Genomic DNA, 52,500 nt, shown 5'->3' on the forward strand with positions numbered 1-52,500 from the left:
TAACTGTGTAAATGCACAGGTACAGTCGTGTTACTAAGAATTGAATTTTATATGTATTTTTCTCTTCATGTGTACCAGGTTTCAACTGAAGCACAACCTGAAGACATAGCTGAAGACGTAGCTGTCACAGACCAAGTTGACCAGGTGACGAGATTTCTTTTTGAATATTGATGTTGAAATCAGTTTTCAGAAGCAAGACGTTAGGAGTGAAGAGTGTAGAGTAGATGCTAGGGCTGAACTATATAACTAACAAATATAATCACAACAATTTTTTATGCAATGTGTATTGCCAAGACGTTCAAAATATTGTATCCAACAATAAGCTTGTATGGGACTAAAATTCCTACAAGTCAACATTAAAAATATCTCAAATTGAAGATTTGTTGGCAGTTTGGTGATTTGGATTATGCACTGTAGTGATCTTTTGTTCCCATTAATTTATTTATGGTGGATTTTAGAGATGAACTCGCTATCAATTTTATTTTATTTTTTTAAACAGAAGTGTAAACATCAGGTAGTTAATTTACTTGTATCAAGCTTGGATAAATGTGCTTTATGTTTTGGACCTTTCGCTGCACTAGAATGCACTGGCATGATGGGTATTTTATCTTCTGTGTTATTTGTATCTGCAATGGATCTTTGTTTCACGCAACCAGAATTAATAGTGCAGGCATTTTCATTGAATGAATATAATTTAGTCAAGAGGATAAATTATGACCCATGTTTATACCTTTATCTTTAGTTGCAAGCAGCTAAATGTTGAGCAATTGTCTCAATCTTAACGACTGTCTGACTCGGTAAAATAGAAAAGTCTACTGTAACTGAAGGACTGTATCACACAATATCTGTTTTAGGGGCAATGCCATAGATTAAGCATATTAACTATCCCTCTTGTTAAATGCTTCATCTCATCTTTCGAATAAATGTGACTAGATTTATAATAATCTTTAGTATGTGCACAAACTTTAGGTTCTAAATGCTTTTCTAGTTTGCTCCAGCATCTGGCACATATCCCGTTTAAAAAAAATGCAAAACTGCTTGATGATGAAGACCTTTGGTAAATTAACTTTAGCACATTAGCCCATCAATGGCGGGAGCTACTTCTGCCGCGAGCGCTCGACACTTTTCTCCAGCTTCTACTTCGAGTGTAACATCACTAAGTAACAGCGAAGTAAAGCTAGTAAATATTTATGACCACCCGCCAAAATGAATTTTAACCCGCATCTGGCAGGTTAATTTTAGAGCCACTGTATATATGCATAAGTATGTGTGCATCTACTGTATATATGGATATCATTGCTGTCCTGTGAAAAACACGTTTCCATTTTTAGGTCGCGGGCTGCTCTCCGGTAGCTCCTATGGTGGAAGTGTTTTTCACAGAACAGCGACAATATGTGTATGTATGTATGTATGTAATAATTGTTTTCGTTTAAAAAATTAGGTTGCTGATGTATCCAGTTCAAGTGAGGATTCGTTAGCAGAGGAATATGTTCCAGATTCTCACAGTACTTCGGACACTTCCTACATTGAACCTGTTTCAGAAATTCAGAAATCCGAAGGTATTTCAGGAATGAGCTATGAGAAAACTGCTCATCCTTTAAGATGAGAGGTAGTCATGTTTTAAAGAATAAAATGTTCAATGTTCACTGACTCTTTTGCATCTGGTTTCATGTCGAGCTTATCCATTACACAGCTGTGTTTGACCTAGATAACCTGTTCACATATGAAGCAGTTTTATTAACATACCAGTTTCAGTCTGTCCTAAAATTGTAAGTTGTAACATGAGCACCATGTTAAAACTTACAATTTTAGGACAGATCAGGTATGACTTTGCATTTCACAGTATTGTTATGTACAACAATGTGTCCTTATATCAGGTAAGTCATTACACATCAATGCCATTTTAGTTTGTGTAAAGTCAGAATGCCAGAACTTTCAAATCACTTCAGTGACATGGTTGCTGTGTGTTGTGTAAACTTTGTCCTTGTAATGTGAGTTGGTCCTCATAATTACCATTTTTGCAATGGGCGTGGCTTATTTAGGTCATTATCTATGTCCTCACAATTACGGATTTTTTCAGGTTTTTCTTTTTTTCGTGTGTTGAGTTTTTTCAAGTTTTGAAGTGAAATTTTCCTGGACAACCCCAAAAAAAATTTTTGGGTGCAAGTCCCATCTCTCTGGCATTAGCAGAAAGGGGTGTCCCTGTAATACACAATTAAACCGGTTTGGAAAAAATGTCCTCATAATACACAGAGGCAAGTATGTGTGTGTGTGTGTGTGTGTGTGTGTGTGTGTGTGTGTATATATTTATGTTTAGAGGGCGGGGCCAATATTCGGAGAAAAAAAAAACTCACAAATTTGGCACTTTATAAAGTCACAAATTCACGAGTTTTTTTCTCGCAAAGCTGCGAGTTTATAAAGTGGCAAACTTGCAAGAAAAAAACTCAGAAACTTATGAGAAATACACGTAGCGTAGCTATAGCCTAACCATGTGAGGATTCGTTGGTGATTAATGGGACACTGTTTATAAAATGAAAAGGCAGGAAGGAGACAGTTTCATTCTTAAATTTAAACTACTCGTCATACACCGCAGCTAGAGTGACAGCACTTCCTGATCGCCTATCAGCTGACTAACACTAACCAATCAGATGCTAGCATACTTTAGGTAAATGCAAGTGAATGATGGAGAGCACCAGATTTGAGACATCAATTTAGATACTTGTACAAAAAAATAAATTAAAACATTTATGAATGTGTAAATGATAATTCTGGACACATAAATGTACAAGTTAATATTTATTTTAACAAATTAACTTAAATGCTTGATCCTCAGGTTGTGGACCTTTGCAAAGCGAGACGTCTTTGTTGCTGGCCGTAACCAACGCTGCAAAATGTGAATGCTTAACATCATATGGTCCTTATTTGAAAACCCGAACAAAAAGTATTGGCACAAACATCCGACTAGTACGCTATGTGTATTTCTCGTAAGTTTCTGAGTTTTTCCCGCGCAAATCTGCCACTTTATAAAGTCACAAATTTGCACGTTTTTTTCTCTGAATATTGCCCCTGCCCTCTAAAAAATATATATTTATACGTGGTCACTAAACTAACTTAAAACTGACAAAATTATTCGTAAAAAGTGCTAAAATTTACCAGTGAAAACCATTTATTATTTTTATGATTCAATAAACTGAACAAACATAATGGTATTAACTTATTTTGTTGTACAAACTTTTAAGGCAATTAAATGATTTCAGTAATTGGCATTGGGACTTGTTCACAGTTATTTTGTGCTGTGTGCACAAAGAACATGTTTAACATGTATAAAATGTTCACCTACACATGTCAAAGACTGCTGCAATATGTATTGACCCACCATTTGCAAGCTAACCATTTAAGCTTGCAAAATCAGGCACAGCTGATGCAGGCAGTAAATTTGTACCTGTTTCCTCATTCTCTTTATCCAAAAATGCTGTCCTGGTCTAGGAAAATATTAGAGCATACTTGCACAAATAAATATTCCAGCAATCGAGAGGATGGATACACTGTAAAAAACAAAACAAAAAACAACAAAAATTAAAAAACTTTTTTACATGGTCTTCCTGGATTTTAAAAATATCATTTAATTTACAAAAATAAACTCTGATTTTACATGTCAAATGTAAAATAACATGAAATCACAGTAACTGTAAAAACAGGAAAAAAAAATCTGTTCTCTTACAAAAAAAAACTCCATTAGGAATACATATATTGATTGTTCAAATACGTTCACAAATGTATCGTAATTTCACAAATATTTGTCTGTTATTTAATGGAATCAAATGTCAAATTTAACTTTAAAACCCTAAAAAAAAATGGGGAAAAAACATTTATATTTACTGAGAAATTAACAGTAAAAAATTATAATTTTACCATACTTTTTTTGTGAATTGACAATTATTTTGGTAAGTGAAAATAACTGCAAGGTCCTAGATGGTAGCATTCATTGTATTAACATTTATTTTGAAAGGACATCTGAGATCTAGGTAAAGGGGAATGCTTGAGAGAGTGAAATCTAAAATTATCAACAACAGTGGCAGCGTGGATAGAGTGGTCGTTTGGTATCCCTGATGTTGTAGGTTTGATCCCCTTGGTGAACATGTTGAAGTATCCTTAAGTAAAATAATGAACTCCTAATGCTGTGTCATCAGAAGGTGAATGACTAATCAGAATGTAAAGCGGTTTGAGAGCCTCGTAAGGTGGAAAAATGCTATATAAATGAGTTACCCTAATAGTAAACTGTTGCAACTTTAAACACAATATCTAGTTTTTCAACAGTTATTGACCATGTTTTGAAAGATTAATCACATCCTTTTTTTTTTCATATACGGTTATATTACATACAATCTTGTTAAAAAAACAGTAAAAAAATACTTTAATTATGGGAAAAAAAACTGTTTTTACGAGAAAGTAATTTTCAGTAATTTCACAGTATTTTTCTAGCGCCAAAGCTGCCGAAAAAATTACCGTTTAGTTTTTTTATGAGAAAATAATTTTCTGTTACTTCACAGTATTTTTCTGGCGCCCCAGCTTCCCGAAAATTACCGTTTTTTACGAGAAAATCATTTTCTGTTTTTTCACAGTATTTTTCTGGTGCCCTAGCTGCCGAAAAATTAGTTTTTTTTATGAGAAAATATTTTTTTGTTATTTCACAGTTTTTTTTCTGACGTCCCAACAGCCAGAAAATTGCCGTTTTTTTGTTTTGTTTTTTACTAGAAAATCATTTTCTGTTATTTCACAGTATTTTTCTGGCGCCCCAGCTGCCGGGAAATTACCGTTTTTTTTAAACGTTTTTTTTACAGTGCTAGCCATAGCATTTTTTAATTGTGAGCACCAGGAATGTTTGGAAATCTAGATGACAAATGTGCGGTTGTTGTGTAGTAATGCACCCCGAGCAGTGAGCGAAATAGTGTACAAAACTGGTGGCACTGACACTAATATGGTACTTGATCTCAGCAACCTGCAGCATCTTACAACAGGTGTCATCAGAAAGGCACTTATTCTGGCAAACGGATCTTTGACATTTTCTAGAACGTTTGAAATTGTGACAGACAAAACATTGCTAATTTAGATTAACCAAGATTAATTTATTATTTATTGCTTTAAATGTGTTTTCAGCTCCTGATTGTATATTTGAGATTAATCTGTCAAAATCTTCAAAATAAACATGTGCACAATGAAATGCATGCTAGAATCATATTCAGGATGCTAAAAAAACACACTAAATAGAGCAAGAATTTGCGGTCCACAACGTTTGGTTTAGGTGTGAGGGCCAAGATTAACTTTTTATTGCTTTAAATGTGTTTTCAGCTCCTGATTGTATATTTGAGGTGAATCAGTCAAAATCTTCAAAATGAACATGTGCACAATGAAATGCATGCTATAATCATATTCAGGATGCTAAAAAACACACACTAAATAGAGCAAGAATTTGGAGTCCACAATGTTTGGTTTAGGTGTGAGAGGCAAGATTAACTTTTTCTTGCTTTAAATGTGTTTTCAGCTCCTGATTTTATATTTGAGGTGAATCTGTCAAAATGTGCACAATGAAATGCATGCTAGAATCACATTCTTGATGCTAAAATACACTAAATAGTGGTTGTGTCCCATCCGTGAGGTTGTGGGTTTGGTCTTCACCCTTGGTCAAATAACAGAAAATGACTTTCTCATATAAAACAAAAAACGGTAATTTTCCGGCAGCTGGGGCACCAGAAAAGTATTGTGAAATAACAGAAAATTACTTTCTCATAAGCATTCCGCTTTCAACATTCCCACGCAGTTTCTGCAGAAATTGCAGTCAGTCAGTTTATATAGCATTTATCACCCTTATGAGGCTCTCAAACCGCATTCACCTTCTGATGACGCAACATTAGGAGTTCAGTATTTTGCTCAATACTTCAACATGTTCACCAAGGGAATTGAAACCACAACCTCGGGGATACCATACGACCACTCTACCACTGATCCATGCTGCCACTGTTGTTTCTAATTTTAGATCTGATGAAATGTATACTCATATTTGACATGTAAAATCAGAGTTTATTTTTATAAATTAAATGATATTTTTAAAATACAGAAAAAGCGGTAAAATGAAAAGTAAAATTCTGTTATATTACAGTTTTTTTTTTATAGTGTATATCAATAAAATGCTGGGGATTGTCCATGAGATTTATTGCATATGTCATGTTTAGGTTCTGTTTTTCCTTGTGTGTCTCCCTTGGTCTTGTTAAGTGTAATCCTGCCCTTCCTCGTGTCAACCAATCAGTGCCCTCAGCCACTTGTGTCTTGCCCCAGGTGTGTCTTGTTGTGTCATTAGCGTGTGTGTATTTAGTCTCCTGTCTCCCCTCTTTCTGTGTCGGTTCATTGTCATTTTCCTCCCGTCAAGCTACCAGATTTTGCCTTGTTGTCCTCCCCACGTTTTTTCACTTGCCATTTGGAGTTCGCTTTTGTTTTGTAGTGATTAAAGTCCTTTTTTGTACATCACCTTTGCCTCCTTGCCCTGCTTCCCTGCGACTGGGTCCTCCACCAAACTTTGCCTTCTTGACAGCATATTTTAATTTGATTTATGTATATCCTGTGTCCAACAATAACAACAACAAAAACGCATTCTGTAATAATTCTAAATTGTAATTTAACTATGTCCTTGTAAAACAGCAGTACCAGTTAAAATGCAATGCAGAAGTTAAAATCCTTTAAATTACCTTGTGGTCATATTAACTGTCACTTGCCACTGAAACAACCTCATACATTATGTCAGTATGCACCCAGAGTCGTGTTCCTATTCCCACTGTTCAGGAAGAGAAACGCATTTCTTCAACACCTCATTTGAGCGCAATAAGCAGGAAGGTCACTTCAAAGCTGAGACCAAGTTGTTAGGACAATCGCTGAGTGGGACTAACAAATGCACCAGTTGTAAAATTTAAGGTGTGAATGCCTGCCCTCTGTGTGCCCTGCTGGGTCTTTCAGTATGCAGTCATCGGAAGATAGTTTTACATTGCATTTTTAGGATTGGTCTGACAGGATGCATTAACATGACTTAAAACTAAAGTTAATTGAAATATTTTTTAAGAGTAAGTGATAAGACTAAATGAGAGATAGCTATTGTTTTAAATCAGCTCATTTGCTCACTTAGTAAAATAATAAACAAATTACTACTTGTAACTCAGTAAGATAGGGGAAGTGAAACTTTCACTCATCAAGAAAGGAGGGAAAAGGCATGTAATGTTTTATGAAATATTCATCTTTTTGTATCGTTTAAGTCAGTTCTCAAATGGAGGGTACGTGAGGGTTTAAAATATATTTAAAAAGTACAGTCTATGTAAACATTTCAGAAGATTAAAAGTTCATAAAATGAATTTTAAAGTCAGTTGGCTATTCTATTTCAGTGTCCTAAAAACCAGCATCTCTCCCATCCCAACTTGTCATATCATCACCCTCTTAAAATAATTGCCTAAGCCATTTTTTGGCACAGAATATTTTTTTGCCTAAATCATTTCCTCATTATGCAAATGGTTAATTTTTTTTGTTTCCTGAAAAATCTGGAGAGAGAAAAATGACTTAGGCAATTATTTAAAGAAGGGGTCCATATGCCACCTGTCAATTATTTGAAAACGTTTTTAAAATTCTGTTGATTATTTATTTTTGAGAACAGAGCTTTACTATGATCCCAAAAGAAAACACTTTATGTTGATTTGTGTGCACAAATCTTTATTTATAATGAAATTTATTTATTTTCTTAGTTCAAGAGGAACCACGTAAATACAAACACAGTTCCAAAGTTTAATAAATCAGAAAATGACGGCACAGCATTCGTTTTTTTCTTTTTCTTTCTCCAACCAGAAATGCTTTGGTGGTACTTGGCTGAAAAAATATTTCATAAGGAGTACGTCACTGAAGAAAAGTTAAGAACCACTTGTTTACGATGCACATCATTGTCACTATAATCATAAAGTAGACTCGGTATAAGTAAAAGTAGAAGAATACTCTCTAATAGCTGCATGACACATTTTGAGCTTTACTTTTTACAGTATCATTAGGCTCACTGGAGGAGCGGCAAATGTTGTTTGGGGAAGAAACATGTGGTGGCTGGTTGGACTTCTGGGTAGAAACACTTCGGATTTATCTGTGCATTTCAGAAATATGCTGACCTCTTCACCTCTGCCATTTGTGTCTCCCTACTACCCACCACCACCCCCAACTCACCACACCAGTCACCCCCAAGCACGCGCGCACGCGCGCACGCGCGCACGCGCGCACGCACACACGCACACACACACGCACACACACACAGGAATGATCGCTCCAACCTCGGCTTCGGAATATATTGATCCTTTTTATGGCAGCAGTTTCTACATTACCTTCGTCTTCCTCGTCCATTGTTGCCCCATCAAAAGAGGCTCCAACCCAGAACTGCTTCAGAACTGTGATGAACATGCAGATTCTTGTTCATTAAACTTGTTATGAATAATGTTGTTTTAATTGATTCAATACATTAGCATCACAGTTTGTTATCTTTTTGATAACGATAAAATATCAAACTGCGAATTTTTGAAATGCTAAATTTTCTTGTATTTTTTCCTTTTTTTAAAAACTTAGATACTTCCATGTCCTCCGGGACAAAAGAGGACGTTCACAAATGCAAATATTTTTTTTTAAGTGAAAAATATTTGTAAAAATATAGCGTTGCAGCCAATTTATAGAAATCCATTTCCACAACAAATTGTCTGAATTTCCACATTTTTAACATTCTCGAACATTACAGAATTACTGCCATTTTATGGCTCAGACCAGTTCATTGTATAATTCACCAAGTGTTCATGAAGTTGTATCACTTTATCCCTTATACAGGCCTACTGTAGATTACCATTCATCCAACATAAATTTTATATTGTATTCATATTGCATTTGTTCCAAAAATCGATATTACAACTGAATGTACTCACAGGATCACAATCAGTGTTTATTTGAAGAAGTATGAGGTCCTGGCCGTTGGACCGGCTGTTTGGGAAACTGCTGAATTTACTGATGAGGTGTGGGCATGCTTATATCACACCCCTGCTTGGTGCCTGTACATTGGGGTTCACACCAGTGGAAAAGAGGGTAGCCTCCCTCCTCTTAAGTGTTGTGTGTGCCCACTGATCTGAATATATGACTGGATAGCCGATAGACCATACACACCCTTGCAAGCCGTTGAAGTGACAGGGCGGCCATCTTGCTCCTTCAATCTCACAAGCAGACTACTATTAGCGTATTTCCACTGGAGCCCAGCACCGCACGAAGCCAGCACGGTGTTGGCGAGCGTTTCCATTACAGCTGACAGTGTCGGAAGTGGACCGTGCGGAGCTGCTCGCGGCCCTACGCCTACGTTGGGTCAGAGCGAGCTCAGAGCGGGCCCAGGACATGACGTAAAACACCACGGCAGTTGATTGGGTGGTCGGTCCTGTGATGCCATCAGGAATGGACATCGGTGAGGGGAAAAACAAAACAACTTACCAGCCGTGTCCTTTTCGACAAGTGTTCGTCTTCTTTTTTGCTCCCACTGCTATCAGCCTGTATAGCCTCGAGGGCTTTCCGACGATAAAACATCGTCCTTTTCTTCGCAGTGGCGATCCTTTTTGCATTGTGAGCTCTGCAGAAGCGCCACATCTGAAGCACCACAAAAAACAGAACGAGTAACCGATACCGGGCAGCGTCGTCCTCCATGGCTTCCGTGTTTTGGTTATGTGTTGTTTCCCGCGCTCTACTATTGGATCGCAGGCGGTTATGCGCTACTTTCGCCCAGCGTCTCAGATGCACATTGGAGGTGGAAACACAGTGCGAGCGTGGGTTGGGCTGAGCTGACCCGCCAGCGAGCCGAGCATTGCGGTGCTGGGCTCCAGTGGAAATACGCTATGTATAAGCTATACGGTGTACGTACAGATTAGACATATACAGCTCGTAGGCAGTTAGTATTGACCATTTGCACCGACGTTACGTGATCTGCCCTATGACGGACGGCGGAAGGAAATGATTGTTGAATGGAAGTGGACGTGACCCGGAGAGACTTAGTGACTTAGCGACTGTTATTTTATAAATTAAAAGTTATTATTGCCCATAGAGCCATGGAATCTATTACTTCAACCGAAGGTCGCCTGTCAGTCGAAGTTGCACATTTAGTCGGGACTGATAGAGTGCAAAATTTACTTTAGTTGGAGATCGCTAATTTGAAAACAGCCCTTACCTTCTGTTGTTGCATGCTGTTTTTACCAAGTTAATCAAATCGTCGACTTTTCCGGAATCCACAGCGCACGACCTGTATCATTATGTAGTCAATGCCGTCTCTCCTCCTTACAACGGGGCTGATTTAAAAGCTTGTCGGCGGACAATATACCTCGTAATGCAAAGGCAAAACTTGTTTATCATTCTAACTAACTTATTTTTACATAGTCTGTTCTATATTTAAACGCTGTGATGATGTTATGTTACTATGTTTACTAGCATGGAACAAATGACTATAGTAGTGGCAATCTATGCAGTAATTTCATGAATATGACTCCATATGGCTCCAGAGTGAAAAACTCCAAGCACAAAGACGAAATCCCCCATTAATAAACAGTCAAATGCACTTACTAGTTTTGAAGAAGGTGCATTTTAAAACTAAGCTGTGTGTTCGTACAGTTGAAGTGGACGCTAACTATCTGGCTCGTTAATGTGATTTGAAACACGCAATTCGACACTTCTGTTACAATCTTTGTTAGAGTGTATGTTTACTAGCAAAATGTATGAACATTTATCTACTAATTACAACATTTATCTACTACTAACCTTGCAAAAAAATTACCACAATAAAATCTGTGAATACTTTGTGGGCTGCCAGTCCTTTCTGTTGATTGCTGCTATCAATTGACGTATTTTGTCTTTATTAGTAGGTATGCGATAAAAAGCAACATTTGGTTTACTCCTTTGTCTGTTTGTACAACCGACCGCAAAAAAAGATATGACCATTTTATAAGATAATAGATTAGATAAAGGACTTTACGCTGTACAAGATTCAACGGTTACAATAAGTCACGGTCACGGAGTGGAGGACCCAAATGCAGGAAGGTAGGAGAGCCACGGCAGGGATGCTGGTAACTTAGTTTTAATCAAAAACAGGAAAACACAAGATCACGCCCGAGGGCGGATAAAACAGCGAGTAGCGTGGGGTACAGAGTAGATCCACGGAGAAATGCTACTAGTCAAAACACGCGTGGTGTCCACAGCACCTGGAAAGATTGCACCTAGAACGGTAGCAGAATCACAACGTCAGGTCTGGTGAGTAGCGTCACGGAGTAATAACCCGACGCTCCTTGCTGTTTCTGCCAGGCTTTTATTTTGGCCTGATGAACTAATGGGCAGCAGGTGCGTTTGGCAGGATCCGCCCTCCAGCTGTTTCCCCAGCAACTGCAAGGGAAAACAGAACCAGCTGACCCCAATCATGACAGTACCCCCCCCACCACTAACGGACGCCCCCAGGCGGACCACCTGGCAGAGAAGGGTGCGACGAATGGAAGTCACGGATAAGCGGCTGGTCCAGAATCCAGGAGCGGGGAATCCACTGGCGGTCCTCAGGGCCGTACCCCTCCCAGTCGACCAGATACTGAATCCCCCTGCCACGCTTTCGAGAGTCCAGTATGGCCCTAACCGTGTAGACAGGCTGCCCGCTGATGACCCGGGGAGGCGGTGGGGGCGCCAATCTTACCAATCTTACCAATCTTTCACCAACCCCAGAAGCATATAAATTTCAACAAATTAGAAAGACCTCAAGCAGAGTGAGATCCACAGACATCAGCCTCCACCGATTCAGCGACCAGAGGAAGAAGCAGATTGTATTTGAATTTTGGTAGATGTTGGTGTGGTGGATCTGGCATGCATGAAAAACCTCCACCAAAGAGAGGAGCCGTCGACCCCGGCCAGGACAGAGCAAGCACAACCCCTCAGGCCTTGGCAGCGCCAGGGCACAACACCCGGGCCCCGCGGGGGCCACCGGCCGGAGAGCAAACGCAGGAAACCGTAGCGCCCGCCACCCCAACACGGCCCGCGCCCCCAGCCCAACGCAGCACAGCAGGGAAATAAAATTGGGAGCAGGTGAGATGGAGCAGAGGGAAATTATATCCCCCCCGCTCCGATCCACCTGCTTCCTATGTGTTGGTGAGTGTATGTGGTGCAATAAAAAAAAATAAGGGGGCATGGTGGCAAGGCGGGGGAACAGATGGGGGACCGCAGCACTGCTTAATACTGCGGTCTACCCCAAGCGATGGCTCCTGTTAGAGTAGACAATATTAAGTATTGTACTCTTTGCGTGTTCAATTAACTGAATGGTGAGATTCTGTTGAAGAAGTTCCTTTGCAAAGGTATTAATTACCAGAAGCTTCTGATCACACAATAACAAGTCACCCAAGCAGTGCTCTGTTCAAATGTGTTCCTTCCTCTCCAGCCCACATCGTTATTTATTCACAAAGAGGGTTCATAAAAAGGTCAGCCCACAACACACCTGGTTACAACTGAATGAATACAAGAGAATCCGTTCCCATGGGTATAAATCAGATTAGAAATAATACAATAATAATAAGCCTGACTCCCTTCCGACACAGCAGAATCCCCGGCCCTCCCTTTAGATTACGAATGAATAGACAGACCCGTTGCTCTTTCTCATGAAAGTAACACAGATAAGAATATAGGTCTATTCATACAGCCATACTGAGTTAACTAAATCTAAAACGGCTAAAATATAATTTAAAACTGAAAAACAATGTTAATAACTCATCATTCCCTCATTTGAGCTCTTGAGAGCTCAACACATTAAAACATTTTTTTTCAATGGTTGTGTGGTAAAAATAATTATCCTTAAAACATCCCTTTAACAGAAGAGGAGGTAGTTTAGCAATCATATGACATTAAAAAACAATTTGATACATTTAAAAGATTTTTAGTGAAATAAGCATAGCATATGTGAGGCTTAACATAAAATGTTGTTCATTAAAAAGTGTCGCAATATATCGGCAGACGAATATGTGTTCTTTGAAGCCATCTTGTGATGAAGTTCTTTGAAGGTCTTTTTTTAATGAAAAGAGTGTCGCAATAGTTCGTCTCTTCTTTAAGAATTTGGGGTAGACTACCCAAATTCTTCGATTTGTCACGGGATTATTCTGCCCGAAAAATTTGACTCTTCTTGGAATGATTGCCCAAGAAAAGGCACTTGACTTGATCCGTTGACTGATGTCCTCAAACGGTGTCGAATGATGCCGAAACGGCCGCTCCAGAACGATCACTGGGTCAGCTGACGTGGCTCCAGGTCGGAGGTGATAAGATTGATGATCATCAGTTGATGAGATAGCCGAGCCTGGCACGTCTCCGGAAGCCTTGTAGACCAGATGTGGAATTTTCACCAACCCCCTGGGGCCGTTCTCCTGAGTGCAGAAACTTTTCATTTTTAGTTTCTCATAAACTCACATAAATTTTATTTGGAGGAAAAAACCCTGATAGTTTTTGTTAGTTGGGATTAGTAAATGTTATTTGATTAAGATCCGTAGGTCCTGTGCTGTTGGAACAAGAAAATATCTATTTTTGTGACATTAAAATAGAGCCCAGCCTTTGATTGAGTTGAATGACATTCGCTCATTCATTAATATAAGACAGAGCTTATAAATATTTATCTTTCAAATAAGTTTTATTCAATAATAGGTAATTTTTTTTTTTTTTCCATGCCTAAATTTGTTCTAAATTTGCATAACTGTGCCTTTCATATCTCTTATTCTCTTCCCAGAATCCCATGACCGGCCGAATCCTGGCATGCTGGGAAAAACTCACATAAATTCATATTATCTATACTCTTTTGCAAACACTGGGCTCCAAACATTACATTTTTCAAATATGATTCTGAGATAAAAGATATAATATAATATAATTACCTTCATTCTGCGAATATGCATTATTGTCCTTGCTTGCTTCAGACTTACTTTGCGATCGATTTCCTCTGGTAGATTTCTTCATATTCAAACTGTGGATTATCACTTTCAAACTCATCCTGTCAATTGGAGTGTAGGCCGATACCCCACAACCTTTTTAATTTCGTTTTTAAGTTTGATTTTAATTTTCTAACTCGTCTACATTGGTTAAATTCTTAAACATAAACTCCCTCATTTGACAAAGATCCACTGATTTTTTCAAACACGTCAAGATAAAGGGAGGACAAAATAGAGACCTCATGACTCAAAAGACGTCATAAATAACTCAACCCTCTAAATCAGGCTATGAGATAAACAAAAGAGCTACAAAACACTATAAAACTGAGCATAAGCAGATACAACTTAAGACACTAATATATGATGACTTTGGGGCCATAAAAAATAGAGGTAACCATATTACTCTAATTCTCCTAGAGTCCCGAAAATTATTTAAACTGCCAATCAACCTCACCTCTTTTACAGATTAGTGGGGCTGAGGATAAAATCACACAAAATTTACAAATATCTACCATTTCCTAGATTTAATCAAACTAAAAATTATCTTCAAACCGCTAATCTTTCACATATTAGCGGGGCTCATAAAAAACACAGCACACAAAATATTTCTGGGATTTATAAATCACAGTGCTATAAAAAAAAAAATCTAATTTAGCCATCAAACTCTTAGTTAGTCTTTTACTCGTTACTACTCATTCTATTCTATTATTTATTTTATACTATAGCTGCAGCTGGACGAAGTCCAAAAAAGTTCCTCACGGGGAAAATAAAAATATATCATATCATATCATATTAATAAAATTCCCATTGTACCAATTCAGAAACTGATTCTCCCAAAAATATAGGCAAAAATTTAGTAGGCTATAGATTGAAATAAATTTTCTCAATCCCTCATTTCAAATTTACATATGTCGTTTTCAATTTCCTGAAATATCTTGCTATAGATCACAGTTCCCCACTCAACACATTAAAAATGCCTTGCATACACCGTGCAGCACTTTACTGAATGGATCACATCTCATTCCGACCACCAACTTTCTTTGTCCAGACCCCCAGCAAAAGGCAGGACGGCAGCTGTTGTCAATGTTCAGTCCTGGCCAGCATGGCGGCTGCTGTGGCAGCAATGTTCAGAGCAGGCATTTAGATTTCCTCTGGATGCAAAACAGCCATAGGGGAGAAGTCACTAGAATGAGGCGTATACACAGTCACTGGGCATTGAGGAATTTGAACATCATGTTTTTCTTAGGCACAGGACGAGAAGACTGTTGCTCTGCGGCTTTTGACCTTTGATCTCTGCCACATCCATTCAGACGCTGTCTGCAATGTGGATCCGATGACACACAGTCTTTCTGAGAGCTCACCTGATCAAAAAATGCACACTCGTTGATACAATGCTTTAAAAATGCCAGACTGAGGATATGGGATCATAGCAAGACAGTTCACTCCCTGCTTTCTCAAAAATGTTTCGTAAAAAACACAGCCTCATTTCTTTTTCTTTTTTTTTCTTTTTTTTTTTTTCAATACCCCTTCAAATAGCTACTAGCCATACAACGTATCAGCAGCTGGGGCGCATCCCGTTCGCAGTTTGTAATCAGTGAAGGCCATCAAACCCTCATCTGCCTTGGAACTCAAACATCAGTTTCTGAAATGACACACTCAGAGAAAAAAAACAAATATTAAAAATCATTATCAACATGTCAATTTCAAAAACATTCATAACTCCTTATTCAACTATCTTACTTCCAGCCACAGCTATACAGATATAGGCATAATTATATCAACTCAACATAGCTCAAACAAAATGCCATTATTTCATCATTATTCTTTCTTCATTTGTCCCGAAAAGGGAAAGTTAACAAATTAACCATCGTCATCAATCATTAAAATATAAAGACTATTAGCTCAGTCACTAAAATAAAAAATAAAAAATAAAAAATAAAAATAAAACACTAATTTAATATTCTTTTTTCAAAAACTCAACAATATCTTTCAAATATTATTACTTATTTTATATTGTTTATCATTCCTCTCTTACCATTTTGACAAAGAAAAAGTCCCATTACGAGGACACATTATGCTAACAGCGCACAGCCCAGCCCCCACCTTTTTTTCTAACCTAGAAACGGGGGGGGGGGGGAGGAATCTTAACATTATAAATCGCAAAACCTATTTTATCATATTCCCATTAATAAAACAAACGCCACTATCACAACAGTATCATCTCACACAAAACAACACCAAACTTAGTTAAAATATTGAAGAAAAACAAACAAAATCCCCATATGCACACTTCTCACACACAATAACAAAAATAGCCCCCACCTTTTTAGAAGCTAGGTCACACACTCAAATGCATACGCACACACTCTTCAGTCATTATAAAAAAATAAACGGTGTTATTCTATCAATTCGTTGTCTACAAATCTTATAGCATTTAAACCGCAGTTTTATACGGTGATTTCAGTAAACGGGTAACTTCGAACAAACCACCCGTAAACTGCTCCACAAATGCTGGAGTCATTTTAGCATCAAATTCAGCCTTTTTCCATTACCAACAAAGAAAATACAAAAGTCTGACATACCATTTTGTCCAGCGAAAGCTTTTTATACAATCGATCCACAGTTCGTTTTTTCATTGTTCATCGACGCTTTTATTTTTCCCTGAACCGGAAGCGCATTCAGGACAAACCATTCTGTATCCGGGTCGAAATCGCCTCCATTTTGTTTGTAGTTTTTGATGTATACATTCGGTTTTAATACAGTGACGTCTCACTTTTAGTATTAATAGTTCAATATGTTAACACATATGGCCACACACAGACAGACATAAGAATTACGTGACCTCTCGTTTATACACAGCGGTTACCCAATCCCGCTGAGCTAAACTGTTCTCCCTTTATTGCAAAATTTTTTGCAAGGCGCTTATTTTCTTAAGAAATTGTCACGTACCATCGAATTCAACCGTGGAACAAAAGGAATTCAAACGGGAATCCTGACCTCAAAACTACATATTGTAGAAGCGCCAACAAAATAAAATAAATCACGTAATCTCTCGATTGCAAATACAGTGATACAAAATCCAATCATCGCTGTAATCAACCTGGACCCCTCAATACTGTTCAATTTCAAACAGGCGCTTTTTCAAATAAAAGACATATTACGTGTAGAGAACTTTCACACCAAGAGCCATGAACAATTATGTTACTTGTCCTCAAATCCGGCCAAAACTGCTTAAAAAACAGAAGCGCGTACCATAATCTTCGCGATCCTTAGTAAACAAGAAAGACTTGTTACGTCATCCGGCAAACCCTTTTATTCAATATATATTATGGTCTAAGGATTCTTCATAGCGTTGACGAAAAACAAAACAAATCAAAAAATTAACCGCTATTTCTTCCTGTACAAAAAAGCTGCATCACGTCACCTTCAAATGCACCACTCCACGACGTGTTTAGTTCAATATCGTCGGAATTATCAACTCTCTAACGACATCAAACTATAACTTATTCACACAGATCTCATTTAAAATTTAGACAATTTGGAAGACGAAAAAACCAGCTGCAGCGGACCAGACAGACACAACCTCTTCTACGTGGATAACAGTCTCCACTTACCGTACTTTATTTATTTAGGCCTAGAAGTTCCGCCCGTCCTTGAACGCCGCAGCTTGTTCCACGTCAGAATAACACCATCCGTTTGGTTCAACGGAGGAGACCATTCGTTATAATTCAGCGTCGGCGGTCACCATTTGTTAGAGTAGACAATATTAAGTATTGTACTCTTTGCGTGTTCAATTAACTGAATGGTGAGATTCTGTTGAAGAAGTTCCTTTGCAAAGGTATTAATTACCAGAAGCTTCTGATCACACAATAACAAGTCACCCAAGCAGTGCTCTGTTCAAATGTGTTCCTTCCTCTCCAGCCCACATCGTTATTTATTCACAAAGAGGGTTCATAAAAAGGTCAGCCCACAACACACCTGGTTACAACTGAATGAATACAAGAGAATCCGTTCCCATGGGTATAAATCAGATTAGAAATAATACAATAATAATAAGCCTGACTCCCTTCCGACACAGCAGAATCCCCGGCCCTCCCTTTAGATTACGAATGAATAGACAGACCCGTTGCTCTTTCTCATGAAAGTAACACAGATAAGAATATAGGTCTATTCATACAGCCATACTGAGTTAACTAAATCTAAAACGGCTAAAATATAATTTAAAACTGAAAAACAATGTTAATAACTCATCACTCCCCACCCTGACTCACCCGCCCCTCCTAGTTGTGGAGTGCATTAAAATTGGAGGGGAGTTGCAGGGCGAAGACGGTGTCGCCACCCTAAAGAATAGGAGTCGCTACTTGCTTTAACACTATGTCTATCAGAATTTTTAAACTACTAATTAGATCACCCAGAGCCCTAATTGTAACGGCTTGAGCTCTGGTAATGATGTCATTGGTTAAAATTATTATTACACGTAAATACAAGCCATTTGATTAGCTACTAAAGCTATTTTGTTTATTACATTTTTAATGTAAATGTAAATTATGTACTGTAGCTCCTCTCCCGGGACTACTGGAGTCCACACAGTACCCCCCCCCCCCCCTCCCAGTAAGGTTGAGGTGTTGTATCTTTCAGATGGAACCTGCCAGCTAACTGATCATAATTTGTTCATTTTCCTTTTTATTTTAATGATACATTATTGAATAAGAATATATATAAGTTACTGTGCTTCCTACTCCTTTTGAACATGTAAATTATGACATTGATTAATTATTCAATATTTTGAAGCAGATGTAATGCCTGTACTGTTTGTTTTTTTATGTCAGCCCATGGTGACATTTCTAATAATGCCTTGCTGAAAAGTGGTTGCTTTGGCAATCCGACAGCGTTGTCAGCGGTGCAAGAATGACTCGTATAAAAATGTTCATGTTTTTTAATAGAATAAAATGGCAGCATATGAATAATGTACACACAGGCACATGACAAGTCAAAACGCCAGAAAGGCAGAAACATTAGATACTTTCGTAAACAGAGTAACAACACATCAAAGTTTAAGCTTCAAAATACAGCTCTGTTGTTAAAAACGGCGCCCCTGTGTGGTCGACAACTACAGTTATCACTGCAAATGTTAACAAGTTATAACAAACTGTCTCCGGTGGTCAGCATAAGAGAAAAAAACAAGGCAGAGTTATAACCTGTCTATGTGGGCACACAGCAGTGATCACTCGGCGTACTGTCAGCTCTCATCTTCTTCGATGCCTTGACAAATACAAGCAACCACACATAAAAATGAAGAAAAATACTCCAAAACGCTGACAACTGGTCGAGGTTTTCTGAAGGAAAACAAACGGCGATGGCCGGAAAAGGCGGTGCGTTATGACATTTTCCCGGAAATGCGTCACGGCTATTTGTGCATAGAGTCCATTCAAATCAGTGTGTGTAAAAAAATAATAAAAAAAATCAGTGTGTGTGCTTCTGTGCCAAACAAAAGCTTAGAGTGCCTTTTTGGGGTTCCTTGGAAGGTGTGCAGTACAGCGCAACCCCCCGGCCATATACTAAGAACCTACGAGCCTATGTCTAATCTGTATGATAGCCAAACATTTGGACACACCTCATGCAATGCATTTTTAATTTTTTTTATTTTCATAACTATTTCCATTGTAGATTATCACTGAAGGCATCATAACTATGAATGAACATATGTGGAGTTGTGTATTTTAAAAATGTGAAATAATTGTATTCTAGTTTCTTCAAAATGGTCAAATAAACTCAGTTGAATGAAAAGCGGAACCTTTATTCAGTTGCGTTTCGGGCGGACTGTTAATGTAGTGACCACTTAAAAAGTTCGCTTTGATTGGGTGAAACCTGTCGTGTGTGTTTTCACGGGCGGCTATCAGTTCGATAGATCCGTGTAGTTATTCTAATTTTGTATCATATAGTCGATGTATCAATGGAAACAAAAATGTTCGGGGGTTTGCCTGAGCTGGGGATATCGAACGGCGAAGACCTGAAAGAAACTCTGACCAACTGCACAGAGCCACTAAAAGCTATTGATCAGTTTCAGGTAACGACAATGTTTCGGTGCAATTAGGATTGTTAATTTTGTTTTGGAAGAGGGTATAAACACAGTACCGTCCTATATGTTCATGTCAGGATTATATGATAGCTGTTTACCGCCGCACTTCGTTTTAAGGTACAGCAGTCCAGTCTTAGTTCTCATTCATTGTTATAACTACAGGTATACATGCAGCTTTGTGGTAGTCCGATTTTCTTTGAGAATCAACGTTGCGTGTATGTACCACGGACTTATATGACTATCAATTCGGTTTATTCTTCTTGAGGGAAGCCACCGGCGGCCATCTAACGGTCGCCTAACTTGAATTCATTAGCTGCTTTTCCACCAACAAGCCCAGGATCTTTGAGTTCTGTGTAAAGGAAGTTCTTGGTTGTAAAGGTTCCGCAGGGACTTTATAATTTGTGTTTCTACAGTGTCTTAGAGTTCTCGGTAAATTAGTTTTATATATATATATAATAGGGGTGTTATAAAAAATCGATTTGGCAATATATCACAATATTACAGCGCACAATTCTCGAATCGATTCAATATGCGGCCGAATCGATTTTTAAACATAAATTTTTTATGGAAATATTCAACAAAACGTCTTACTTAGGGTAAGGATTCACACATTAGACATGGAAGAATGTTATTTTAATGGAACATTAAGCCTTAATATTTTATTTCAGTGCTGTTCAAACATGAAACAGACTACAACCTGTTTGTTAAATGCAGTGGCTCAGTTATAAGCCTAAATTTTCGGATAAATAAATACATTTAAATACAAATCTTACATTGTACATGTACAAGTTTACTGAATTTTTTCCCCCGCAATAATCAATTTATAGCTTCGTATCGGGATTAATCAAATCGAATCGTGACCTATGAATCGTGATACGAATCGAAAGGTACTAGGCAATTCACACCCCTAATATATATATATATATATATATATATATATATATATATATATATATATATATATATATATATATATATATATATCCATAAATAAATAAATACAAGATTCAAAAAATAAATATACAAATAAATGTCAAAATAAATATACAAATATAATTAAATATCAATCATTAAATAAAAACACTCACATTTATTTATTTCATGCTGCAGACGCTCTGCCAAGATGAAATGTTATTTATTGATTGATATTTAATTATATTTATATAATTATTTTAATATTTATTTCGACATTTATTTTTATATTTATTTTATTTTTTGAATCTCGTTTTTTATTTATTTATTTATTTGTACTTTTATTTATTTATTTATGCATATATGTATTTATTTATTTTTTATTTCCATTTATATAATTTTTTGGGAATTAAATTTTTTATTTTCACTTTTAGTCATTTATTTATTTATTTAGTCATTTCTTTTTTAATTTTTGCAGTTTTGGTCCTAAGTGCGCCCGTCCCCTCAAAGTTCCAGCTTGGCTCAGCAAGACCCTGCTGCTTAGATATTACTCGGATGTACCCTTGGGAATTTAATTACCCCGGAAATTTTTGTTGGTGGAAAAACGCGCAAGCTGAATTTTACCAGGGTAAATTTAAAAGTTCTCCAAAAGTTACAGCGGTGGAAAAGCCCCTATTGATGTCTTTGCGGCATTCTCACGTTACTATCTGCCTCTACAGTGAAAATGCCACTGTGTATGACATACAGTTGTACCAATAAGTTTAAGTAAAATTTGCTGGGGAATGTAAACTAAACTTAACCTCTTTGAGTCACAATTCACAATATTGAGATACTATACAGTACACTGAATGGTCAATACAAACAGTGAAGTTCGCTCTTTGCAAGGCTCTCATTAATCCATACATGGATCTTAGCGTAAGAACTGCACTGATAGCATTGAGTGTTATTATGCGATGCAGAGCATCATTTCACCGAGTAAGACCACCATTTTAAGTTGTGACGTAAGCTCGGAATTGTCAATTGTAAATGTGATTGTAACGCAACGCTTATCGCTGATACCCGGAAGTCATCCTCACCCCGCCACGTCATCGAGGATCTGAATCATGGACAACTGGACGTATATGGACAACATTTTGGTGCCAAGAAAGTTTTTAGGGTATTTTTAATGTAGCTGCATCCGAAAATGACACTGTTTTTTCTAATTGGCCGTAGTTTTGGAGATATTCCATATTTTAAACTACAACAACTGATAATAATATACGCAAGTTATGATGAAGCTGTATCTGTCTTTTCAAGAATGACGATAGAGTATTCTTTCATTTCACCACTAAATTACCTCTGGCACTTGGGGAAAAGAATTATAGCCAATGTAATAGAAAAGATGCAATAAAAATGTCATCCTCTGTGAATCAATCTGAATCTCAAGAGATTTTCAGTTTGTTTTCATGTTCAAATATCAGACATTAATAATGACACTTTTGGTGTACCTTATGACTAGATGGAAAATGGCATCTTGTTGCCAACTCTCCAGTCTGCCCTTCCTTTTCTGGATCTTCACGGAACACCCCGACTGGAGTTCCACCAGTCAGTCTTTGATGAACTCCGAGAAAAACTCATGGAGCGAGTCGCTACGATTGCTGAGGGCAAGGAAGAAGACAGGTATGTAGTTGGCGTTCTATTTTGTCCCTGTGTGACTGTCACCTGATGCTTTATGCGCTAGATGTCTCCTTTTGCAAGCGTATGTAGAGTGTATTAACAATAACATGTCACTCACACTGGTGTATGAATGGTGCAAATGTTAGGTGGTGGTCGGAAGGGCCTTAGGCGCACACAGGCAGCCATACTTCTGTCAGTCTTTCCCAGGGCAGCTGTGGCTACGTATGTAGTTTACTGCCACCAGTGTGAATGTGTGAGTATGTGAATAATGTATTCATTGTGAAGCATCTTTGAGTGTCCCAAAAATTGCTTTGTTGTTGTTATTATTATTATTATTATTATTATTATTATTAATATAGACACAGAAATAACCAGGGCATACAGCACTACCTGGAGATCATCCGGGACTCCTGACCTAGACCTAATTATGGTATTAACTTTAGCATACCAGTCCCAATGTGTTGTTTTTCATTCATGTCCAGGTATGGGAAGCTTGAAGAGTTACTGGAGAAAAGCTTTCCACTGGTCAAAATGCCATCCATTCAACCAGTGGTGATGCAGGTGCTGAAACATTTACCCAAGGTAAGTGTTGGAAATTGAATTCTAAATTGTTGTTGTTTTTACTTACTTTGAGGAAAAGTATCAATATAATTGACGTGTGCATCTGTAGGAAACGGCATTATAAAGTGTGCATTTCCCAGTTGAGTGATACACAATATTATTGTGTTTGAAGAGTAGTAGAATTATAAAAAATTGCATTAATCTAGAGATGCAACAATTAATAGATTAATCGACAACTAATCGATTATCAAATAAATTGATAATTATTTTTGATAATCAATTAATTATTTAGAGATCTAAATTTATCCAAATCCTCAGAATGTCCTTTTGACAGTAAATATTCTCAGACTTCTTTAGTCCTTTTTGAAAACCGACTGGTTGTCATTTTGTCAAAAGATGTGCTTTGTTTGTCTCGTAAAGACTTTACGTCGATCTGATAGGCTTGATCGTGATCGACCGATAATGGGCATTTTATACGTGATCGGTGATCGCTTGTAATGTTATATTGCCCGATCGATCAATGACGTCATTGATCAGATCCGCGAAATAGGAAATTACAGCAAAAACAACCTTGTTCACTCTGAAGTCGTTCTGTGCTAGTGTATATGGGCGCCTGAAAGCTAATCTATTTTTAACCTCCTTGGAGCGGATACGGAAAGGCTTTGCGCTGGGAGGCAGAAGTACTGCCTCCGCACTCTTGGCCATCCACTCACAAAATAATAGCTTTCGTGTATTTTTTAATTAGGTTTTATGACTAGTAGAAAGTCCAAAAAACATTTTATTTATGTCAAATAAAATAACTAACTAACCATAGAACGTGCACATAAAACACTCATAAAAATATTAGACGTAGGGTACAGTCAGTGCTGTCTCAGAAGAGCATGCACCATCTTGGATGGCGGTTGGTGTTAAAAGAGTTCTACAAATAAAGATGAGTTAAGAAATTGTAGCTTTGCTAAACTGACAATGATGGCCTAGACTTAAAGGGGTACTTGAGTCATTGAGGAATTTTCAGCATTGAAAAGTTAATATTTTGTCCAGAATAAGTTTGATAACTTAATTATTTGTCATGTACAATTAATAACTTTAAAAACTAATTTTTACACTTGCTGTCGATTTGAAGATGGCATCACCTGTTCTGAGGAAGTATGTAACGACCAATCAATCTGTTTTCTGGGTTTGGTCAGCAAACTGAGCCATGATTGGTCGTTACCAGGGTTGGGGAATACAGGTGCAGAAAGTAAAAACCCTGCCACACATTGGCTTTTGCTTCTACTTAACTGGCATGTAAACAAGCTCGGAAAAGCACCTGTTGAGTTGTTCTCTCTGGACCTGGATTCCTCAAACCTGGTTGTTACCTACTTCCTCAGCACAGGTGATGTCATCTTCAGTTGACAGCAAGTGGATTTATTTTTTTAAATTAAATATATTAGTTGTACATGACAACTAATGAAGTTATCCATTTCATTCTGGACATATTATTAACTTTTTACTGCTGAAAATGGCTCAACGAGTCAAGTATCCCTTTAACTCTTTGACCGCCAAAAACGTTTAATAACGTTTAGTAAAATCCAAATGAGTGCCGCCAAAGACGTTAAGACGTTCACTATGGTTTTTTTTTTAAAAACGGGTGGATGAAAGCCCTGGCAAGCTGTGCTGAAAGTATCAAGCAGGTCGAGTTAGTATAATGACTATTTTTGGGCACTAGATGGTAGCGATGACTCTTTGGACAAGATCGGGTAGGCGTCAGTAGAAGACGTGAGGCGGAGCTAGAGTGTTGAGGGGAGAATGGCTGAGGAGGCGAAAATGGCGACCGGTTGCAAGCAGCTCACGCTTGAGCATTTTTTTCAAAGACGAAAAGCATTGACCAATGCTAAAGAGCACATTGATGATGATGATGGTGACTCCGAGGTTGACGCCGAAGTTGGAAGCGTTGACGCCGAAGTTGGAAGCGTTGACGCGGCGGCTTCGATCGCGTCGTAAAGCCTCACCGGCTAGCGATGCTAACGGCGGAAAACGAGCACTTCTGCACAGTCGGACGTTCAATCGGACGATGAAGAGTACCCCGAGTCCAATGCATATTCATCGGAGGAGTGGGTACAGTCTGATCACGGAGAAGACACTGGTTCTGGACTACGATGCCACCATGAATGGAGTGGATAAGATGGATCAGAACATCTCTTACCACCCGGTATAGGAACTGAAGGACATGAGGAAGCCAGACGTAACACCAGGTCACCGTATCATGATCCTGAGAGTAGACTTGATGACAACATGGCCAAACACACACTGCAGTATATACCTGCTAATCCCCGGAAAAAAAGGCCGGCAAGAAAGTGCACGCGAAGGGGTCAAACTAATCTGTGGTGCAAATCCTGCTGCGTCCCCTTGCACGCAGGGGAGTTTTACACAATATACCTCACAAAAAGAAAAACTGTGTAGTTGAAACATCCACACAATTGTAAATAGTACCACAGTTGCACACATTTGTAAATAGTTTGCCAAATTGTTTTGTCAAATTGTTACACTGTTTAATGTAAATAAACGTATTTTGCTATCAAAAAGCACTTTTTCATTGTTGGTGGTAGTGTTTTACAGAAGTAAAGCACTGTTTAGATGTTTGTGGCATCATTCATGGAAAAAAAAAGGTGTCAAATTCACTAGAGTGCATGAAATAATATCGTTTCACAAAAAGCTTGATTTCTCCGTATTTTGGTCCAAAACAGAGCATTTGGGTAAAACTAACCTATTTTCTATTGTTGATTACTGAAGAACGGAATAAGGTAGAAACAAACTTTTTCTGATGAAAGATGAGAGTTCAATCTTTCCTTTGGTAGTATCTGTGTTTCCATAGTCCAAACACAAAATTTTCTGTGGACCTTGAAAGATCAGTCAAAATGCTTAAATCAGCTGGCACCCACACATCCTCTTTTCTGAAAATGCTTGGCAGTCAAAGAGTTAAGGACAACAGTACATGGACATGTAGGTCTACATTACCAGCACATGTCTTTACTACCTCACTGTTCATACCAACCAATCATTCAGTTGTGAAGATGTGTCCTTTACATGGTACAGGGCCCTATTGCAAGGGTAGAGTTTTCTTTTTGTTGTTATTTTCTTAAACTCAGGCAGGTAGAAGGGGTGTTTCTAATCAATCAATCAATAAATCAAAACATTATTTATAAAGCGCTTTTCAGACAAAGTTTGTAACTCAAAGTGTTGTAATTAAATTGATTTCTACAATGATACAGAGGGATTGTCCCATGCTGTAGTCATATTTATGAATGAAATGTGATGACATGCACCACACATTTCTGCGGAGCTCAGAATCTGTCTGCCTATGCCTCGATGAAATACACCAAGATCGCGTTAGACCACCTGGGCCAAATTTTAGACCGCTTTTAGAAAGTCTCAAATCTAGTCTGCTCACCAGATTGCCTGATGCGTGCAGTAGAATATGTCGCGATTTAGCCTGGTCTACCAATTCAAATACTGTAAACTCGACTTGCACGGGTTCTTGTCTACAAAAATAGTTCCCATGGTGGTAAAAAATGTGCACACAAATTGTGAACCCCTCCAGGTACCTGAGAAGAAACTGAAGATGGTGATGGCTGACAAGGAGCTTTACAAGGTGTGTGCCGTGGAGGTGAAAAGACAGATCTGGCAGGACAACCAGGCCCTATTTGGAGACGAGGTTTCACCTCTCCTAAAGCAGTATATTGTGGAAAAAGAAGCAGCTCTATTCAGCAGTGATCTCTCTATTCTGCATAATTTCTTCAGCCTATCTCCAAAAATGCGACGTCAAGGCGAGGTAGGTGTATGTAGCAATAAACTGAATCACCAAAACGCATTATCCTGCACAGGTGTTTAACTGTTCTATTTGTTTGTGTGCGATAGGTGGTCCTAAAGCTGACCCAGATGATTGGGAAGAACGTAAAGCTTTATGATATGGTGTTGCAGTTTTTGCGAACACTGTTCTTACGGACTCGAAATGTCCACTACTGTACTCTTAGAGCAGAACTGTTAATGTCGCTCCATGACTTGGACATCAGTGAGATATGTTCTGTCGATCCCTGTCACAAGGTAAGAAGGCATTTGCCTGGAAAGCAGACTCATCGCTGTAACCAGCGGATGAGTCTGGTTACTGTCAGTATCCAAGCACATTTCTGAGGCGGGGCAAACCTTACTAAACAGCGAAGAGTGGACGCGTCGTCATAAAAGAGGGACAATGTGTGGAAGAGTAGTAAACACACAGACGTACATTTAAAATATTTAATATTCATATGTAAGTCCATGAGTAAACAGTAGCGGTGGGTGGATATGGAGTGAATTCAACATGGCTACCCCAGAGAGACAGTAGTGAATGTCATTGTTGCGGTAAAAACTTGACAATTTGTGTGGTGGTGCTGAAGAGTGATGTTGTTCACCAAGAATACATCACAGCAAATAATAAACAAATTTGATGTGCCCGGCCGTTAAGAGCCGGGCTGAGTTGCGGTCAATGGCAGCCTTTCCAGACCCACTTTCTGTCTTTCAAGGAAGTGGGTGTGGCTTGCCAGGCTAAAAAGGGATAGCACTTTTTTTGCGGTTCTTTATTTCATTAGCAGGTTACCACGACGGTGTATTAGGGCCACGTAGATTTTTTTTTCCCAGGGGAGGGGTAATATTCCGAGAAAAAACTTGCAAATTTGCCACTTTGGAAAGTGCCGTATTTGCGGGGAAAAAACGTAGAAACTTACAAGAAATACACGTAGCGTAGCTATAGTCTAACGTGAGGATTCATGGGTGGTTAATGAAACACTAAAATGAAAAGGCAGGATGGAGATTTATTCTTGATTTAAAGTTTACTCGTCATACACGGCAGCTAGAGCGACAACACTTCCTGATCCCCTATCAGCTGACGAACACTAAATGCAAGTGAATGACGGGAGACCAGAGGATTCAACACATCAACTTAGCTACCTGTACCAAAAAAAAAAAAAAAAAAAAGTATTATTGTGTAAATAATAATTCTTAAAACATAAATGTACAAGTAAATACTGTATACATTTTAACAAATTAACTTAAATGCTTGATCCGCAGGGTGTGGACCTTCGCAAAGCGAGGTGTCTTAGCTGTACCCAACGCTTCAAAGAACGAATGCTGGACGTCATATGGTTAATCTCTGTTAAAGCAATTATTATCTTCTTATTTGAAAACCTGACCAAAAAAGTATTAGCACAAACATTAGAGTAGTACGCTACGTGTATTTCTCGTAAGTTTCTGAGGTTTTTTTTCTCACAAATCTGCCACTTTATAAAGTCGCAAATTTGCGACTTTATAAAGTAACACATTTCCAAGTTTTTTTCTCACAAATTTGCCGCTGACTTTATAAAGTGGCAAATTTGGGACTTTCTTTCTCCGAATATTGCCCCCACCCTCTAAAAAAATATATTTATACGTGGCCCTAATACTATTCTATTTTGAACGGTGCTTTTAATAAAATATATTTTTTTCTTTTCTTTTTTTGTGCGGTGTCCTTGAGTGTCGAAAGGCGCCAATAGATATAATGCATTATTATTATTATTGTTATTATTATACGCCGTTGTAAGTTATAGATTATACTACTGTACACAATTTAAACCTTTGATATTCATGCAGCCAGGAATTGCGTGCTACACCTTAGGTAGTTAACATTAATTCAGTTTTAATGATTTTATTTTGTAAATTACAACAGTTCACATGGTGCTTAGATGCTTGCATCCGAGAGAAGTTTGTGGATGGAAAGCGGGCCAGAGAGTTGCAAGGGTTCTTAGATGGAGTCAAGAAAGGACAAGAGCAAGTCCTTGGGTAAAAATAAATAAATAAGTGGCACTGACTCTTTGGGATCTATATTGTTGAAGGCTATCTGTACTTTTCAGAGACCTGTCCATGATCCTGTGTGATCCATTTGCTTCCAATACCCTGGTGCTGACTATCATGAGGAACCTGCAAGAGCTTCTCAGCCAGGATGCTTTACCCAGGGTGAGAAAAGCCATTAGTTTTATTCGGTAGCACTTTAGTTGACATCAATTGAATGTTAGCATGGTGATAATTTAAACATTATTCTATTTTTTTGGCCAGCTATTTTAGATGAAGCGACTGGATCAGGATCTGATGATATTTTGCATTTTATGCAAAATCTGCAATCGGGTGTACTGTCTTAATTTGCCCGATCATTGATCGGCTCGGCCAAATAAGACATAACATAATATATTTCATGTTTGTCAGCGTCTTTGGAGAATGTTTGGGGTTTGTTTCCCACCACCCCTATGTTTTAATTGGCAATTATACGTGGGTTTTTGCCATTGAATTGTGGGCAGGCCCTTGTCCCCCAGCGAATGGCGGCAGTCGACTGTTGGGTAAATCTAAAAGATCTTTGAATAGCTATATTGCTCCAGCTTCTGCTTGAATCTATTTATTATTATTATTTTATTTTTATTGTTTATTATACTATATTTTTGTATTATTATTTTTCTTCAAACTTGTCAATTGCTGATCAGCCGAAAAATCATGATCGTGTAAAGCTTTGTCATGACTTTCCTTAATTGTCACGTAACCTGATCCTATCTCATTCTTTATAGCATATCTTTATGCGCGTCAATGTACATAAGTTTTGTCATGGCAATATCTTAGATGTACTCGCTATCCTTGAGAACACAAGTAGTAGTATGTTTTTATATCAATGATGATGGGATACTTAGAAAGCATGGAATCCATTAATCTAAAAACAAGGCCTGAATTGGCATTCATGTTTCTTAAAGGGATAGTTTGGGTTTTTGGACATGAATCTGTATGGCATCCTCACCTAAATTAGTGTGCGATCAGCACTGACTTTAACGCTGACAGCGTCAGCGTCCTGTGACCCAAGACCCGGACCGGTTTTGGTCGGGATCACGGAAATAAAGCGTTTTTCTTCTAAAAACAATGTGTGTACAAAAGTGATAAATTTGCATCACAAAACTGCACATTAGAAAAAAGTCAGACCCCATTACCGCCGGGCACTATTTTTCTGTTCGTATCACTGCGCGGCGCGCCACATCCAGCCGACAGACGTGCGTACCACCGTAATTCTAATTTTGAAAACTCACCATAACATCTCTGACTACGACGACAATGTCTTTAGCACTTAGCCAAGGGGGGGTATCTTTCTGAACCCGAATATACTGATGCTGAAATTCATCAGATGGACTTAGAACGGGCAGAAAGAGAGAGCGAGGAGGGATAGAGAAAAGTGGTACAACATGATGGTGGCGCATCAACTGGAGCCCTGAGAGAGCGGGTGACTGTCACTGACAAATGGGGTGCACTTGTTTGAAGTGCTCGGAAAGCGGTGAAAACTGTGCGGAGATTCAGGGACATTTTTATTGCATACAGCCCGGGAAATCACGCGTCCGCACCATTTTTACATATCAAACAATATAATATAGTGTGACGTGTCACAAGAACGCTGTCAACAGACGTGGTGGTAATCTCACGTTTTTATTTGTCTTCACACAACCGGCTACTGTTGGCCGCAGCCAACGCTGAACACAAGAAACTTTACTCGCAAGCCGAATTTGCACACGCTACCAACAAAGTATGGATGACTCCCTTTCCACCGCTAGACGTGCGATGCGTTCACTAACACTCGGACACAAGAATACAAAACAGAACGTGCAACACAAGAACATACAACACACCTTAGTTACACTAGCTTATAAAGTTTATACAATCGTGACGTTATATACTAATCGCTCTCGCTCTCCATTAGATCTCTCGCATCAGGTAAACACTTCGAAACAACTTGATTTGTGCACGTCTGCGGCGTCTGTCAGATGGATGCAGCGTGATGCGCAGTGATATGAACAGAAAAATAGTGCCCGGCGGTAATGTAGCCTGACTTTTTTCTAATGTGCAATATTGTGCTCTTTTGAACACAAATTGTTTTTAGAAGAGATACGTTTTATTTCTGTGACCCCAGCCAACTTGCCGGACTACTTTTGTCTCGACCAAAACCGGACCAGATCTCAGGTCACAGGACCCTGTCAGTGGTAAGTCAGTGCTGATTACACACCACTTTAGGTAAGGATGCCATACAGATTCATGTCAACAAACCTGAACTATCACTTTAAATCAATCTTTTAAAAGTCTAAAAATTTTTAACACATGATGAGTAGTATTTTCTGTTTATAAATCTTAAACCTCAAAATAAATGAACAATCTCAAAACAAAGTACCAAGTGACTTTCATGGTCACACAATCACGGCAATGGAACCGAGATAAACAGTTGGTTTTAGTTAGTGTTGTTCCGATACCGTTTTTTGACACCCGATACGATTCCGATATCCAGCTTTGCAGTATCGACCGATACCATACCGATACCCACGTTTTTTTTTCTCAACATGAAAAAGCTGTCCTGCCATTGGTTCAGAGCATTCAAGGGCCAATAGGATATCTTAGCTCGGAATGCAGTGAACATGTCACACATCAGTGAGTGTCGTGCATGAGCAGGACACAAGATGCTGCATCCAAAGTCCTATATTAATGTCAGAATGAATGGGATTGGCATGTTACTTGTTAGTACTCACCGATTCCGATACCACTGTTTTAATGCCTCTGCCGATACCGGTATCGGTATCTGAACAACACTAGTTTTAGTTGGGACGCCGAAGCGCAGATGCTTGTCATTTATATATTGTAGTAACTTTGGACAACATTGGACATTAGGAACTCTTTTAAGTTGGTCTTAAATTTAATTTCAAATGCAATCAAAACGTCTTCAAGTCTGAAATTTAACTTGCCTTAAACTGCAGGAACCCTGGGATAGTTTTGTCATGTTAATTAATCCGTTTGTTAACATTGACATCAAGTCCAACCTTTCCTATAGACTATTTTACCTCAAGTGTAGGCCATTGTTGGTGTCTGACATTTTTTAAATTCCCTCTTCAAAAATAACCTTTTTGTAAACATCATATTAAACATTCTGAACTCTTGCTGCTGTATTTGTCATCAGGACAGTCCTGATCTGATGTTGCTTCTGAGGATGCTGTCTCTTGGTCAAGGAGCGTGGGATATGATTGACAGCCAAGTGTTCAAAGAACCTCGTTTGGTATGCACAATTGTCAACTTACATGTACTTGTGCATGCAAAAACGGATTGTAAATGTATTTTCTTGCTATGCACACACTCAGGATTTGGAACTAATGACCCGCTTTCTACCTGCCATGATGTCGGTGGTTGTGGATGACCACACTTACAGTGTGGAGCAAAAACTTCCCAGTGAAGAGAAGACCTCGCTCTCCTATCCTACCTCTTTGCCAGATGCCTTCATCAGGTAAAACCGAAGAAAAAATTCACCCATATTCTACTTTACTTAAATAATTGAATTCTAAAAGATATACGGTAGCTTGCAAAAGTATTCACATACCTCTTGACCATTATATTTTATTGCTTTATTGTAATATAATTTTGAAATGGAAGGAAAATGATGCACTGTTTTAAAAAAATTTGCAAATAAAAATCAGGAAAAAATGGTGACATGCAAAAATATTCAGTCCACATGAGTATTTTCGAGAGCCGCCTTTTGCTACATCCATGGCCTCAAATCTTTTGCCTATGCCTCTAACTAGCTTTGCACGCTTGAGACAGTATTCTTTAAGCACAGTTTGATTGGATAGAGGACATCTGTAAACAGCATTCTTACTGTAGATTCTCAATCATATCTGAATGAGATTTCACTGTGCAACTTGGTCTGTCTTGGGTGGAATCCTTGCCAATGCTAGAAATAGACCGATATGTTTTTTTTTTTCAGGGCCGATGCCGATTATTAGTCATCAAAAAGGTCGATAACCGATATTTGAAGCCGGTATTCATTTTCAGTAAAATCATTTTCAGGCGTCATAATTTTTAAAAATACAAATGCCAATCTTGATTTGTTCCGTTCCGTTCCGTCTTCAATTCCGCTTATCCGGGGTCGGGTCGCGGGGGCAGCAGCTTTAGCAGGGAAGCCCAGACTTCCCTCTCCCTAGCCACTTCAGCCAGCTCCTCCGATGGGATCCCAAGGCGTTCCCAAGCCAGCCGTGAGACGTAGTCTCTCCAGCGTGTCCTGGGTCGTGCCCGGGGCCTCCTGCCGGTAGGACATGCCCGGAACACCTCCCCAGGGAGGCGCCCAGGAGGCATCCGAACCAGATGCCCCAGCCACCTCAACTGGTTCCTCTCAACGTGGAGGAGTAGCGGCTCGACGCTGAGTCCCTCCCGAATGACCGAGCTTCTCACCCTATCTCTAAGGGAGAGCCCGGCTACCCTGCGGAGGAAACTCATTTCGGCCGCTTGTATCCGGGATCTTGTTCTTTCGGTCACGACCCACAGCTCGTGACCATAGGTGAGGGCAGGAACGTAGATCGACCGGTAAATCGAGAGCTTTGCCTTTCGGCTCAGCTCCTTCTTCACTACAATGGACCGATACAGCGTCCGCATCACTGCAGACGCTGCACCGATCCGTCTGTCGATCTCCCGCTCTAACCTACCCTCACTCGTGAACAAGACCCCAAGATACTTGAACTCCTCCACTTGGGGCAGGACCTCATCCCCGACCCGCAGAAGGCACTCCACCCTTTTCCGACTGAGGACCATGGTCTCGGATTTGGAGGTGCTGATCCTCATCCCAACCGCTTCACACTCGGCTGCAAACCGCTCCAGCGAGAGCTGGAGATCACGGCTTGAAGAAGCCAACAGCACCACATCATCTGCAAAAAGCAGAGATGCAATGTTGAGGCCACCAAACCGGACCCCCTCGACACTCCGGCTGCGCCTAGAAATTCTGTCCATAAAAATTACGAACAGAATCGGTGACAAAGGGCAACCTTGGCGGAGTCCGACCCTCACAGGAAACGAATTCGACTTACTGCCGGCAATGCGGACCAAACTCTGACATCGGTCGTACAGGGACCGAATAGCCCGTATCAGGGGGCCCGGTACCCCATACTCCCGAAGCACCCCCCACAGGACTCCCCGAGGGACACGGTCAAACGCCTTCTCCAAGTCCACAAAGCACATGTGGACTGGTTGGGCGAACTCCCACGCACCCTCAAGGATCCTGCTGAGGGTGTAGAGCTGGTCCACTGTTCCACGGCCGGGACGAAAACCACACTGCTCCTCCTGAATCCGAGATTCAACTTCCCGACGGATCCTCCTCTGCAGCACCCCCGAATAGACCTTACCTGGGAGGCTGAGGAGTGTGATCCCTCTAAAGTTGGAACACACCCTCCGGTCCCCCTTCTTAAAAAGAGGAACCACCACCCCGGTCTGCCAATCCAGAGGCACTGTCCCTGATGTCCACGCGATGTTGTAGAGACGTGTCAACCACGACAGCCCCACTACATCCAGAGCCTTTAGGAACTCCGGGCGAACCTCATCCACCCCCGAGGCCCTGCCACCGAGAAGCTTTCCAACCACTTCAGTGACTTCGACCCCAGAGATAGGGGGGCCCACCTCAGAGTCCCCAGACCCTGCTTCCTCAAAGGAAGGCGTGTTGGTGGAATTGAGGAGGTCTTCGAAGTATTCTCCCCACCGATTCACGACGTCCCAAGTCGAGGTCAACAGCACCCCATCTCCACTATACACAGTGTTAATGGCGCACTGCTTTCCCCTCCTGAGACGCCGGATGGTGGACCAGAATTTCCTCGAAGCCGTCCGGAAGTCGTTCTCCATGGCCTCACCGAACTCCTCCCATATCCGAGTTTTTGCCTCAGTGACCACCGAAGCCGCATTCCGCTTGGCCAGCCGGTACCTGTCAGCAGCCTCCGGAGTCCCACAGGCCAAAAAGGCCCAATAGGACTCTTTCTTCAGCTTGACGGCATCCCTTACCGCTGGTGTCCACCAGCGTGTTCGAGGATTGCCGCCCCGACAGGCACCAACCACCTTACGGCCACAGCTCCGATCGGCCGCTTCAACAATGGAAGCACGGAACATGGTCCATTCGGACTCAACGTCCCCCGCCTCCCCCGGGACAACTCTTTCTGACAGGGGATTCTGCCAGACGTTCCCAGCAGACCCTCACAATGCGTTTGGGCCTGCCTGGTCGGACCAGCATCTTGATTTGTTGTAATGACTTAAAGCATTCATACTTATTGGACAATGTTTTTCAGACTTTTCAAAATGTTGAATTATTATTATTATTTTTTTATCTTAGACAATATTAGAGATAGTCTGATATGTTTTTTTCAGATACTGAAATACTGATGCAGATTATTAGTAGTCAAGGAGGCCAATAACCAATATTTGGAGCCGGTATTCATATTCAGTAAAAAGGTGTGAAAAAATATTTAAAAATAAATGTTTTAAATACAAATGTTAATCTTAACTTTGTTGTAATGTCTTAAAGCATGTTTATTGAAGAATTTTTCAGACTTTTCAAAATGTAAAAGTTTTTTACTTTTTTATTTTAAACAATAGACATCCTTTTAAATTTCTAACAAAATGTTCAGGGAGCTCCCAAGGTTATCAGTACGTCTTAAAAGTTAAATGGAACAATGCCATAGCGCTCTATAGTTCTATTTCGTCCCTCAGGTGGCGCCGTGGTGCTGAAACAACTTTAGTTTTCTACATAAAATGTTTTTTTCCAAAATTTGAAAATACCTGAAATCTTAAACTTTTACATTTCTTTTTTCACACTTCTAGTTTTAATGTCGAACAAAAAAAAAATGGTTCAGAAGGTTCCCAGGGTCAGCAGCATCTCTTATAAAGTTAACTGAAAATGTAAATAAATAGTTCCCTGAGATTAAAATGGTTTTAGTTTTGCCTATTATTGGCCGTCAGATTTCGATATTCGTCAAAATGCCAAATATCGGCGCCGATAATTGGCCTGGATTATCAGTCTAATCCAGTGATAGGGAACCCTGGTCCTCGAGAGCCACTGTCCTGCCTCTCTGTCTCTCTCTCTGTCTCTGTCTCTCTCTCTGTCTCTCTCTCTGTCTCTCTCTCTCTCTCTCTCTCTCTCTCTCTCTCTCTCTCTCTCTCTCTCTCTCTCTCTCTCTCTCTCTCTCTCTCTCTCACCAGGGTTCCCTACCACTGGTCTAATCTCTACAAAAAACAAATTACAAATAAATAAAAAATCCACATTCTTATGTTGCTATTAGGGATGCACCAAAACAGCACGGACAAACAGGGTTTTGTGATAACGCAAGCAAACGCTAGCCAGGATTGTGACAGCGTATCACTGACAGCCCACTGAACTGAGTTGAGGTAAATTATCTCGCCATGAAAGTGTATACATTGCTCAGAAGAAACCAGATAACTTGACAAAGTGCAGAAATTGATCCATCTGATTTTATAATTTTTTTATTTACTGTACTTATTTATTTTAATTTTTTTAAGTGTTATAATTTTTTTTCTTAAGGTGTTTCTGTTTTTGGCCTTGGTTCACCCATTTTTGGTTTTTGCTTTCTGTCAAGATTTTCATTTCAGTGCATCCTGAATTACTATCATATCGTTACCGTCTTAAGACAATGGCCCACATCGTATTTTGACATAAAATATGTGGGGGTAGGTTGGGGAGGGGATGACCCCTGATGAAATGACTTAGATGATTATTTTAGGATGTGAGTACCAACATCAAAACAACCCTTACCAATTGCTATTGTCCAATTGCTACTTTAATATATTTAATATATTTAATATTTAATGCTCAATAAAATTGATAATTTAATTTGCTGTCATTAATTGACAATTAACAACGACAATGCAGAGAGGCTACCCCGCCAAGTCAAGAAGAGGCGGAGTTACACGACACCTCTTAGACAGTTGAAGTTTTAGAGGGTTAATACATTTCCTTTGATTTATTTTCAACACTTTAAATTAGGTAATAATTTGTGAAAAGGTAAGAGAGCATGTGGGGGCAGATTATTGGTATTGAAAAAATATTTTGACATCTCAAAGTTCCGCCAGACAGCAATGATGTAACGTACTTTTACCTTAACCATCCTTTCGTCAACCTGGCTTTATGTTTACCGTTATTGTCCTGCTGGAAGGTGAACTTCCTCCCCAGGCAAGTCTTTTGCCAACCCTAAGTATGCAATTTTTGTCCAGACTTGCCCTCTATTTGGCTCCATTCAGATTCCCATCAACTCTGACCAGATTTAAAGATTAGATAGCTCTTTATTCTTTATTAAGATCCCCATTAGCTTCCACAAAGTGGTTGTTAGTCTTCCTGGGGTCCTTAAATAATTCAACAAAAACATACAGAGTTTAAAATAATCTATGCAGTAAATATAAAAACACTAAACAAAAACAGTATTAAACGGATAAAGTAAGTATAAACAGACAAACAACAATACACAATATTTATTTTATTTTTATTTTTTTTTCCTGAGAGAGCTCAGTATTGGTCATTCTGTAATCTTACCGATTCGACATGTCATCATCATTGCTCTCTCTTTTTGTCTTTTTCTTTTTTTTGTATGTGCGTGCGTGTGAGTGTGTGTGCTTATTCATTCATATAAAACCTATTAGAAATCCCATACCGTTCACCTAAACTGAATACTTCAGAATCCAGCTAGAGTCTGGCCCCTCTCCGGCACCAATGCCTGGGTACAGGGGGTCTCCAGGGTTTGGGGGTTGGGGTGGGGGTGGGGTCGGGGGGCGGCGGCTTGGTTGGGGCGGGGGGGCTGGGTGGGGGGGTGTCTGGGGGCTGCTGGGGCTGGGTTGTGGTGGGGGTCGTGGGGAGAGCGGGGGCTGTGGGCCGGTGGGGTGCCTGGCGGGCCTGCCGTGCCCCGTCCTGCTGCATTGGGTTGGGTGCGCGGGCCGTGTTGGGGTGGGGGGCGATCCTGGCTCCTGGGTTTGCTCTCCGGCCGGTGGCCCCTGCGGGGCCCGGAGGCTGTCCCTTGGCGCTGCCGTGGCCTGGGCGGCCCTGAGGTGTTGTGCTTGCTCTGTCCTGGCTCCCCTCTTTGGTGGAGGTTTTCATGCATGCCAGATCCACCACACCAGCATCTATCGAAATTCAAACACAATCTGCTTCTTCCTCTGGTCGCTGAATCGGTGGAGGCTGATCACCTAAACCGAATACTTCAGAATCCAGCTAGAGTCGTGAAGTTGTCAGGAGACCCGAGGAAGGATCAAAGAAAATAAAGAAAAGTGAAATCCAGCACCGACCAGACATCAACTACTACCCACTGGGTTACCAACCAGAATCTTTCACCAACCCCAGAAACATCTAAATTCCAACAAATTAGGGAGACCTCAAGAGACCAAAGGAAATAATGAGTAAAGGAAGGAAGGATAGATGAAGCAGAGTGAGATCCACAGACGTCAGCCTCCACCGATTCAACGGTGGCGCGGCGGGGTTGCAAATGAGGGACCGCAGCACTGCTTAATACTGCGGTCTGCCCCAAGCGATGGCTCCCCACCCCGACACAACTGCCCCTCCTAGTTGTGGGGTGCATTAAAATTGGAGGGGAGTTGTAGGGCAAAGACGGTGTCTCCACCCTACCCCCCCCCCCCCCCCCCCCCCCCAAAGTGTGTGTTATATGCCATATGTGTCTATTAACAAAGTGTATTGCTGGCGGACTCAGTAACAGGGGTTAATTTTCACAAAGAACGCTGGGGTGACGACCGGGGCCTTCCCCCGCTGGGCCTGGGGTTCGGGGGTGTCGGCCGCCCTCCGGTGCCCCCATCTCCCCCTTCTGCCCCCGGTGTTCCGTCCTTCCACACGGCGGGGGGTGGGGTGGGCGCGGCTGCCCTCTCCGCTCCGCTGTCCGGCCCCTCTTCGGCGCCGGTGCCTGGGTGCGGGTGGTCCCCGGGGGCTGGGGGTCGGGGGTTGGGGGGCTGCCGGTTGGTTGGGGTGGGGTCGGGGGGGGGCGGCTTTGTTGGGGGGGGGCGGTGGTGGGGGTTGCGGGGTGGGGGTGCTGGGGGTGGGGGGTGTCTGGGGGATTGGGGGCATGGGGGCGGCTGGGGCTGGGTTGGGGTGGGTGGCGGGGGTGGATGGGGGGCGGGGGGTTGTGGGGGGGGCGGGGGTTGGGGGCCGGTGGGGTGCCTGGTGGGCCTGCAGTGCCCCGTCCTGCTGCGTTGGGCCGGGGGCGCGGGCCGTGTTGGGGCGGGGGGCGCTCCTGCTCCTGGGTTTGCTCTCCGGCCGGTGGCCCTGGTGGGGCCCGGGGGTCGTCCTTTGGCGCTGCCGCGGCCTGGGGGGCCCTGAGGTGTTGCGCTTGCTCTGTTCCGGCGGGGGTCGACGGCTCCCCTCTTTGGTGGAGATTTTCATGCATGCCAGATCCACCACACCAGCATCTACCGAAACTCAGACACAATCTGTTTCCTCCTCAGGTTATTGAATCGGTGGAGGCTGGTGTCTCGGATCTCACGCGGCTTCGTCTGTCCTTCCTTCCTTTTCTCGGTCTCTCCGTTGGTCTCTTGAGGCCTCCCTGATTTTATGTTTTTTGGATTTGTTGGGGTCTGGATGTTTCTTGGGCTGGAGAGGAGTTCTGGTGGGGGGTGTCTGGTCGGTGCTGGATTTCACCTTCCTTGGTTTTCTTCGGTCCCCTCGGGTCTCCTGGTGTTCGATTTAGGTGAACGGTATGAGATTTTTTTTTTTTCTAATAGGTTTTCTGGTGAGCTAACAAACACACGCACGCACGCACGCACACACACATACTCACCCACACACACACAAAAAAAAAATGTATGTATGTGTGTATGTATATATGTATATATGTATGTATATATGTGTATATATATATATATATATATATTTAAAAAAAAAAAAAAAAAAAAAAAAAGAGCAATGATGATGACATTTCCGAATGAACAATACTGAGCTCTTAAAAAAAGAAAAAAAAAACAAAAGAAGAAAAAAAAAAAAAAACAAAGTGTATTGTCCAAAACTAGTGCAGTGAGTTAAGAGGAGCGACCAGCTAGACCTCTCTCAACTCTGCGGGGGCAGGAGGCGCACCCGCCAACCGCACTCCCACCAAACCCCCCAACGGGACCCCGGCGATAGGGCTCGCACCCCCGGATACTGGGGCCCGCCCGAGGTGCCAGGAGGCTCACTGGAGGGGGATAGGCACAACACCCCCACCCGCCCGCCCGGCTCCTGGAGCCCCGAGACCCGGGCCAGGGATGGAGCCCCCGGCCCAGGGGAGGGGGGAGTAAGGCGGACAGGGAAGGAGACGACAAGAAGGGCAAGGAGCAGCGGGTGGGCAGAGAGAGATGGGGGAGGAGGAGGAAGGGTGATGAGGGAGAAGGGACCGGGAGGCGTAGGATGGGCGGGGAGAGGCGAGGAGGGAGGAAGGAGGAGGGGAGAGGGAACCACAGGGCACCCCGGAGGCCCACCCGCCCCAAACCGCGTCGCCGTGCACGGAGCGACCAACCGCGCTGTGGTGCCGCCGCCCCGGACACCAGGGAGAGCACCACAACGCAGCACCCCCCAAGAGACCCAGGAACGGCCAAGACGAAGCCGCCACCCAGCAGCCAACAGAGGGGCAGAGCCGCCAACGCCCAGCCAGGGGCGACAGCACCTATAAAATTAACCCACTTACATGCAGTGATTCCGAATATTAACCCTTAGTGCCCATTGGTAGTGAATCTTGAGGAGTTGGTGGCTGTAAGGTGTCATTTGATGTGGTCTACTCGATCCTGCTGGCAGCAACTAGGTGCTTGACTATAAAAACACAACCATTAGTTACATATTGCCAAATACAGAAACAGCAATATAAGTTATCGCGATGTGGTGGCTCTCACTAACTGGCTGAATTAAGTAACTAGATTTAGATTAAAATATTCTATATACGTAGACCATGTTTGTATAAATTTTGATAATTGGTTTTTATTCGAGGCAGATATTTTTTCCATTAAAATGTGATTTATGAGGAGGTTAGACCATTGGTCGATATTCAGAGTTTGTTTATTTTTCCAGTTAACAAGAATTGGTTTTTTTAGCAATAGTAAGGGCTACAAGTGTAGATTGAAATTGTTTACGTGGTAAGTCAGTTGTTGTTAGGTCACCTAGCAAACACAAGTTTGGAGATAAAGGTATCCTACAGTCCAAGATAGCTGAAAGTTTTTTTCAGACTTTAGTCCAGAAACACATAACTGGTGTGCATAACCATAAAGCATGAAAATAAGTGTCTGGAGACAAATGTCTGAGAGTCCCATTTTCTTCATCATGTATTGGGTAATATATGTTCTATGAATAATTTTATATTGGATAAGTTGTAAATTGGTGTGTTTTGTCATTTTAACTATACATACACAATTTGAAAGGTCACAAAAGAAAAGAAAAAAAACAATAAAAATTGCAGATGCATACATTAATACGTGCAGTTACATTGATTCCCCAATTGTAAAGAATAAACTAGTTAATCTGTAATGTGTATTTTAATAACTTTTTGAAAGATGACTTGCTGCTGACGTTTCTTGCATTAAATGAGTCCATTCCAAGCCAAGGAAGCATGATAATGAACAGTTCTCATCAAGAAGTTTTTTTTTGGTTTGGGCACAATCAAGTTACCCATACTCACTTGATGGGTGTACAATTTGGAATTTTTAAAGATATTTTGCTGAAGCTTGACCAAATAACAGGACAATATTCCAAATGTGACAAAACAAGTGATCGAACGACAGTATGTAAATTGGTGGGTGGAACAAATTCAGAGCATTTTCTTGAAATTGCAATACCCTTGCCCATCTTAGAAACTGTATGAGCAATCTGATCACACCAACACAGTAAATTATCCATTTTCACACCCAGCAATTTGACCTTGGACACCTGTTCTACTTGTATCCCATCAACATGCAAATTGAGTACAGTGGCATTACTAACAGCTTACCAGCTACCAAGTACAATAGATTTTGTTTTGGCAGTATTTAATACCAGCCGGTTCATTCTCACCTATTTGATAACATTATTAAACTCAGCCTGAAGTTTGTCTTTCAGTACAATTGAGGATGCCGACATACAGAACAAAGTTGAATCATCAGCATACATTATCAACAGCGCAGGGTAAATCATTTATGAGAATTTCAAATGAAAGTGGTTCTAAACAACTTCCCTGCGGGACTCCACAAGACATGTTTCCACTTAGAGAATAATTGCCATTAAAAAAAATACTTTCTGTGTTCTGCCATGCAGATAACTCTTAATCCAAGCCAGAGATGAAGGAGAAAAACCATAACATTTTAGTTTAGCTATGAGAATGCTGTGGTCAATGACATCGAAAGCAGCTGTAAAATCTAAGAGGACAGCTCCAGTAACTTCTTTTCTATCCATAGCTTTTAACCATTTGTCAGTCATTTGCACTAATGCTGTGCTGGTAGAGTGCCTCTGTCTATATGCGTGCTGTGCATTTGTAAATAATCAATTTCCACTATAGTAGTTAAATATTTGATTGTACATAATTTTCTCCAGCATTTTGCTAAGCACAGAAAGTAAACTAATTGGTGTACAGTTGGAACCAGTGAGACCGATCTTACTGTCTTTTGGAAGGGGTAAATTTTTAGACACCTTCCATTGCTCCGGACACATTCCACTTAGTATGCTTCTATTAAAAATATGACATATTGGTCCGGAAAGCAAACCAGCAGCCACTAAAAAAACCTTTGCATCTAATATGAAAAGAAAAATGCACTGAGCTATCACCAACATCTTACAAATATAATTTTGCAATCTAGTGGCAGGAAAATGACCTTAACACAAATCAATATCTCACTCGTTTTTTTACAGTACAGTACATCTTTTTAATTTTAACTACATTTTATGAATTATTATGAAATTACTGTATCAATGACTAAAAGATGCAGCCATATTTCTATTAGTTTAACAATGTTTCCACTTTTACGTTAACAAGAGTAAGAAACTTAGAAAGGGGATCAAATACTTGTCTCACTCATTAGAATGCAAAGCATTGTTTATATTGTTTTGTATACATTTTTAACGGATTATCTGTTAAAAATAATCAAAAAATATTGTAGACTTGTAATTTATTTGTGAGTGAGGTGATATTTCCCTAAATTGACATGTTTACTGGTAACTGTAAGAATGATACATTACATATGCACACTAGCACAGTTAACCTAATTGTTTTAAAAGTTCAACCTTTGGTCTCATTTGTGGTTGGATCTGTCACAGATACCTGCAGGAGAACAGAGTGGCCTGTGAAATGGGTCTCTATTACATTCTCCACATCGCCAAGCTGAGAAACAAGAATGCCTTACAAAGGTTGCTACCTGCCCTAGGTGAGAATCCACAATGTTTTTGAATAGAGAACTGTGGCACACGCCATTTTTCATTGAATTTGAAGTTCCTTGAAGGTACAAATGTTAGTTGAAACAATGGGACAATACGGGTAACTCACGATTCTATACTGTGACGATATGTGGCCCACGATAACGGTAATATCGTGATACACGATATCTACGATATTCCATATATTGTCAAAACATTTCTCAACGATATATCCCGATATTCAATATGTGAGTGACAACTATTGAGTAGTTGGAAAGAGCAGTGAAAGAGGTTGGAAGTCAGGTTGGAAATGAGATAAAAATCTGCAGGATGGCCATAATTTTTTTTGAGATAAGAAATGAAAAAAAGTCTCACGCTTACTCTCCCGAGCACTCACCAAGTGACATATATGGTTGTTCTGCTCACTTGGGTTATGTGTCTTCAGAAGTTATTTTTCCCTTGCCAAAATCCACAGAAAAAAAGAACAGAATTGTTAAATAAATAAATCAATAAAAACAAGAATTGTGACTGACACACCTGAGAAGATGGAGTTGGAGAAGGCTCACAAAGAAAGAGAAGATAAAAAGGCTGAACAGGAAAAGCAAAAGAATGAAAGAAGAAAAGGCCTCTGAAAAATGCAAATCAAAGTTTTGTATTGAATTTGTCTTCCTTTTATATAGCATATTATCGTTTTTTAGATTAAAATTATCTTTTTTACTTCAGTTATCAATGGCACAATTTACCCTACTGAATTCTGACTACAGTAATTTCTGGACTACAAGGCGCACCTGACTATAAGCCGCGCTTGCTAAATTTGGGGAATACTGGAGTTTGTTATACATATAAGCCACACTCGACTGTAAGCCGCAGGTGTTTTAATGTTACCGCACCGGGTTCCCGCTACTTTCTTTTCTATAATGAGAGCACAGAGCTCTCGTTCTGTATCTCCTACTGTATTTGTGCTCACTTGGTTTGTTTTGCTCTGCCTGACGCTCTTGCGCTTTCTTTATAGTGCGCCCCCTTGTGATCTGATGGATAAGCTGCACTTTTGTATTAGCCGCAGGGTCAAATGCAAGTGAAAAAAGTAGCTGCTTGTAGTCCAGAAATTACTGTAATGCCACACTGGGGGCAAGTTGTGCCACAAAACCACTTTTTTTCTTTTATTTCTCAAACAGTTTATTGAAGATCCAAAGTGATTGCTCCCAGGGATGCACAACATCCTAAACTATATAAACATATTTTAGTTGGAGGCATTCTTGTAATCCCCTTGTGTAAAAGGAACTTTAAGTAAAAATTGGCACTACTTAACCCACTCTCCCCTACTACTGTGTATGCTATATTGCAGTGGTTCTCAACCTCAAGTACCCCTATCCAGCCTGTTTTCCATGTCTCCCACAAGCAACACAGGTGTTTCAAACAATCAGCTAATCAGCAAGCTCTGCATGAAGCCTGATAACGATCCTGAGCTGTGTTAGCTGTAGGAGACATGGAAAACAGGCTGGATAGGGGTACTGAAGGACCGGGGGCTGAGAACCAGTGCTATAGTGGATATAAAAAGTCTGCACACCCCTGTTCAAATTCCAGGCTTTGTGATATTAAAATGAGGCAAACAAAAATAATTTCCAAACTTTTTCCATTATTGTGACCTATAATTTATAAAACTCAATTGGGGGGGGAGCGGCGCGAAGAAATCTTATTATTCAAAGAGAAGCAACTGGAATACAGTAATATGGTTGCACAAGTGTGCACACCCTCTTGTAAATGGAAATGTTGCTTTGTTCAGAATAAACCGTCACATTTAAACGAAATGGGGAAACAGCAGGTGTCTGCCACCATTTAAAGTCCCTCTGATTATTTCAGCTGAGATTTAGTTTATAGGTCACGTGGAAAAGGGTTTAAAATTATATATCTTGGTCTTATTTGCCACAAAAACCTGGCATTTGAATGGTGGTTTGTAGATTTTTATTTATTCATCCCAACTGTACTGTATGTCTTGAAAATGAAGTAAAACATCATCTTTGTTTTCCGTTCAGTGGAGACCTACAATGACATGGCTTTTGGTGACATTTTCCTGCATTTGCTTACTGGACACCTCACGCTGCTCTCTGATGAGTTTGGAGGAGAAGAATTTTGTTCAGTTGTTTTTGATGGCTTCCTACTGACTACTTTTTCCAGGTTTGCTCTTTTTACCTGTTGATTAAATATTGTCCTCTCTTGCTCTTGATCAGACCAATTTCCCATTGAACACGAGCAAAAATCAACTTGTTACCTTTTCTGGCAGCTCTGAAATTAACAGCCGTTTCTTAATCCTTGACTTTGCACTGTGTTATATGCTTGCATTTTACAGTAAAGAGAATGTCCACAGACACACTCTACGTATGCTGCTGCACCTGCACCACAAGGTGTTGCCTTCATATATGGAAACGTTGATGAAAACTCTGGAACCTCCTAAACAGGTTGGGCTGAAATTCTCACTCAATTTCTTATGAGTTGTAATCCTTGTTTGAGTTATGTGGGTGCCATTTGACCATGGCTCCTAAGAATGAAGTACTGTCCATCTGTGGGGCCATTAGTACAAAAAATATTTGTTTTTTCCAATTTAAATGTGGTTAGGGTTAAAGCAAAATCTGCTCTTAGGACAAAGGAAAAAGATTTTCATTTATTTTGCAATAGGAGGAGACCTTTTGGCATCAGCCTTAAACCAAAAAGGCCCCTGTCCTCTCAATTTATTCTCACAGACAGAATGTGTAAGTTTTACATGCTTACACAAAATAATTCCAACATGTGGGCAAATGGAGCCTGCTCCCAAAGTTTGACAAGTTTTCTCAAAGGAATTCCATACAGGGAATTGACCCACTCCTTCCCTCCTAGGGAAATTCCAAAAACCTGTTACCTTACACACAGCATTCCTACAAACATTCTAATACCATATTACTGCACTATGTTGAATAAGTATACACTAAGGTATTAAATATGCAGGTTATATGTGTTTAAATCAGATTACATATAAATGTTCCATCATCTACTCTGTCTGTAGCAATGAGGTAGTGTCTTTTAGCTTTTAAAAGCTAATCGACGAGTTAGCAAAATGAGTAAAAAACAGGCCTATTTGGAAAGTTTCTTTGCAACGGAGAAAAGGCCCAGTGATGAGACGATAGAAGCCTATGACCAAGAAGAAAAAGAAAGGTGCATGGACTTACAGCTACAGGTGATTCCCACCCCATGATGGCTCTTAATCTAGCGCTATGGTGAGCGAGTTACTCATTGACTTTAGATTTGTTCAGTGGTGCCTTGTTATCTCTTTGACTGCCATAAACGTTATAAAACGTTTAGCATAAACCTAGGGAAGGGCGCCGAGGACGTTAAAAGACGTCCCCTATGTTTTTTTTTTTTTTTTTTCAAAAACGGGTGCAGGAAAGCCTTGGGCAGCTGTGCTGAAAGTATCAGGCAGATATGATTAGTCAAAGACTCGTTTTGGCCCCTAGAGGGCAGCGATGACTCTCTTTGCACAAGGTTGGATGGGCCGCCCACCGTGGGCGTCAGTAGAAGACGTGAGGCGGAGCTAGAGTGTTGAGGAGACATGGCTGAATAAGCCCACAATGGCTGCCCAAGCAACCGGTTGCAAGCAGCTCACGCTTGAGCATTTTTTTCAAAGACGGAAAGCATCAATCAATACTAAAAAGCGCATTGATGTCAACGATGATGATGACAACGAGCTCTACGCCAAAGTTGGAAGCTTTGGCGTGACTGTTATGAACACGTAGTAAGCCTCACCGGTAAGCGCGGCTAGCGCGGCTAGCGCGGCTAGCGCTGCTAGCGCTGCTAAGGCCGGAAAACGCGCACAATAGCCGGCCGGGTACTTCTACACAATCGGACATTTGATCGGGCGATGGAGAGTTGGCATCGACCAATGCAGATTGATGATGATGATGAGGAGGACTCCGAGCTCTACGCCAAAGTTGGAAGCTTTTATGCTATGACTGTTATGAACACGTAGTAAGCCCCACCGGCAAAGCGCGGCTAGCGCGGCTAGCGCGGCTAGCGCGGCTAGCGCTGCTAAGGCCGGAAAACGCGGAGCTGCACAAGCGGACATTCGATCGGACAATGAAGAGTACCCCGAGTCCAATGCATATTCATCGGAGGAGCGGGTACAGTCTGATCACGGAGAAGACACTGTTTCTGGACTACGATGCCACCATGAATGGAGTGGATAAAATGGATCAGAACATCTACCACTCGGTATAGCAACTGAAGGACGCGAGGAAGCGAGACGTAACACCACCGTAACGTAACCGTAGCATGATCCTGATATTAGACTTGATGACACACTGCAGTATATACTTGCTATTCCCCGGAAAAAAACGGCCTGCAAGAAAGTGGCACACGCGAAGAGGCAATCTGTTGTGCAAATGCTGTTACGTCTCTTTGCACGCAGGAGAGTGTTACAAAAAGAAAAACTGTCGTTGAAACATCCACATATTTGTAAATAGCACCACAGTTGCACACATTTGTAAATAGTTTGCCAAATTGTTGTCAAATTGTTACACTGTTGAATGTAAATAAACGTATTTTGCTATCAAAAAACACTTTTTCATTCTTGGTGGTAGTGTTTTATAGAAGTAAAGCACTATTTAGGTGTTTGTGGCATCATTCATGGACAAAAAGAAGTGTCAAATTCACTAGAATGCATGAAATAATATCGTTTCACTAAAAGCTTGATTTCTCCGTATTTTGGTCCAACACAGGCGAAATTGGGTCAAACTAACCATTTTCTATTGTTGATTACTAAAGAACGGAATAAGGTAGAAACAAACTCTTTTTTTCTGATGAAAGATGAAAGTCCAATCTTTCATTTGGTAGTACGTGTGTTTCCATAGTCCAAACACAACATTTTCTGTGGACCTTGAAAATCAGTCAAAATGCTTAAATCGGCTGGCACTGGCGGCATCCCTTTTCTGAAAACGTCTGGCAGTCAAAGAGTTATATTGGCGCATTTAAGGAAGGCGCTGCTAATATAGTTACATAAAAATGTGGCTTCACATTTATTGTTACATCTACAAAATACCCCAGTTTTTGTGTTGCTCATATCATTCATAAGCATTACCATAGTGACCTCACCATATTAAAGCATTGTTGTCACCCTTATTATGGTGTTTGTGCTGCTAGTAGTACAGGTACATACATAGTGGATTTGCGTTTGTTGTAGTGGCCTTCTATTAATCAGCCACCAAACAGCCAAGCACACCCCCAACCCACTGGGTTGCCGGTCCGCGAAAGTTGTGGACTTGTATGAGCCGGTCCGTGGTGGAAAAAAGGTTCGGGACCACTGTTCAAGATGATGACCTTGTCACAGGACTAACAGAGGTTTGTCTTTAAAAAGCAAACAAAAACAAAACACAGGAATCACTAAGACTAAATGTCAAAAGAACCTGATATGGCAATCATTACTGTATGTTCAACTGCACTAAGTTCCACCCAAATGTGCTTGTTTGTTATCTGTGTTATTTGGCAAAAGGTTTTTTAAGTAACTCTGAATGGAAACACAAAATAGAGTCCATTGTATTGCCTAACATGCGGTGTGTTATTGTCTGATATTTATAGAGCAGCGATCCTGTGAAGGAGCTCCACAGCCAACTCATCGAGAAGCTAGAGGCCCAGAAGAAGAGCCCTCCCATGCCAGAGGAAACTCCATCCCTAGATCTCAGCCTGCACCCTGTGAATGTTCCCACCACTGCCTCTACCCCGACTACACCTCTTTGAGATAGAAGACACATGGAAACATTTGAATTGAGACTGAATGTAAATATTGCTCTATATTGACTCACAAATATAAGACTGGGTGTCTTAAATGTTTAGTCGTATGATCATTTATATTGAGGTTTGTTTGTATAGATGTCCTCGAGAAGGTTTTCCAGCTTTTGAATTCTGCTTTGCCATTGTCTCCAGCTATTTTTATATTTGAGGGAGAAATCTGAACTTTTTGCATACTTTCCATCTAAAATGGTCTTGTTGTATTTTCATAAAAAGTAAGTTTTGTATTTATGCGTTTCAGTAGTCACCGGTGCAAAAACAAAAAAAAGTGAATAAATTGCAGCAAATCTTGAGAGTAAAATGTTCTTTATAGGATTACATTGCCAGAGTTTATGCAATCGAGACAATGATCACGTCCCTTGAAGAATTACCTTAAAGGGATACTTGACTCATTGAGCCAATTTCAGCAGCAAAAAGTTAATATTTTGTCCAGAATGAATTTGAGAACATTATTTTTCTTGTACAATTAATAACTTCAAAAACTCGTCTTTCCACTTGCTGTCAATTGAAGATGACATCACCTGTGCTAAGGAAACATGTAAAGAGTAAACGACCAATCACGGCTCACCTGTTTCCTGGGTTTGGTCAGCAAACTTTTGGTTGGTTTGATTGGTCGTTACCTACTTCCTCAGCACAGGTGATGTCATCTTCAGTCAACGGCAATAGGATGTTTTTGTATATTGTGGTGTTCGGCTTTTTCTCAATCCTGACTAGTTTCCCATTTCATGCCGCTGAAAAACATCCCCACAATACTTCACCATGCTTCTTACCTTCCTGACAAAAAACCCTCTCTCCATCGCTCAATTTAGATCAGCAATCATCTCTGGGAAGTTAAGATTGTCCTGGACTTCTTTCGTTTGAAGTTTATGGTGGCAACCGTTCTCAATAAAACCTTCAAAGTTGCAGATCATTTTCTGCACGCCTCCTTCAGAGCTGTGCCTTGAAATCAACCCGTCTTAGACGTCAACAGACTATTCATTTGATTTCATGCTTGATTTGTGCTCAAACATGCACTGTCAATGGTGGGAGAGAAGCGCGCCGTTCCAACAGTCTTGTAATGTAGCGGAGTACAAATTCATGGCTCACTATTTTAATTCCGGTAACACAATTGACAACTTTTTTACTCTACCGTTCCTAAATGTATAAAATCCCTGACAAACGTCTTGTCATCCATTTTGTAGAAACAACAGCTATAATGGCTCAGTTTATGTTTATCCAAGGTTATGTTTAACTCATTCACTCCCAGCCATTTTCACTGAAGCAACCCCCTTTGCTCCTGGCTGTTTTACTGGATATTGACAGATTTTGCAAGGCCCACAGAATATTGTGTTGTATTGCTATAAAAGCATGGAACCTACCAAAAGGATTAGAGTCTCTAAATATATATTTCTATCTGTTTCTGTTTTGCAGCAATTAGCATCAGAATATAGCTAAGTTTCATCATTATTCACAAATCTGTTTAAAACAGTGGGGAAAAGAGCTTGTTGCAACATGTCCCTAGTTAATCTCTTATTCTCTGCTGCCACCTGCGGGCCGTTTTTGTAATAACTATCATTGCTTCAACCATTTTCTTCAGTTCAGAAGCTGCATCAAAGCCTTCTGTATGCTCTAGCATTAAAAAAAACATAACTGTATAATTACGTCTTTAAGACACTTAAAACATTTAAAATAGAACATATTTATACGTTTTTGGGAGCAAATTAGTTAATATTGCTGGTGTGGCGTCGGGCCGAAACCTTGTACCTCTATCAATAATCACTTTTCAGGAGACCCCAAAAATGACATGTTTGTTCAACCATTAACATTGCATCCTCAAGAGAGTAAGCCATTTTCAAATCTTTAGTTTGGTAAATAATTTGTAAAAAAATACAATAAATAAATAACACCTGCACGCGTGGAATGACCAACAATATAGATTTTTTTTTTTTTTTTAATTGTGGCTTATGAGGTTTCAGCCCAATGCCAGTGATAAAATAAATACATTTGCTTCCCTGGAGAAAGATGGATTATTTGATCAATGATCATGAACACAGAAATGTCAGATTTTGGTTAGGACAAAAGTTTTGTTGCCTACAGAGAGGAATGTGAAAATTTAACAAATAATTTTTTTTAAATACAAAAGTATGCTGCATGACATCAGTGAATGAAGCAGTAGAGCTGTGACCTTCATATTTACTATCTTGTATATGAATTCCATGAATTTGGTTTGGCAATGATTCATGCAATTTATTGATGAAGTTATCAGGAATTGGAAAGAAAGCAGTCTTACATGCCTCCCACAGATTCTTTGGTTTTATCTTCCATGCTTCCTCTTTCATTCTACCCCAGAAATGCTCGATGCTGCTCCTGGAGAACCTTGATTTTCTTCGCCTTGGGGAACTTTGATGTAGGGATGGATTTACAGTATGTGATGCAGCACTCTCCTGCTGCAAACTTTAACCCTTTGTATGGCTGGGAATGTAAGGTGGCTGATACTTCCTGACATTTTAAGCTACTGATATTGCCATCCACCTTGCAAATCTTGGGCACACCCCCATACTGAATGATAAACCCAGACCATGATTTTTTTTCTGCCACCAAACTAGTTTCTGGGTGAATCTCGTATACATGCGGGCTCCAGTAGGGCTACTGTAATATTTGCGGTGGCTGTGATATATTTCAACAGAAGATTCATCTGAGAGATCTACCTTCTGCCACCCTTCCAGCATGCATCCTTTCAGCAGGCATTTTGCTTAGTTCTGGTTTCTGGGCGCCACTGAGAGATATAACTACAATTTGTTCTGGTTGACATGTAGACCTGAGGTGACCAGGCCTGGTGGAGCTCTGCTGCAGTGGAAAAGGGGCTGACCTTGAATTTGCGAGCTGACAAACGGTCCTCCCGAGCAGTTGTCTTGCGAGGTCTGCCGGACCTGAGCTTCTCAAAAATATCTCTGCTCTTTTCACACCTTTTTCTTACTCTTTGTACTTGACACTGAGACACATTGAATGTGTCAGCCACCTCAGCAGTGGATCTAGTCTTCAGCGTCTTGATAATCAAATCTTTGGTCTCAGCATGGTGGATCTTAGACATGTCAGAGTTGATGTGAAGGTCTGATGTGCTGAATGTTTAAGCTCCACACAGGAAGCCCGAAGCCCGAAGCCCATATTAAACAAGCAAACCTCAGACCCATGAGGCAAATGTGCGAATAATGTAACAATGTCAAACCTGACTTTTTAAATGATTATTTTTTTTAAATCTGAAAATAAATAAATAA

The 52,500-nt window shown here is 40.4% G+C and overlaps 2 protein-coding genes and 1 long non-coding RNA gene across 4 annotated transcripts in view; 2 read left to right on the top strand and 1 right to left on the bottom strand.

Annotated features, from left to right (window-relative positions):
• Positions 1–1,730, top strand: part of LOC147174795 (uncharacterized) — an 11,411-nt gene extending 9,681 nt beyond the window's left edge. For both annotated transcript variants that reach the window (XM_086075089.1, XM_086075090.1), the window contains 2 exons: positions 79–144; positions 1,442–1,730. In XM_086075089.1, the coding sequence (XP_085931215.1) occupies positions 79–144; positions 1,442–1,606 (231 nt within the window). In that variant the 3' untranslated portion in view covers positions 1,607–1,730. The remainder of the gene's footprint in view (positions 1–78; positions 145–1,441) is intronic.
• Positions 1,731–12,463: 10,733 nt separating this feature from the next.
• LOC147174796 (uncharacterized) lies at positions 12,464–17,035 on the bottom strand. Its single transcript, XR_015094764.1, has 2 exons — positions 16,604–17,035; positions 12,464–13,466 (listed from the first exon to the last, which is right to left on the bottom strand). It is a non-coding gene; the product is annotated as an uncharacterized LOC147174796 (long non-coding RNA).
• Positions 17,036–19,849: 2,814 nt separating this feature from the next.
• On the top strand, positions 19,850–49,539 carry nelfb (negative elongation factor complex member B). Its single transcript, XM_086076774.1, has 13 exons — positions 19,850–20,088; positions 22,511–22,671; positions 23,151–23,250; positions 26,810–27,040; positions 27,127–27,312; positions 28,946–29,058; positions 29,130–29,232; positions 32,243–32,338; positions 32,421–32,563; positions 43,340–43,446; positions 45,469–45,610; positions 45,783–45,891; positions 49,037–49,539. Exons 1-13 carry the CDS (start codon positions 19,975–19,977, stop codon positions 49,193–49,195), a joined length of 1,764 nt encoding a protein of 587 aa, XP_085932900.1. The 5' UTR covers positions 19,850–19,974; the 3' UTR covers positions 49,196–49,539.
• Positions 49,540–52,500: the final 2,961 nt, after the last annotated feature.

This window comes from Leptonotus elevatus, chromosome 5, assembly GCF_054856555.1.
Source record: "Leptonotus elevatus isolate MCC_2025b chromosome 5, RoL_Lele_1.0, whole genome shotgun sequence".
NCBI lineage: Eukaryota > Metazoa > Chordata > Actinopteri > Syngnathiformes > Syngnathidae > Leptonotus > Leptonotus elevatus.

Bases quoted from the DNA above. Each gene is read 5' to 3' on its own strand.
- nelfb (XM_086076774.1), top strand. From the start codon at position 19,975: ATGGAAACAAAAATGTTCGGGGGTTTGCCTGAGCTGGGGATATCGAAC. The intron at 32,564-43,339 runs GTAAAACCGAAG...GATCTGTCACAG, and splicing joins TTGCCAGATGCCTTCATCAG to ATACCTGCAGGAGAACAGAG. The intron at 45,892-49,036 runs GTTGGGCTGAAA...TGATATTTATAG, and splicing joins CTCTGGAACCTCCTAAACAG to AGCAGCGATCCTGTGAAGGA.